Genomic DNA, 72,089 nt, shown 5'->3' with positions numbered 1-72,089 from the left:
ATTTAACATATGTTTTTCCAATTTATCTTTTGATTTACGAGAGAGGTTTTCAACCAATAATATTTAAAATTTAAATCTAAGGTAGATATAATTTTTTTAGATGAATCTTTACAATGGTTTCTATTGATTTTTTTTTTTTAAAAACAATTCTCTTTCAAACTCTAGTTGATGCTAACCATTTTGCTCTAAAGTTTAATGTTGAATTTCTACCAGTTGGTTATATTTCACAAAGGTTCTCAAACAATACATGAATTAAATTTTATTTTCAAATGCAAACCATACTTATTCTAGAGATATCATCCTATAAATTTAAACAAATAAATTTCAGTATTGTGGTAGAAACAGGGTAAATATGTTTTTTCAGTATTGTGGCAGAAACAGGGTAAATATGTTTTTTAAAATAGTTTCTAGAGAGATTCTCAAACCCTACCTCAATCTAACAACTGAAATTATGGACAATTTGGTGAATACACGCAATCCAAATTTTCCTAAGCTATCAATAATTCTTTATTTTTAATTTCTTTTATAAGTAAATAGGTGAAGCCTAAGATCATTTATTATTGATTATTATTATTTATTTAAATTATTTTATTATTATTGTTGTTGTTGTTATGTGTTAAGGTCAAATAGATTTGAATTCAAGACATCTCAAATGAGAGACTCACAATTTACCATTGTGTTGTAGGATATTGCCTAGCCCTACTTAGATTTTCTAACCTCTAATTAAAAAATAACTTATTTTAATTAAAAATATTTAAAACTTAATTTATTAATTCTCCTATACACACTTAATGCACTTTTAAATTAAAATGATATTTTCTTTTCTTTTCTCCACTTTATTTACTTTTACAAAGTAGTTTTAAGAAACATAATTTACTATTTTAATTAATAATAATTAAAACCCACAAATTATGGGCAACTCTAATTTTATCATTAATTAATTAAAAAATCAACACAAAATGATGATTAATCTTTAATATTTTAATTACTCTTTTTTCAACTTATATATTGAGACTTTTAAACTAAGTCTTTTTAAATTAAATGCATATATTTAATTAATTCCTAATTAATTAAATATTATTATATTATAATTTCATTTTAATCCAATAGTATTTAATAATCCATATACCATATGATTATTCAAGTGTCATAATTAAATCATTTACCAAGTAAATCACATCAGCAAATTCACATAAATGCAACATAGCAAAATTGGCCAAAAATCTCAAACAACATGCATCAAGATAACTTATGGATTTGAAAAGGGTAGGCAGTCAAATACATGTCCTCCTTATTAGGATAATAGTAAAATTTGGGTTGAGATTCAAACTTGAACATTTGCTCCCCCAACTCTTGCCATTGAGTTATTGTGATAGGGTATGCTTATCTTGACAATTTAGGGAAGTCAATGCTTGGTACTTGAAAACCTGCATAAAAGATGAGCATGTATACATGCACACATATATAATAATGGGGAGTGGTACATCATGTAGATTTGGACTCACAAGTGACTGTGACTCCCTCCCTCAACCACATCAAGCATGTCAAACATAAATATAATATAGATATGCACACCATACACATATAAGTGTGGGGCAAGTACCATGAATAAATCACGAGTATCAATAACATCATATCCCAACATAAGAAACTCTTCATCATGAGAATATAGTAAATATCATATGTAGACACAGTTATGAAATCATTATAAAAATAGTCAAAATCACTAGCCAAGAGCATATAAGGTATCATCATTGTAGGTAAGTAATTATCACTATATGACATAATAAATAATTATACACGTCAAAGTATCAAATTTCAAATATTACTAAGAGCTAACATGTTCACATAAAAGCTTGAGAAGACTTAACATTGAAATCTACAATGATGGAAAATTATGTGTATTACATCCTTCTCCCCTTAAAATAAGCTTACTCCTGGAAGCCAACTAATACTACTGAAATAACTAAAAGTCAAATGTACTATCCATAGAGTCACACAAAGGGTCAAATAATAAATTCAACGCAATCAAATCTACCAAAAACACACATCTAACCATTAAGAGTAATATAGTTTCGGTTAAGCATAAATAGAAAACCACATTGGTCAAACATTCATCTTTTAACAATTTTCTTAAATAGATATAGAATCATATTCAATAAATATCACAGAATATATCCAAAATTTATCACTACATTGGATAATATATTTAGAATCATATGCAATCCTAGTTAATTCAATATTCACACAAACACAATTAATGTGGCACTCATGCAACCTATGTGATCCAAACACTTTTTTCCTTTCTCCATGCAATCATAATGCAATCTCCTTGTGTCCTCCCCTACACATACTATCATAGGTACATAAAAAACATGATAGCAAAAATACTTGTCACATAACAAGGCCAACAATATCAAATAGTTAGATAGTCACCATAGGATTCAAAGAAAAAATCCAAGTGGTGAATATCAAGTTCAATAGTAAATTGAAAGAATATTGTAATGATTTTCAACAATAAATCAAGTGTGATTAGTGTCACAAAATAAATAGTGAAAAGAGAGTAAGGTGACTAATCCAGGAATAAGAAAGTTCAAAATTCAATTCTAGCTCACTCAAAACATGAATAATCATCAATAACCAAAAACAAATTTGCATAATAACATGTCTCACATATCAAGATGACTAGTGGTAGTCACACTCTAGGGAGTAACTACTTCATGACATCCATGGGTCTAGTATATTGGATGCTTTAGAGAATGCAATCAAACAAAATGAATAAATATATTATTAACAATTGTTACAATTTCCTTTCCTGTAATTCCATGTAATTATGAGCTCTAGTTCTTATAAATCATGCAATATTTATTACAATGCTTAATAAGATCCAATCAATGCACATGTAGCTAAGCATCATCCAAAAATCAATGTTAGATACCAAGTGCATAATAAATAGATTCTATCATACTAAATCAATCAATAAAACTCTAAGTAATATAGGAGATAACAAAGATAAAATGCACAATCACAAAAATAAAGATTGGAAAGCTAAGTGTTACAAATGCAAGTTTCATTATCAAAAGTTCTATTATTTTCCATTTTGTTGTCAAAGTTTTCTATTGATAATTATTGTTAATTAATATTGTTTCAAGTCTTTCTAATTGTTATGTAATGGTGCATATCATGCCTAGAGTTCCTAGTGTAGAAAATCAGGCTCTAATACCACGTGTAATGCCTCACTTAGAAAACCAAGAGAAATTAACTTAATATGTTACAAATTTTACTTATTTGTTGTATATTAAATGTTTATGAAACTTCAAGATAATAATGTGGAAGCAATGCAAAACACAAATAAATACACATAAGTGATTCAATACAAGTACAATCTTCCATTTCTCAAGGGTTCCTTTACACTAAATAAAATGTATGAAAGTTTTGATAATTAAATTTAATATTAAGTACAATTTCTATATCCATAAATAAACAAGAAATAGACAATGTCATTTTTAAAAAAAAAACATAAGTAAAATTGATAAATGAGATACATCAAATACACATCATTCACTGCACATGTCATAGCGATATATAATAATAAATATAATTATAATATAATAGAAAACATAATCCCATAGGATATCAAGATATAGGATACATGAATACATAAATAAATCAATTGAATAGAAGTCTCCAAGATAATAATAATATTGGTACAAATGCATCAAAGAAACACCCAACATTAGTGCCAATCTATGGGAGAACCCAAATGGTAAGAAGTCACTACCTCCCAACCTCGTAGTAACTTAGTTAAGCACCAAGCACACCATACAAGGGTGATAATATAAAATCCACACACAAATATTAAATCACAAAATAACATCCTAGGCAAGGAATTTTGATATCTCATTCTACCTCAAGGATACCACAAACTACTGACAAAGAAAAGATAACCAAATTCAAAATGACAATAATCAACCAATACCTAAACCACTTGCCAAAGTCAAAAACTAGATACCAAGTCCAAACCAAATATCAAAACAAAAGAGATATAATCACTATAAGAATATCAACTTCCAAAACAAATCCCAATTTTTAAAAAGGGCAATAAACAATCGAATAAATAACTAATATCAATTAGAATCAACCACAAATAATAAATAACATCCAATGATAAATAGAACTCAATAATAAGTAATGTAAACTAAATAGTAACATCTAAGAATAAGTAACAACTCACAATAAATAACACCCATCAGAGGTACATACAAAATGTATGAAGGAGACTTAGGCTACATACTAGGGAGTGTCATTGCATGATCAAGCTACTTGAGTTACCCTGGACTAGTCTCCCACTATACCCTAGTCCCTCAAGCATTGAGTTACCTTAGAATAGTTACTCTAGATCCTAGACCCTCAACATGACCCATGAAAAACTAAAATATCCTCTCATGCAAACAAGAAGAACTAGTCATATCTCTCACTAGGTATCATCCAATTCACATCCTTAGCCTATAGAAGAATTCAAGAAATGGGCAAGACAACACAATTATATTATTAATGTTTAAACCCATTTCCAAAATTTTATTAAGTTATTTCTTATTAAGTCAACTTATAATGAATTATCCCAACAACCACTTAGGGCCATGATCCTCATTGTAAGCTACTCCCATAGGATGCACTTAGACTACTTTACCAAAGCTCAAAAACCACAATTGTGCTCTATACCACAAAAGAAATGAGAATTAAATTTAGTTCCATGATAGAAATTGGAAATAACATTGATTCTAAAAATTCAAGCAATTAAAAATGCTCATAAAAAATAAATATCATTAAAAAAAAACTTCAAATTGATAAGTGATAGCCTGATTGGGAACTCTAGTACAGGAGCATCTAAATTATAAGAACACAAGGAGGTTAAGAGTCCTTATATCAGATATTAAAATGTCTTTATGTCATTTATAATATATTTGAGTCCTTTGAGTAAAGATGTACAAGCTAGAGAAGTCATTTGTAACAAGTTGTGAAATTGTGCAAGGATGTCTTAAAGTGGTCAAGAATGTCAAAATATGAAAAATGCCTTATAAAGGATAAAATTGATGTAAAATGTCCCTTTAAGTCTATTTTAGGGTGATTAAAGTGTCCATGAAAAGACTTGTCAATTCTAGAGTTAAACTTGTAAAAGTTGTAATGCAAAATACATAAAGTGCATAAAATATTGTAAAAAATGCATAATGGCTAAAAGAGTGTAAGGAGATGGTTTCAAAGGTGGTTTGGGAGTTATAACCAATGAGAATCACTATAAAAATTGATGTATGGTTGAACCAAAGAAATAATGGAAGGAAAGAGATACACTTGAAATCAATTTGGTGTAATTCCAAGTTGTTTTTTATTAAGGAAAATAGGATTTAACTGGGCCCTGAAACCCTTACAATACATAGAACAGACAAAGAAGAACACTTAAAGTATCAAAAGAAACTAAAAGAAAAAATTTAAAACAAATCCACAAAACTAAAAGATAAAACCAATAAAAAGCCAAGGAGTGAAGACAAAAAACCAAGATTAGCCAAAAAAATCTAGGGCACTCAAGAGATATCTCTTAGCATTTTTGTTGCACTTATTTCCAGCTTCATTAGTCTACTAGCTACCTCCCTCATGTTTGATAGTTCTTGGTCAGGTTCCAAGGTGTCCTTCTTCCTTATGTTGGATCTGGTGTGCTTCCTTGAGTTATCATCAGGGGTCCTTTCCTTAATGCTATGGGGGCAGGGTCATCCTACTTACTGATTCTTTGCTACTCCATATTGTTAATGAACAACTTAATATTTTGATTGGCCTCTTTGAGAATATTGTAGCTTTGTTCCACTATAATTTTCATTGAGCTCTCCATCATTTGGACCCTACTCTTGACCTCCTCCACTCTGTTATCTATGCTCTTTTGTTTCTCCATTATTCTATTCTTCAAGCTGGCGTTCTCCCTTTCTAGGCTACTCACCCTGTATTTGAGCTCTTGGATTTCTTGAAAATCCACTTGGTGGTGCAGAAGCTGTCCACCACACTATTTTTGGCATTGTTGAGGACATCCATATCTGGATTTTCCTTGTGGTGTTGCTAAAAATCACTAGGGTTGGGTCTATCAACTCTTCCATTTGTATTTTACCCTCCACATTCTCTTTGACTAGATTTTTGATCAACTCACAATTGATCCCCATTCTAGTAGATAGTGTGTCAAAGTTCTGCCACACCACATTCCTATCCTTCCCGGTGATCGAGTATCTATATTTGCTAGTGCTAAATTCCTCATGGCCCTACTCTTGCTCCTCCCTATCACTCTGATTTGGGTCCCCTTCTACCGCCTCCTTCTTGAACCCTTATTTATCCTTCTTGGCCTTAGAGAAATTCCTTTTTTGGCTCCAAGGAAGTTGTGACTTTTTCCTCTTTGTTAGTTATAATTTTGATGATGATGTTTCTATTGCCTCTCTTCCTCTCCATGCCTTCTCCTTGTCTAAGATCCTCCTCCCCTTCTGCACTTTCTTCCCCCATATCCATTCCTTCAGCCCTTTCATTATAGTCCCTATCCAAGGAGGTGTCAAGACCCTACTTGGGTTTAGGAAGAGATTTTTTCTCCTTCCTTTCCATTTTGATGAATTTTATTTCCAGAGCTTCACTAAGGGGAGTCATCTCCCTTCGAGTCCATATGCATCTAAAGGCTATCCTTAGTATCAAAAGGCAAATAATCCTCTTTCAATTCTTCGAAGTCTCCTTTGCCCTTCTTGCCCTCCTTCCTATACTTAATTTGTTTCTCCATTTCCCTAGCCTTAACGAATTCATAGATTAACAATAGAAGCCCCTCATGGAGCATAGGATTCCTAGTATGCTTCTCTTGATAATCATTAATGTTCATATTCATAAAAGAGTATAGGTAGAAGGGAATAGAAATTTTTTCCCCATACCTAAAGTGGTTAAGTAAGACAAAGTGGTGGGTGTAAAGGTGGTCAAATCTAATATCAAGGGAGCTATATTTGATGATGACCTGCAACACAAACCTCCACAATGGCTTGATGGAGCTTAGAAGATAATGTGTTCCTTTCTTCACCAACACCTTTTTATCCTCTTGATCCTTTGTGAATACCACCATTGCTTGCCCTAAGATTTTCCTATATCTATAGAATTTATTTCCCATGATGGGAATAACAGTCACAATGGATATGACATTCTCCATCATTATGAAGTCTACCCCATCAATTTTAACTATTCCCTCATTCTAGCTCTTTACCATACTCCTGGTAATAGAGGGTTTCCAACCATAGAGTCTTTCAATGAAATTCATGATTTCTCCTTTTACCAGAATGTACCACACTTTGGAATGCCTCTACCACTTTTGGGCTTTGTCCTCTAGATCCCTCCTATGTCTTTCCCCCAGCATGTTATCCTCCTTCATGCAAGCTCTATAACTAGTATCAGAGCCCCTCAAAATTAGAAAAAAATTGGTGCTCCTAATTTTCTTGGGCCTTATTTTCACCTTGTGAATTTTCTATCCAAAATTGGTCCTTGAAATAAGTTGATATAAATTGTTGATGTGCAAAGTACAAGTGTTATCATAGTTCCACATCAATATTCTACACATTCCCCATAAAACACTAACAATCATAATAAATCTACAGATCATATTTCTGACTACTTCTCATAACTTATTACCAATCATGATGAAATTTTTATGATACCCAATCTACTCAAGATCCTTTCCCTTTCGATTAAATCATTAATTTATGATGGGACATTATAGCCATCCATCCACTTAGCCACTTCATTGTACTTAACTGCCTAGTTAGCTAGCCTATTTGCCACTTGATTAGCTTCCTAGTACTCATGTGCCACATAAGTCTTTTCAAAGGTCTTGAGATGTTGGATGCAGTCATTAATAATATTCACAGTCATCCAAGTTGGCTTATTCTTCTCATTTAGAAAATCAATAATATTTTTTGAATCTCCTTCTAGCTAGATAAATTTTACTCCTATTTCTCTTGCCAATTTAATAGTCTAGTGAGTCACTATAGCCTCCACATAATGATTAGTTTGTGTTCCAAGGGGGGCTACAACCACAATAATCCCAATACCAAAAGAATTTATGATGATGCCTCACACCCCAGCCTTTCCTGGGTTGCCTTTGGCTGCCCCATCAAAATTAGCCGTATGCTATCCCTCAGGTGGAAGAGACCATTTGTATCCATCCCTCTTGTTATTATCCCTACCCTTTGTGCCAAGAGAGGGGATCAATCCTTTGATTTTGGTGTAGTTTTCCATCAAGGCATTAAGTCATTTGTGAAAATCAATGTCTTCCTTAGTTTCCTTATCCCTAAAATTTTTGTTGTTCCACTCTTTCCAAACCCCCCAGCACACATGGGGTAAGGTCTAGTTCCACAAAGCCATGGTGTTGTTCCCCAACATCCCAAGGTTCCATTGTTCAAAGAGCCCCAAAATTTTGGAAGGAAAGCACTAGGACATGTTGAAAAAAGATAGGAAAAGAGACCAAATGGTTCTGATGTAAGGACAATGGATAAAAATATGGTCAACACTCTTATAGTGATTTTTTCATAAAATGCATCTATTGGGCATCATATTTCCCCTCTTGGTGAGGATTTCCATCATAAGGATATGATTTTGGAGCATAATCTAGAAGAAAATGTTAATTTTTGGGATTAGCCCTAGGTACCAGGCTTTGGCCCACACAGGGGCCGGGCCAAGTTTTTGCAAAGTCTCATAGCTAGAGGCCACTATATAAGTGACATTCATAGTCTTCCCCCAGATAATGGAATCTTTGTTATGTGACAAAGGAATATGCTTGATCACATCCATCAACAGCTTGAGCTCCTAGGAAATCTTAGCCAGGTCAATCCAGTCATTATGAGACTTGTAGTTACTCACCCTACTTCCAAATCTTTCAATACAAGCATTAGTCCATTTTTAAAAAGGCTAAATATCCTAAAGAGGTCCAAATTTGAGCCAGTCATCATGCTAGAAATTAATAACCTCACCATTACCTAGTTTCCATTTTACTTTCTCAAAGGCTAAGCTCTTCGTCCTCAGAAGGCCATTCTAGATATTAGATCCTCTAGGGTCAGGATCCCTGCTGATGAACTATTTAAGATTGAGATTTGCAACATATTTTAATTTCATAATATATCTCCATTCACCATTGGTATTAAAGAGTCTCCAAATTTTTTTCACTTGAAGATCACAATTAAACTATTTTAGCTTTCTAATCCCCAGACCCCCTTTCTTCTTAGATTTGCAGATGTTGTCCTAAGCCACCAGAGGGTATTTCTTGTTTTCATCAGTGCCTGACGACATGAAATTACTCTGAATAGCTTCTAGATGATCAGCCACCTTAGAAGGGATAAAGAAGAGTCTAAGAGCATAAAAGGGTAAGTTTTGCAAAGTAGACTTGATCAACAACACTTTGCCAGCCTGACTCAGGGTGACATCTTTCCATCCTACTAGCTTTTAGTTGAATCTATCAATTAGATTGTCCCAGAAGATGTCAAGAGGTTTGATCCCTAAGGGAAGGTGCAAATATATGGAAAGGAGGGCCCCAATAGAACATCCCAAAATTTCAGCAATTTTCTTATGTCTATCTAAAGGGGTATTGAAGAGGAACACCAAAGTCTTGTCCTAGTTGATGAGCTTCCCAGAGGCCTTGGAGTAAGTATTGAGGATGCATTTCATAAACCTAGCTTCTCTCACCAAGGCCTCACCTCCCAAAATGGTATCATCCAAGAATTTATAGTGAGTGAAAACCAAGGGGCTAGAAGAAGGTTTCAGGCCCACCAAATCCTCTCTGTTCCTTTTAGAATGAATGAGCCCGCCCAAACCTTCAACCAGAATGGTGAAGAGGATAGGAGCTAGAATCATGAATTGAAATCATTTAGAAGAATCCAAAAATATAATTATAATCAATGGAAATATATGTGAACTATATTTATTTTCCCATTGGTTTGAGTTTTTTTTTATGGAAATGTGAGAAAGTTATGATAAGTTTGGTGAAAACTATCTTTTCAAGATATTCATTGAAGTTATAGTCAAAAATTTGTTCTTGTAGAATGCTTTATGCATTAGAAAAATTAATGGATTACATATTTGGAAACTAGACTCACAAAGGTCAATTTTTAAATTGGTTTTGTTTCATTTGGATTTTTTTATAGAAAGATATCGGATGCCCTAGAAAGGTTTTAGGTTTTACTTCTGGTTTTTGACAATAAAATTAAATGTCGATACAAAGACCATAAATTGTAATTGGGTTGTTGAATTGGGCTCAGATTTGAATATGATTTAGAAGGAATAATTTTAAATAATTACACAAAGGGTTTGGAAAGAAATTTTTAGGAACAAACATTATGAATAATGGAATTGGATAAATAAATCAGGACATGCAAATTGAGAAAGGTTGATGTTTTTGTATTGAAAAGTGTTACGTTTTTCCTCATGAGATGCCTCTAAGAATATAATTTATTTAATTTATGTTTAAGGGATCAACATATGTCCCACTTATTGATTGTTTTGTAAGGATTATCTGCATCAAACTTTGAGTTTGCCTCTATGTTGAATGTTTAATGTCAGTGATATGTAGATTTGGGTTTGTTTGAAATCCTATTTACATAAAATTGGTATTAGAGAAGCCAAAATCTATTCACAAGAGTCAATTTTAAGATAGAGTGCATATCAAAAGCATGGGGCAAAGCTTGTTTGCAGATTATTTACAAAGGCATTTCCATGGGACATGGAAATTTTTCAAAGTCAAGAGTATGCTGTATGAGCACCTAAATTACAAGAAAACAAGGAGGTTAAGTGTCCTTATATTAGATATTAAAATGTCTTTATGCTATTTATAATATATTTGAGTCCTTTGAGTAAATATTTAAAAGCTAGAGAAGCCATTTGTAACAAGTTGTCAAAATTGCGCAAGGAGGTCTTAAAGTGGTCATGAATGTCAAAATATGAAAAAATGCCTTATAAAGGCTAAAATTGATGTAAAATGTCCATTTAATCCCATTTTATGTGATTAAAGTGTCCATGCAAATATTTGTCAATTTTAGAGTTAAACTTCTAAAAATTGTAATGCAAAATGCATAAAGTGCATAAAATGTTGTAAAAAATGCATAATGGTTAAAAGAATGTAAAGGGATGGTTTAAAAGATCGTTTGGAATGTATAACCAACCAAAACCACTATAAAAGCTGATGTATGGTCAAGAATGGAAGGAAATCAACTTGGAGTAATTCCAAGTTGTTATTTTTTTGTTAGTTTTTCAATTTTTGTGGTGGTTCCAAGTCTTGTACGACCATGTACAACCTAGAAACCATATATAATCTATATATTTTAATAGTTTAGTGAACACAATTTGTTTTGGCTTTGGTTTGGATTTATTTCATGGAGAAATGAATAAGTTATTAACATTTTGGTAAAATTTGTTATTTGTATATCAAAGGATATTTGACTATAGTCAGATCGAAAGATTTGGTACACACACATTTGAATGAATCAAAAAATATAATTATAATCAATGGAATATATGTAAACTAAATTTCTTTTCATGTTGGTTTGATTTTTTTTGATAAAAATGTGTGAAAATTATGATAAGTGAAAACTATTTTTTAAAGATATTCATTGAAGTTACATTCAAAGATTTGTTCTTGTAGAATGATTTATGAATTATAAAAATTAATGGATTATTAATTTTAAAACTAGACTCACAAGTGGTTAATTTATTTATTTTTGTTTCATTTGGATATATTTTAAGAAAGATATCAGATGCACTGGGCAGGGTTTCAAGTTTTACTTCTGGGTTTTGATAGTAAATTTGGGTCTCGATACATAGATCATAACTTGTATTGGATTGTTGGATTGGGCTCAGACTTGGATCTAATTTAGAATAGATAATTTTAAATAATTCCTCCAAAGGGTTTGACAAGAAAATTTTGTGAGCAAACATTATGTATAATGGAATCAGATATAGAAATCAAGATATGTTGATGTTTTTGTGTTGAGAAGTGTTATGTTTTGCCTCATGAGATGCCTCTAAGAATGGAATTTATTTAATGGATGTTGAAGGGATAAATATACATCTTACTTATTCATTTATTTGTAAGGATTCTCTGCATCAAAATTTGAGTTGTATTCTATGTTGAGTATTTAATGTCAGTGATATGTAGATTTGGGTTCTTCGAAATCCTATTTACATCAAACTCTTTTTCTTCTTTAATGGAGGATTTTCCTACTTCAACAAAGAATCTAGATGTCTCTAAGGACGAAAAACCTATGTCTCAATTGGGTAGATTCTAGTAAGGTCTCAAATAGAGAAAATTTGATTAGAGAGGAATTAGAAGAGAGATAATATGGACTATCTAGATCACAACAAGGAGGATTTAAGGAAGTATTATCAAAAGAAAAAACTAATTCTTTTGGTAAAAGTTTCTCCATTGGCTACTAGAGAAAATGAAAACCCATTAAGGAAATTGAATGGTTTTGAATTTAATTCCTCTCCCGCTTATCCTTCTCTAGCTCCAAAACCTAATGAGATATGGCATTATAACCCTAAGATATCTCCTAGGATTTTAGATGTTCCTACCCATCCACCTTCAAAACCTCAAAACCTTATTGTTAGCAATATTTACACTAACATGTTATGATACTATAATAAATCTAGTGGTCTATTTACAAAATGGTGTGGGTTGGACCTATCATGAACCCGAGCTAAGGAGTGACTGAAATAGTCTTTTGGAAACTAGGTAAGGGTCTCAACACTTAGTAATGGTGTTATTTTTTAGATTATAAAACCCTAGAGCTTTGAAGGAAATTATTGTATGGAAATCCCTTTTTTTAAGGACATCATTTTAAATTTATCTGATGGGTTCCTTACCTTAACCCTAATTCCTTTAATAAAGTTAAAGTTTTGAAATGGAATACAATAAAAAAATTCTAGTAGAACTCTTATAGAGAGTAATTCTCAAATACATTAGGTATTCAGTAGGAAAATTTAGTCATCTAGAAGGAAAAATAACTTCTTCTTAAAATGTTAAAAGCTTGATTGAAATAGAATTATCAAGAACTATGTTTAATACTTTAAGAATAATTATGAATCAATCTATCTATTACTTGAAGTTGGAGTTATTTCTAAAAAATTTGGCATGGAAAACACCCTTTTGTGGTTCTTGTAATAAGAAAAAGGATCTTATAGAATCAAATCTATCATTTTTTCCAAAACTCAAATTTTTATGTGGTGGTTTCCTTCAATCCTAGGTAGGGATTTTTCATAATTGAGAGGGATTTATCCCAAGAGGGTTCTCCAAAAAACCTTGATCCACCCCTTGAGCCTCTATTTGATAAAGAGGAAATAGTGGACATCCCTAGCTCAAGGGAGGAGGCTCTGTTGATGCCCTCTTTTCCCTTGAAGATTAGATAAAAACCTACCTCTGATCTTGTTCTAGAAGAGACAACCCCTAAGCTAGTAGTAGGGGATACAAATGAAGCAAGTGTCATCAAGGTTTTCCCTTCTTAGTTGAAGGACTCCTCTCCTTAGGAAACACTCACTCCTTCTCTAGAGCCTCAATTCTCTTCAAGAATGGTTGTGAGATCAATCCATTTGAATGATGCTAATGCTTCCCTCCTAGGCTTGATGTCGAAGGAAAAGGGATTCTACTATGATAATATTACTTAGAGTTTATTCAATGCTTTTATTAATGAAGTTATAAATGAGGAAATGCATCACTAGAAATTTGTGTTAGTAAAAAAACTCCTTGAATTAGGAGGATAATTTTACTCAATGGATCATCTCAAGAATGACTTGTTCCCCATGGATAATCAAGATAATATAATAGGTATAGACCAAAATTAGGAAGAGTTTGTTTCTTCTAATTAAAAAAATATTATGAAAAAAATAGGTCAAAAACCTCTGAATGAGTTAAGATCTAAGGATGTAAAAGATGAAGACCAAGTGAAACTAATTGATTTATTTGATGTAGGGAAGGGGAAGTTCCTTACAAGGATAAATGAAAGTCATAAAATAGAAAGTTAGGGGCCTTAACACACCTAATAAGAAGCTCTTACTAAAGCATTGTATTAGTAATTATAAACCAAGCATTATTCTAATACAAGAAACTAAATTAAAACAAAAGGAGTTTCTAGCCTTTAACAAGAAATTAGGCTTCGGGGAAATAATTGAGATCCATGTTATAGGAGGCTTAGGAGGGCATGTTTTTATTTGGAATCCTTTAAATATTACTTTAAGACCTTCAAGAATCAGGCTAAATTGGTTGAGTGTACATGTTATGTTTGTTAAGATAAACTTGGAACACACTCTAATTAACATATATGGGGAAACCTTTAACAATGATTAAATAAAGCATTGGCAAGAAGTAGACCTCCAAGAACTTAATAATTTTTGTATTATAGGTTGAGACTTCAATGCATGTTCTCTTTAAAAAAAAGTGAGGACTATGAAATTATCTCAAGCCTCAATTAATTTTAACAGTTGGATTAAGAGATTAACCTTGATACAAGTGATAACTAAGGATAACTCTTCTACTTGGAATAGTAGGAGGAAAGGTTTTAGTGAGATTTCTAAAAATATGGATATGGTTTTGATATCTCTAGCAATGGATGGATCCTATTATCAAAATCCCTTCTCTTTTCAAGACTAGATCACTATCTTATCTTTTTAAACATGGAGCTTGAGGGAACTCCTAATAGAAACCTTTCCAAATTTGAGATGTGGTTTAAGATAACTCCTTGCTTAATAAAAAATTAAAGATTGGTGGATAAAAACTAAAGTTTCAGGTTCTAAAATGTTTAAGGTAGTTCAAAAACTAAAATCAATTAAGAGTAACCTCATCTAATTGAACTAAGAATAATTTAGCAACATATTTGACTTAAAAAGGGATGTGGAAGGCCAACTAAAAAATTTTAACTCTAAGGTGATAAAATTTGGAATGGATAAAACTCCATTTTTAAAGAAGAAAAGTCTCCGACTAATGTTGGGGGATATCTTTTACAAAGAAGAAATATTTTGGAGTTAGAAATCAAGAGAAATATGACCACAAGAAGGTGATAGAAAAAATTATTTTTCACATAATAGTACCAAAATTAAAGGATCTATTAATAAATAAAAATAGCGATGGAGTATATGTTGAGGACTCATCTAGGGTAGCAAATGAAGTTGTTAATTTTTTGGGGAATACCATTAACAACCTTGAGGTATCCTCCTTATTTTCTCAATCCTTATTTCTGACCAACATCCCTAAATTATTTCTAAGGATCTTAATAAAATCCTTGTCAGTAAATTTTCTAAAGAGAAAGTTACAACTGATCTCTTCAAAATGAACGCTGATAAGTCTCCTACCTAAGATGGTTTCTCTACATGTTTTTTCCAAAAATATTTTGATTAAGTAAAAATAGGTTTTGAAAGGACTCAAAACCTTTAACAAAGTAACAAATTGATAAGCAAAGAAAGCCCATGAGAAACTCTGGATCAACACCATACAACTAGATAAGCTACTACAAAATGCCAACAAACATCAAATAGGAAGAAGGATAGAAAAAAGAGAGCATAAAGAAAACATCAAGACAACTATAAGGTCTTCAGTAATTCAACAACCTAATCAGCTAGGATTTTCATGTTCACAACAGAGGCCCTTAACTCATCAATCTCTTTGTCATCCATACTCTCTACCTTCTTTGAATTTTCCATTGTGTGTTTGCTAGGTCCTTGATCATCTTTCATATCATTTGTATCTTGGTTTATCCATTGTTCCTTATTATTCAACAAATTATTGATGTTTTCTATGACAACTTTCAATATTGAATAAACTTGATCAACAAAATTCTTTAACCCATTCTTGGTACTACCAACTCTGTTCTTCATGCTATCTATCTTCTTTTGCATGTCCTTCAACATTTTTTCCATATCTCTATTTTTATCTTCAAGAGGTGGTACTCTCTTCATTAGCTTCTTAACTTCTTCAACATTCCAAATCACCTCTGAGAGCTTATCCAACTGCTAGCCTAAAGTCAATTCACCTCTACTAGTCTTTCTTAGATGTTCAAATTACCTTCTTATATCCTAAATTTTTTCCTTCATATTATTGATGTCCCTTTTCATCTCACCAAGGTTGCCAAAGACACCCTTATTATGCCCTTCATTATCCTTGGCACTAGTTTGGTTTAGATTTTCCTCTTCAATGTCCAAATTATCTTTACCAATGTCAGCATCTTCAATTCCTTTATCATCATCCTTCCCATGAAATAAAATATTTTTTCCTTTCAAGTCCTCCTTTTTATGGATTAGAAGATCATCATCTAAGAGGATGTTCAAACATTTCTCATCATTCTTCAAACTATTTTTGGTTTTAAATCTACTAGTTTTGTCCCTAATCTTCTTCTAAATTTCCTCTTCAAAATCTCCATTTATCCCAGTCTCTATATCATACTCCACCTCATTTCTTTTCCTTTACTTAGAAGTCAAGCCCCCAAGGGAAAGATATTTCCTCTTTTTAACCACTAGCTCAACTTCTTCTTCCTCAATATCATCTTCATAGGCTTCATCTAAATTAGTCCCCTCAGTATCACATTCCAAAGTCTTTTTGTTGAAATGAGGTCTGCCCACTTTTTTGGATTTAAGAAAATTCATAACCAGCACCATCAAGCCCCCATGACAAGCACGATCTCCTTTGGGGTCATATTGAAGAGCTAAGATGGTAGTATCTAGAGACTGCCTCAAGTAGAAAGGGAAATTTATTCTAATCCTATGCCTAAAGTGATTAATCAACATGAAGTGGTGGTAATAAATCTTAGCAAAATGACCATCTAGGGTTAAATACTCATAACAACAAACATAACAAACCTCCAAGGTCTAGAAATAGAATGTAGGCTGAAGTAAGAGTTGCCAATTTTGACTAACTTGTTTCTCTCCTTGGTCATCTTTGCAAACTTGTCCACAACTTTATCTGAGATTTTCTTGTCTATATGGAAATTGATACTTCCTACTTCCAGACCAAAGGCTTTGGAAATAATGTCCTCTATGACTTCCATTCTCTAATTACCCAACAAAATGCTTTTGTTCTTCCAAGTTTTGATGAGCTAATTGGTGATAGTCGAGTTGCTTCCCTTGAGTTTCTCCATGAAACCCATAAACCTACCCTATTCTAAGATGTCCCAAATTTTTGGCTTCTACTTCCATTCCTTGCAACTTCCTAGCTCACACCTCTTTCTTTTACCTATCATATTCCTCAATTTACATAAATTACTTTCCTTACTAGTGAGCTCAAGTAAATCATAGTTCTTAGTTTTAGAATCATGACATTCTTTTCTATTCTACAAGAATACCCACAATTTGTGTGGTAATAAGTGAGCAGTCTCATTAAATATAATCATAATCTGTAGTCTCCCACTCCAATACATCTCGTAATTACTCCTAATTTCCATTTTCATTATTATTAAAACACTTTTGTTTACTTCTAATTCTATTGTACTCTATCAAAGATAGCTCATCAATTGGGATATTATTATGATTATTCCAAGTAATCTTCATGTGAATTTTACAAGCTACATTTACTACCCAATTAGCCATTTTGTTGGTTTCTTTGTAATTATGTGTGGTGACACATTCCTCAAAAGAATTGATCAAAATTATAGCTTTACATATAATTTTATGAATGGTCCATAAGGGGTAATTAACTTTGTTGAGACAATTAATGATATTTAGGGAATCCCTTTCAAGCCAAATTTTCTCCATATTCATACTTTTAGCATATAATAGACCATAAAGGGCTGCACTATCTTTCACTATGTGATTGGTCTACTTTCCAATAGGGATATCCATAGAACCAATGCTATCCCCCTTTTCATTTTTGATAATAATACCACACCTTGCAATCCTAGGATTGCCCTTAGAGGCCCCATCAAAATTAATCTTATACCATCCCTTTGGTAGGCAATCTCATCTAGCTATGTTTCTAAGATTTATTCCACTTTGCGAATAATTGATCCCTTCCACTTTCTAATTCTTATTACTTTGGCTTCCCACTCATCATGAGGCTCCATGCCTTTGCCACCTAGTCTAATATTCTCTATCACCATACTCATGATCTTTTGAAAGATCTGATTAAAGTTTGACTCCTTACCGCTAAAAACCCTAGCATTTCTTTCCTTCCAAACATCCCAACATAAATAGGTAGAATAAAGTTCCATAAATTATTAATCAAGGTGTTCTAGAAGGGAAACTTCCAAGCTAAGAACAAATCTTGGATACTAAACGGTAGAACCCACTGCATCTCTAGAAGTCTAAATACCCTTTCCCATAAGCTTCTCATATAGGAGCAATGAATGGTCAAATGATTAACCAATTCTTTCTCTTCCTTGCATAGATAACATCTTCTAACAAGACACAACCCTTTGTTGTTTAAATTATCAATAGCAAGGATTTTATCCTCCAATAAGATCCAACAAAATACGTTTAGGTATCAAACCATTGAACTAGGCTTTAACTCAATAGGGTTCATGACACTCTTTAAAGGTATAATCATATAAAGAAGAGACAAAAAAATACTCCATTAGGATTAAACTTCCATATTAGAGAATCCTCCTCATTAATTAAAATTCAACATTCAAAGTTTTATTAAGTTCATTCAGAGATCATCCACTCTGCTAAGATCCACCCATTTGTCTCCTTCCCAATAATCTGCAACATCTTACCCAAAAAAAGACTTACATTACACCATATAGCCATTCCACTACTAGTTTTAACTCAGAGCATGATCAAGAATTCATATATCCTCCCAGAATTGAATAGTTTTACCATTGGCAACCTTTCATCTCACTCATTTATTTATAATCTTCTTATTTTTCTATACCTGCTTCTAGATAGCTGAGCCCCCTTGAACTTCATCACTGCTAAGAAAAAGATTGAAGCTTTTGTTTTACAAATTATATTTGTTATTCCATGTCATTCCATTCACTAACATCATTATACAATCTCTAAATGATCTTATCAAGTAAAAAATCATTCATATTATTTACCTTTCTTAATTCCAGACCACCTTTGTTAATGGATTTACAAACCTTATCCCAAGCAATCAGTACCATTATTTTCATCTTTTCCATCTGAGTCCATAATAAATTCCTCTAAATTCTTTCAATAGCCCTAGAAAATTTTTAGGTATCTTAAATATACTCAAAATATATAGGGGGATGCTTTGAATGATATATTTTAACTCAATTATCTTACTAGCTAGCTAACTTTGTATGGATTTTATCAATCAGAGAAATCCAGAAAGACTGAGGTGGGTCTAGACAAAGAGGTAAACCAAGATATGAACCTGAAAGGTATCCAATCTCAAACCCCATAATTCTTTGAATTTTGGTTTATCTATTCACATTAACATTGATGAAATAGATAGAGCCTTTATTCCAATTTACAATATGTGGTGTGGCCTTCCCATGATCATCAAGAGCCTTTTCAATATTCCTAGCATTTTTGACTGAAGCTTCTCCCGTTACAATCAAGTCATCCACAAATTATTGGTGAGAACATATAAGTTCCTTTGATGAAGGTCTTAACCCCACAAAATTCCCCCTTTGCACCATTTTCTCCAAAAATCTACCTAACATTTAGCCATCAGAATGAATAAAATAAGGGATAAATGGTCCCCTTGTCTTAATCTATGAGAAGCATGAAAAAAATGGGTTGGGGACCCATTTACCAAAATAGAAAAAGTGGGAGAGGAAACCACCATGTGAGCCATATCTAGAAACCTATTATTGAATCCAAAGGCTTCCAATCTACACCTTAAAAAGTCCTAATCCACCCTATCATAGGCCTTGGATCAATCCAACTTCAGTAAAAACCCTTTCTTTGATTTGATGAGGGAGTGAATATTTTCATGAACTGAGATAATAGAGTCCATAATTTTCTTACCTAGAATGAATCCATTATGCTTTCTAAAAATTAGATTAGGTAATAAAGTCACAATCCTTAGAGTGAGGACTTTTGCAATGATCTTATAAAAAGAATTACACAAGTTGATGGGTCTAAATTGATCCACACTATCTGCCTTGGGTTTTTTGGGTATCAAGGCCAAAAAAGTACCATTTAATTCTTTGAGGAGTTTTCTAGATCTACTGATTTCTTTGACCCATTTAATAATATCCTCTTGTATAATCTACCAGTAGGTTTGGAAAAAGAGAAAGGAGAGTCCATCCAAGCTAGGTGCCTTGTCACCATCAAAGGAAAAAACAAACTTTGTTATTTCCTCTTTAGAAGGGATGGCAGTGAGGTCTTTGTTTTGATCTTCATATATTCTCTTTGGGATACACCTCGTGAATTCCTTCTGGTTTTCCTTATCAATATTATATTATCTCTCTAGAAGACCAGTAAAAAATATCATAGATTCTCTTTTGATATCCTCTTCATCCTCTCTAATAGCATTAATAACTTTTAATTTGTAAATTTTTTTGACCATTCTATGCTTCAAAGTGGTCATATAGAAGTATTTAGTGTTCCTGTCCCCTTCTTTAATAAAGGTTTTCCTAAATTGCCACTTCCAATAAATATCCTCCTTGGTGATAATGTCATATAACTCAATCAACTTGAGTCCTCCTCCTTTCTAGAAACTTTCTCATAACCCTCTAACTGACTGCTATTCTAGATCTCTTTAAGTTCCTCAAGAATTTTACTTTTGCTTTGGAATATATTCCCAAAAGTTTCTCTATTCCATCTTTTAATGTTATCCTTAATATTTCTCAACTTTTTTGCTACTTCAAACATAGTAGTTCCCTCAAAATTAACCCTCCACCAAACTTTACTAAGGTTTTCTAGCTTTGTGTGTAAAATCCATATTTTTTCAAATCAAAAAGGAAAATTCTTTTTAATGGAAATAGGGTCAGCTAAGAGAAAAATGGGATGATGATCAAAACCTGCTTTAACATGAGTTGTTAAAGAACATTTATAACTTTGAAACCAATCATTACTAATAAGGGCTCTATCTAGTCTAACTTGTACGAGATCCTTACCCAGTCTTCTATTCATCTAGGTACAATCTATACCTTGTAAGGCTATGTCATCCAACATATGATTATCAATAAAATCCATCAAATCAATCTTGTTATCCAAATTAATCTGACTTCTCCCCATCTTCTTGTTTTCCTTCAAAGGTGTGTTGAAATCTCCCATAATGATCCAATTATCATCCTCAAATTCCTTTCTAAGATTAGCAATTTCCATCCAACAAGCTTTCCTTGCCCATTTGGTGTTATGTGCATAAAAATTAGTTTGCACCCTTGAAGTGTTGTCCTTGGCATTTGAAAACCTAATATTAATCATATTCCTATTCTAAGATAAATGTTCCCATTGAATATTTTTATCATTCTATTAAATTTCCATACCACCCAAGGCCCCATTAGAATCACTACCTGAAAATCTTACCACTACTAAAGAAAAAAAAGACTTTCTACTTTATCCTTTGGCATCTTGGTTTCTTGAAGAAGCCCAATATCTGCTTTATATCTCTAATCATATTCCTAAACATGTCTTTCTTATGAGGATTATTCAATCCTATGATATCACATGAGATAATCTTCATTTCTTATGGAATGATTTTGATTCCAAGATAGTCTTTTGAGTACCATCCACTATACTTCTACTGGTCTCCAAAATTCTTTTTTGTGGATTCAAAGGCCTCCCTGCTAGAGTTTGGTTATGACCAACATCCCATGTTTTGTTACTCCTTGTGTTTCGACTAAGCATTTCATTTTCTTTATTATTTTTTATAGTTTTTTCCTTTTTGTTCTCCTTTTTCTTAGTCCCCACTTTCTTCTTGTGCTCCACATCAATCCATTCTTCTCCATTGACTACTTCCTCACCTTGCAAAACTCTATCAATATCTTTAGCAACTCACCACTCCAGTGTTCTTTCTTCTATTACTAATAAGATTTCATCCTTGTGTGTTGAGTTTCTATTATCATTGATGTTCATTTGAGGGAATTCAAATAAAACTGGTCCCAAAATAATAAAACCTTGTGCCTCTTGATTATCCATTGCCTTTCTGTTAGTAGTACTCTTGCTACTAACACCTGACATTTCTCTCTCAACAATATTCACATCATTTATCTCCTTGTTTTCTACCACTTCCATCCTTCTACTCTAGCTTTCTTCATCATATTTATCCTTTATCATTATATGCTTAATGGGATTGATTAGGTCCTTATCTAGAATCTAGATTTGATCCACACTATTTCCATTCTTAGTGTCTTTACTAATCATCTCCATATAATCTGCCTGAGTGCCAATTTTACCTAGTTTTACCCCCTTATCTATTTGGTTCTATTCCAAAGACTAAACAACCTTGGTGCCTTTCAAATCCATTCTTTTTTATATTTCTTTGGGATGCTAACTTTATTAGGGAATTATTTTTCCTAGTGACCCATTTTTTTACAATGAAAATAGGCAATAGGGATGGATTCATATTCAAACTCGTGCTACTAAACACCCAGTTTAGATTGAAGTGTAATGGACTCCAACATATCAACCACTTGAATGACTCCCACACATATTTTGGCATAAGTTAATCTCCTTCTTGACACTATTAATGGATCCATTAATAAAAACTCACCAAAGGTGTTAGCTATTCCTTAGAAAACATATTCTACCAAAAACTCCAGAGGCATTCCTGGTAGTTTAACCCAAATAGGGGCTTGCACAACCAATTCATTCTAAGGACTTAGGTTAGGGCACCATTTTTGTAATATCATAGTATGTTTTCCCACTAACCACTATCCACCACACAAGATGTTTCTTCTTCACAAGAAAAGAAAAAGGAGATGCAACCTTTTGACATAGCGACAATATCCACCTATCCCTTCAAAGCCCATTTCCTTTTAACAAAGACTCTGACTAACTCAATATTTGGTCTAGCTCCCAAGAATCTCCTCACAAGGGTATGCTCCATTATAGATATTTTAATGTCTATGATTTGATCCAAGATTTCAAAAATAAATTATCCTTGCTTGAAAATAGATACATTCTTGACTAGGGGAAAAGAAGACTTACCTACTGGCTTGATACCAAATAAGCTTGACCATTTCTTGGAAAGAATCTTGATAGCTGTAGCAGACTTGGGTCTCCCCCCTAGGTCCCTAGGTAGCCCACCTATTTGACTAACTATCAATGTTATTCTTTGGGATTTTTGACATGGCTTAATTGCCTCCTATATTCTATAAGTCTAGTGGTTGTATCGAGCATTGATAGGTTGATCTTTTGGTACAACAACAATCCTAGTTTGTAACAAATGGTATCAAAAATTGGTCACAGGTTTGAATAAAATTAAGGGGGGGGGGGTTTGGATTAAATACCAATGTTACCCTTCAAGATTCATGACATGGCTTAACCACCTCTTGTGTTCTAAAAGTCTAGTGGTTGTATTGAGCATTGACAAGTCAATCTTTTGGTGCTGTGACAATCCTAATTTGTAGTTCACCACCTCTATTGGGTTCCTTTCCAAGTTATCTTGTGTCCTTAGTCATCCCAAGTTGACCTCCCTCACCTAATTGGCCTACACTAGTCCCATTTGAAATTTGAATCCCACCATTCTCAGCCACACCTCCAACTTCACCCACTAGCTCACTCATTTTGCTCCCAACCTTTTTTTAAAGTTTTTTCCTAGAATGTTGGCACTTAATGGGAGATGAAGTTTATGAGGTCTTGGAGGGTGCTATGAATTATGGTAGTCTCCTTAAGGGAGTTAACCATACCTTTATGGCTTTAATTAAAAATAAAGATTCAATTGATGATTTTAAGGACTTTAGACCTATTGCTCTCTATAATACTCTTTATAAATTAATATTAAAAACTCTTTCTAACCAAATTTAGAAGCTCCTCCCTAATATCATAAGTGAGGAACAAAGTGGATTTTTCCACGAAATATCAATTTATGATGCAATCATATTTAATCAAGAAGCAATTCACTCCCTTTAGAATAGTGGTAGTCCTAGTATGCTAATCAAACTTAACATTAGCAAGGCTTATAATTAGGAAAATTAGATATTTTTCTAGATGTTCTTGGAAGCCTTTAGGTTTTCTAAATCTTGGATTAATTTGATTTATGAATTTATTTCAATGATCAAGTTTTTGATTCTCATTAATGGTACACCTAAGGTATTCTTCTCTCCTTCTAGGGGAGTTAGACAGGAAGATCATATCTCCCCCTTCCTTCGTATTCTTATTTATGAAGCTAGTGGTATTGAAATTGGAAATATTCATTCTATTAAACAAATCAAGGGTATTCAAACCTCAAACAATAAGGACCCAACCACTCATCAACAATTTGTTGATGATATGATGCTTTATGTTCAAGCTAGTGTCAAAGAGGTCAAAGTATTTAAGAGTCTCCTATGCATTTAAATGCAAGCTCTTGGGCAATAAATTAATTTATCCAAGTCTTAAATATTCTTCTTTAACTCCCCTATCACTACCCACATGGACATCTATAAAATCTTGAACATTAAAATTGGATATTTTCCTTGTAAATACTTGGGTATTCATTTAGATCTAGGCAAGATAAACTCCGTGGCTTGTGATAGCCTTTTGGAATTTTTTTTTTTAAAATCACCTTTGGAAGGGCAAGTGGATATCCTCTATAGTTATGATCATTTTACTTAAATCCATTTTTATCTAGTATACCCATTTATCAATTTTTTTCTATTAGCCTCCTATCTCAAAAAAGGGATACTATAAATAAAAATAAAGGTGATTTTTTATGGCAATCTAGGAAAAAAAAAAAAAAGAACTCCCTAATGGAATGTGATAAAATTTGTAGGTCTAAATATGAAGGGGGATTCAGGATAAGGAACCTAAAAGATCAAGCTCTGGCTCTAGAAGCAAAATTAAGGAGAATGTTAAAAACCCCTCACCCAAAGTTGGATAGGATCCTTTATGAAAAATATCTGAAGACCATGGATTCTATAGGTATCTTATGGATAAGAAACCCTCCTAAGGTATCTAGGATGTTGAGTCTTATGCTTGATTATATATTCATCATTTAGAACTAGATTACGTGGAAATTTGGAAAGGTAAAATGGTTAGATTCTGGTTGAATTCTTGGGGGGTCATTAGGTTATTATAAAAAATGGTTAACCTTCACACCTCAAGAAGGATACTAGAGGAGAGCCTAGGGTTATGTGTTAAAGATTATGAGGATTTTAATAAGGATAGTGTTAAGGGGTGGAGTTGGAAATCCTCTAGTTATTTCAACATCCCTTATAGTGAACTATCCATTCTATATAATATCATAAGAGAAAGAAATATTGCCTTCTCACAAAAATAGGATCTCTTGGTTTAGATGGCTCTAAGAATGAGGAGTATAAACCAAAGGATTGTTATAACTACCTTATTATCTTAAAGAGCCACCCTAATATTTCTATCTTCAAGACATTATGCTGGGATTTTCTCTATATTTCTAAGGTCAAAGCCTTTTCTGAGTAGCTTTGTAAAAAAAAAGTCTTAATTATGGATAAGTCCAAAAGGATGGGTTATGAAGATCCCAGTCAATGTCCACTATGTGAAAATGTAGAGGAAGGCACAAATCACATTTTCCTTAATTATAATTATTCTCATGCATTATGGGTTTGGTTCTTTTAGAAGATGGGATTCAAGTTAGTAATGCAAGATGCTATCAATAGCCTTTTTCAATCTTAACCAAGGTTAGATTTTTATAGTTTCTTCAAAGGTTTGTGGATAGTTTCTCTATGCATTATATAATGGGAAATCTAGAAAGAAGGAAATACAAGGATCTTTAAAAATTCTAAAATGAATTTTGAACAACTAAGTCTAAAGATGAAAGTATTAATTATTAAGACCTTAAATAGTAAACTATTTAGAAAAAATGAAGTCTTATATCCCATGACATCCTGGGATGGTAAGATGAGAAATATATAGCTTGGGTTGAAGCTTCCTTTGTATGTGGAGAAGGTGGTGAAGATATCATTAGGAAAATGAAATAATGTAAGTGGACCCCTTCCTCTCCCCCCTCCCACCCCCTCCCACTCTATAGGTTGGTTTAAGCCTAATTTTGATGGGGATTAAATGGATAATATGAGGGTAGTAGGTATTGGTTGTTGTATTAGGGATCAACAGGTTGAAATTATAGCAAAATGCTCCAAATCTATTGGTTATGTCTCTAACAATGAACCTAAACTTCATTCTCACTTGGAAGGCATGTGATTATGTTTAAAATCAAAAATTGTTAAATTAGAAGTAGAGGGAGACTTTGCAATCATTATTAATGCCTTTAGGAAACAAATAATGCCAAATTAGAAATTTGGATGATTACTCTCTAAAGTAGTGGAAATCTTGAAGTCATTTAAAGAAATACAAATAAATCATATTTATAGAGAAGATACTAGTTCAGTAGATAATTTAGAAAATGTAGGGGTTGATGGTGCAAATGAAATATTTATTGTAAATGGATCCTTTACATCCACTAGTACTATTATACCTTTGGAAATACAAAGTCATCATTATTTTCAGTTAACATATTGTGTTTTTCAAAGAGTACTCTACCATTAATTGGTCGGTAGATTGTGTAGGATTGGAAAAGCTAATACTTTTCCTTCCCACACTTAAAAAATTCTTGAATTGATAAAATGACCTTGTAACTTATTGCCACACCATATGAAATTTATAAAGTTTTGGTAAGTTGGTACCCTCATCTATGGAAAGTTTCCTATTTATAGGATGATGACCAATATGAAGATTCATTAAGATATGAATATCCCTATTAAATTGAGCATCCATAACAAGCAAATAGGTTTAGATGCTTCCATTAATTTGGATAGAATTTGATAGTTTGTTCTTATCAAGAACATAGTAATTTGGAGGGTGGTGTGTCAGATCTTGGGGGGTCAATATATAAACTATTCTAATAGGTTTTGAGTGAATGTGGATATATTAGTAATGTTTATTTCCATTGTAGTGAATACATACAATGATAGGGACCTTATTTATAAAGTTTACAGGGAGTTCTTTATAGAGGAATTACTAGGTGACTTGGATAGAGTAATAGTGAATATTAGGAATGATATTATTATCCCTCCACCTAATAATTATGTTGTCCTCTATATTTAAGGGGAAATAGTTCCTTTCTAGTCTATTATCTTCTCTGAAAATTTGGAGGGATTTTGGAATGATAGAGAAATCTATGAGTGTAACATATGCTTCCTAATGTTCTCTTATGGTTTTCTAGACCCTATAGATGACAATTGGCTAGAGGAATATTTGTTGGAGGAGGAATCCATGATGAACATCCACTCTAAGTGGTCATTGATGATCTAATGGAATCTAGAAGCCTTGAAGTTGAATGATCCTTCATCCAAGTGTAGTCCTAGGATCTATGTTTTGTACTTCATTTTTTTGTGATTGGTTAATGGAATTATGTTTTTCCTTGTTAACAGTATCACATTTAATCTTATACTGACCTCTAAAACTTAATTCTTTTAGTATAATCAAAATTTAAGATGACATTATGAGGTTTCTTGGATAGTATATTTAACAACTTCACCCATTATGCAGATAAAGATTAGCCTTATTAAACCACTTAGTTTTAATTCTTTTACAGCCTTGGTTTGGTTGATAATTTTTTCTCATCTTCATGGTTTTCTAATAAATAGTTTCTAATAATAGAAGTAATGGAAGTTACGAAGGCTCAATACTAATTAGAGTGTAAAATTATGATAAGGATGTTTCATGTGTCTTATTTTAACATTATTATCTTTGTTTGACCTTGCTACTTGGGAAGGTAACTTCAATGGAAAGGCCTTCTTCTATGCATATAATCTCTAAATTCTTTTCCAAGGCTCAATTACTTTGTTTCTAATAAAAAGATATAAGAAATTTATCATCAGGATAATTATTTCCTAAGATTGGTAGGATGATCTTTAAGTCTTGGTTCTTTGTATCATAAGGCTATTCTAGAGGCAATTGTCAGGACTTATCTCTTTTGTTATCCTTAGATATAACTAACATTCTACACTATCTAAGTAGTTTGCTTTATTTTTGGATGATCTATTTGATCGAGTTGACAATGAATCTTGGGTAAGGGGATAAGGAATTATAATGATTAGGTTCTTCCATGAAAAGTTTGGTGAAGTGTCTTTTGGTAATCTAATTTTTTATTTCTAATGTAAATCCTCTCTCGACCTTGTAATTGTAAGAGGGGTTTTCTCCATAGGGATATTTATGAACATTCTAGGTAATCTATTATAAGAAATACTTATCTTTAATGTAAACAAAGTTATACCTTCTTCAAGACCTGATAATGAAAAATGTACTAGGCTTTAGTCCTACACTGCACCAAGGGTTTTCTACCCTATTCATTTCTCCCCAATGCCTTTACTTTGAACAGGGTTAACATTGTAAATATTTTTTAAAAATTAATGAAATAGGGCATTTTCCTTCCATTGATCTCTCTCTCTCTCTCTCTCTCTCTCTCTCTCACACACACACACACACACACACACACACACACACACACACACACACACACACACACACACACACACACACACACACACACACACACACACACACACACACACAAACACACACACAGAGTTGAAAATTTAAATTATATTTTTAAAAATAAAAATAAGCTTGCAATTATTATTTTCACATGTCTATTATCTTTTAAAATATGCAAGAATAATATACTTACTTTTCTATCTTGAATGTAGTTATTTTTTTAAATTTTTTGTTTAAATATGAGGTAATAAATGTTTTGTTTGATGAATCTTTACAAGGGTTTCTGTTGAAATTTTTAAAATAATTCTCTTTCAAACTTTAGTTGATAATAATTATTTTTCTCTAAAGTTTAATATTGAATTTTCTCCCAATTTCTCAGATCTAAGTGTTTGATAAATTTTCAATAGCAAGATTCTATTACTTATATTTCATAGAGGTTTTCAAATAATACATGAATCAAATTCTATTTTAAAATGCAAACCATAATTATTCCAGAGATATCATCCTATAATTAAAATATAAAAAAATTCTAGCAATGTGCAGATAGATTTTCCAAAATAATTTTCACATAGGGATTCTCAAACCCTACATCAATTTGATAGATGAAATTTTGGATAATTTGATGAATACATACAATCTAAACACAATTAATCTTTAAATAATTCTTTAAATTCAATTCCCAAATTACTCTCCTATAAATGTTTGTCCTTAATGACTAAAAAATTATAATAAAAAGCACTAACCCTACTTAGGTTTTCTAATATCAAAATTTAAATAAAACAACTTACTTTAATAAAAAATATTGAACAACTTCATTTATTATTCTCCCATGCACACTAAGTGCACTTTTAAATTAAAATACTATTTTTCTTTTTCCTTTCTTCACTTTATTTATTTTTGTAAAATACTTTTAAAAAGTATAATTTATAATTTAATTAATAATAATAATTAAAACCCACTAATTATGTGCAAATCTAATTTAATTATTTATTAATTAAATAATCATGATAAATTGATATTTAACCTTTAATATTTTAATTACATTTTGTTAAAATTTCATATTAAGACTTTTAAATTAATTCATTTAAAATGAATTGCACGCATTTTATTAATTCTCACTTAATTAAATATTATTATGTTTTAATTTCCTTTCAATCAAATAGTATTTAATAATTTATATATCATATGATTATTTAAGTGTCATAATTAAATCATTTACCAAATAAATCACATCCCTAAATCAACATAAATGCAACATAGTAAAACTAACCTAAAACCAAAACCCATGCAAAAAGATAATTCATGGGTTTGAAAAAGGATAAGTAGTCAAATACATATCCTCCTTCCTAGGACAATAGTTAGGCTTAGGCTGAGGTTCATACTAGAAAATTATCTCCTTATTTTCACCATTGAGTTATTGTGATAGGGCATGCTCATCCTGACAATTCAATGAAGTTGATGCTCGGTACCTACAAACCTACATAAAATATGAGCATGCATGTATACACACATTAAAAAACTAAGAAAAAACTAAACATGCAAATATGAGGAGTGGTACATCAAGTAGATCATGACTCACATATGACTATCCCTCCCTCAACCACATTAGACATGTCAAACAAAAATGTAAAACAAGTATGCAAACCATATAGATTCAAGTACAAGGTAAGTACCATTCATAAATCATGAGTATAAATAACATCATATCTTAACATAAGAAACTCTTATTCATGAATATATATTAAATATCATTTGAAGGAACATAGTTATGATATCATTATGAAAGTAGTCACAATCACTAACCAAGAGAATATAAAGTATCATTGTTACAGGTAAGTAAGCATTACTAGTTATGGTCAAGCTTGACTCTAGTTGGTGGTGTCCTTCTCATTGACAAATTGGGGAAAAGTTCATCATATGATTCAATGTATGTTGATGTCAAGTCTACATTGGATATGTTATATTTTAGGTTTTTGAACAAGGCCATTTACAAATATGGAGATGATTAGGAGTGGTTAATGATTAATTTTCTCAAAGAAAAGGTTAGTTCTTTGTTCTCTCTCATGGAACATAACCATGACATTATTGGTGCTCCTTTTATGGGTTGACATTGCCACTACCATCACAAATGCCATACAACTTCTTTATGGGTGCATGCTTGTGCTTCTTCTTCTTGGGTGCATGGTCATGCTACCTCTAATATTTAGGAAAGATATGCCATAAATGAATAACTATGGATAGTTTTCTTACTTTGTTTTTTTGTAGGATGATGGGTATATTGACTTTTGACTATATCTATAATTTTTTGGTGTGTTATTGCCTTCTCAGTGAAGATTATTTCTATCTCAATATAGATTTTGGATATCAATTCTTGATTCCAGTATACGTAGATATCATGTTTGGTCTTAGTTATTCTATCTACATAGTTTTTTCATATTGTCATATTTACAACCATTTAACTTTCTTCTTCTGCAATACTTAGATCTTCTTTCTTTTAGGCCAATCTTCTCTTTATGTTGCTATCTTGGACTACATAGATCCTATGCCAATTTTAATTATGCACTTATAGTTATTATTTTACACACACATGCACACATGCATGGACGCGCACACACACACATGCATGTGCACGCACGCACGCACACACACACACACACATACTTCATTCTTTTGTTAAAAAAAGAATAACTATGCATTAAGATAACCCTTATTGACAAGACAAAATAGCTAAATTTTTTGGGTGATGTAAGATTTTCCGTACACCTCAGATGCTCATGCATTAGAAGATGAACGAGTAATATATTGCATAGAAGAAAACATAGACTCTCTTTTTAAATATATATTTTTGGTTTGACACAATTATCAAAATTGGACATTGTAAATAGAAAAATATAGTGAAAAAATAATATCTCTCATAAAGCTTCAATAAACCCCCATAAAATTAAAATATAACAAAAAAATATTAAACTAGATGTATCATGAAAACACCATTTTTTTTGATGTGTATGTTTAAAAAAATTCTTACCTTATCCATACTTCTACATTTTGCATACGTGTTTACTAAAGCATTTACAATTAAAATATATGACAAAATTTTGATATTTTTTATGTGTTGAAGAATGATTAAACTTTATTCCAAAGAAAACGTAAGAAAAAAAGTCTACCACATAGTTTCAAACAAAATAAACGATGTCAAGTTTATTAGATAATATAACTAGCAGTGCCTACAAAACTTGATATCCAATTTAATTTTTATTTAAACCTCTTTTCTATTGATTATTTATTTTTATTCATTTTTTTGAATTAATATTCTTCCCAAAAAATGACCATCTAATTAGTTCTTAAGATATATTAATAGACAAATCTAGAAAAAATAGCATTATAGAATGAATAAATTTTTTGGTGTTCACATGGATTTTAAGGGTGAACAAAAAAAATGTCTCCTTAGTATGATACAATAGGGAAGATAATGAAGTGTGTCAAGTTATAAAAAGAAGAAAGGAAGAGGAAAAATTAATGAAGTATGGGATTTCTTTTTTAAATCAATAAAATGAATAAGTGAAGTAATATAGAGATGGCATGATTTACATTAATATTAAACAAGGAGGAATAAATAAATTGTTTAGTAAAATTTAATGACGTGTCTTTTTATAATAGATGTACAATTTATAATACAAAAGTGAAGAATAGGGATGTAGATTATATTTGTTCACTAGATGAAAGGTGAACACAATTAAGATTGATGTGTTAGGACATTAAAATTGGTCCCATCTCATACATATATTTGTCATACCATGTTCATTTGTATTTTTTATTTTATTATATAACTATGTGTAAGCTTATGCATATTCTCATTCATAATTGAGCACATGTTTTCACATGGACACATAGCTTAAATTAAATTCACTTAGTGGAGTTTTGGTTAATTCTAATATATCTTAGTTTGATTATATTTATGCTTTAATTGATATTTAGTTTGATTGCCAACTTTTCTCTATTATTAAGGGTATTTCTTTGTATAAAAATAATTCTTTTGCAACCGATATTTAACCTCATTGTAATATGAAATAGTACAAAAGAATTACGGTATTGAGAAATTTATCTACTTTGATTTCTTTGTGTGATAGGTTGTGTGCTTGCATATGATTTTTGGCCTATGGGTTCAAATTATCATCTTTTACATGGTATCAAAGCTCAACCTTTACTCTTACATATTCCTAGAGTAAATATATAAAATTTCAATCCATTGTTTAGAGAGATTTATCTTTAAAGAGAATTTTGGGTAAACTTTAGGCTCAAATTGACCTATGTAGTGTTTAGGATGGTGAAACACACAAATATTGACTATTTAATTTCCAAAATCTAAGTAGTCAAAAAATTGTTTTTTTTGTAACAAGGTTTTGCATTGAGATCCATGCTATTTTGGCTAATCTTTCTTGATCTACATGGATGTACATCAAATTTCATTACTAGGTTCTAAATTTTCTCCTATAAACATTTTCTTTCTTCTAGTTTTTATCACCTTCTCCTTAGAAATCAAGGGGTATATTCCTTATATGGACATCATAGGGGATTTATGCAAGACTTAAATAAGAAGATTAATAACACCAATTAACATAATACTAAACTAATAAAATTATTTAATCTTGCAAACAAAAAAGAAGAAGTACTATTATGAAAAAATGAAATATACAAATGAATGCATGCAAAATGACAAATACTCCAAGCTTCTATTACTTATCTTCACTTGTTGAGGTATAGCACTCAATTGGGATTTTGGTAACACCTCGACTCAAAGCTCTAAGAAATGTGGTAAATTTCTTGTAATTCAAGTAGTATATTGACAGAAGTTCGATGCAAAAATGAGTGATGAAATATAAATAAAGAAGGTTTCTTATTTAGAAAATTGGATTACAATGAGTGATCAAGATCAATAAGAGAAAATCATGATCAATAGACGAGAAGAGACATGACTAAAGAAGAAATTAACAAGTTTCCATTTTAAGCTAGAAAAAAATAGAGAGAAAGGGATATAAGAATTGAGAATATATTTCTCATTTTGAGAAGATAAATCTGAAAAATGATAGATTATGATTTAATCAATTTTTTTTTTGAAAGATAATGATAATCCATTTTTTTGACTTGTAGGGATTTTTTGGTCACAATTTATATTTTTTCATATTTTTGAGTTTTAATTGAATTAAAGATGCAATCATTGATAAATATGAAATTAGCAAGATATTAGATGAAATTAAAGGGAAATTAACAATAAATTAAATTTGGATTTTAATTTAATGAAGAGGAATAAATTAGATAATTCAAATAATTAATGATATTTATTTAAAATATAGAAATTATAAGTTAAATTTAATTAATCAATAAAGATTGAAAATTTTAAAGTTTAATTATTTAATTAATATTAAAGACATGATTAGGTAATTAAAACATTAGATTTAGGAGGAAAATAGATGATTAAAGAACCATCAATTAATAAAAGAATAATTAACAAATTCAATTTAAGACACAAGCATGTCTATTTGGGGTGTCTACATTTGCTCTTCTTTGATACAATGCAATTCTGAGTGTTGTGTCAACAAATATCTAATTAGATCTTGACTTATCTTGCCTCAGCAACAACAAGTGGTTTTATTCTCTCAAGAGATTATTAGTACAAGAAAGGCATGACTGATCTCTCGATAGAAGATGATAATTTTTTAGATGAAATAATGAAAGATGAGAACAATTAATAAGAAGTGAAGTCTTAGTAGATGATGATGATTATTTTATTGATATGAATTTTTAACAAGAAGTATGTTTGGTTTTAGGAAGGACTTATCCTATATAAGATTAGTGATAGAATCTGGTTTTAGGTAAGCTATATCTTGTAATAGACAAGAACATTCCATTTTAGAAAAGATGTTGGAATGTTCAAATGGGAAGAGTACTTCTAAGAGGGGGAAGGGTGAATCAGGAGTACCAGTTGTTATCCTTTCAAACACTTAATAATATATAACTAGAATTAACATGCATGCAAGTAAACAAACATAAAATGAGAGCATGCATCAACACATAACACAAGAGATTTTGGTGACCCAGAAACCCTCTAGGAATAATAAGATAAAATTCGGGTGGGGATGACACCCACAAAAATTATTGTAGCAATAAGTTCAACCACTTTTGATGGTTTGCCCTATTAAAGGCTTTACACTATGTCAATAGTGACCTATTGAAAGGATTTTCAAATACTTTACAAGAAGTGTCACCCTGTTAAAGGATTTACATAAAGGCTATTAAACCTACCTAATACATAGGATTTTCTTATCCTTCTCCAAAGGCTCTTCTACCTAGCTGTTAAGCTAACCTATACCATAGGATTTCAACTGCTAATACAATTGTGAAAGAGTATTAGAACATTTGACCTGATTGAATGCAATCTTGAATTGGTGGGTTCAGGCACTTGATCTGCTCTTTCTCTTTTGATCCTTTGTAATGCCCCACCAAGGGATCCAAAAGAATTAACCTAAAGTTTTACTATGTTTGCCAAATTTTTTTTTTTTAATCATGAAAGATAAACCATTCATATCAATCACATAGCAGTGGAAGCAATAACAAGCAATCAACTGAAGCATACATAACATGTTACATTCCTTAAGGATCCCAAGACGTTGAGTCACATTTAATCTAATTAATACTAAGTCTAACAACTACCACATCCACATGAAAGAATAATTAAAGGTCCATAGTTCATAATATACATTTGTTCTGAATGCCTCTTGGCAATTAAATTTAGAATGCTCAATCATCCACTGTACATGACACAGGGTATGAAAGGCTTAAAATAATATACATAAAATAAACATACATCATCCTCATCGACCATGATAAAAATGCAATAAGGTAAATGAAACTAATAACATATATGATACATCCATCCATCAATAAAGGTATAACAACCATCGTAAAAGATGACTAACTAAGTGCACGGTTCCTCCCAACCATCAATAGCATCATTAGACCATTGTGGGCCCTAGCCATCCCTCTGTTCGTAACATCCCAAGTCACCAAAGAGATCATTGGTATTATCATAGTAGGAATGTCACTCCTAAAACATGCTACTACATATGCATAAAGAAATCTAACATGCATGAATAAAACATAAGATAATCCTACAAAGTAGATAACATCCTCTATCACATGCTAATCATCAATATAAAGAAACATACCAGTAAATAACATCCATCATAAGATCCAAGAACTGAATGAAGATAAATACCAACAAAGAATGCTCCAACCATGGTGTCTCGAATAGATCTCAAATGGTAAGAGTAAAAAACACTACCACCTAACCACGTGGAACCTAAATGGCCCACTCCCATCACGCTAAGGAGATAGTCTCAAGTCCCAACTAGGATATCAAATCACATAACACAAGATAAAAAATCACATAACACAAGTACTCTCTAAGTCCAGGAATCCTAAAAGTATGCTAACTCAAAGGTTCTAACACACAGATCAACATCTACACCGAGAGGCACAACAATGACATGTAGGAAACCTACTATGTAAGTGGGAAAGTGTCATCACACAAATCATGCTAGAGTTACCCTGGTAGTCTCTCAATAGACCCCAACCCCCTAGTGATCCCTATGCGGCCACTAGTATCCTCTCATACTGACAAGGCATACTGCAGAATGCAAGGTTGCAACCAAGCGTTCTCTCTACTCCCATCTTAGTCTGTACTAGCACTTGAGACATGAGTGAGAATATAAAATTATCTTATTAGGTTGATTTTAATCCCCATTTAGTGTAAATTTTTTCACTTATTAAATAACTTACAATGAGTTACCTTGGTAGCCACTTAGGGCCTCGGCCTCCATTGCAAGCCACTTCCTGACACTACAAGTAGATAACCTACCCTAGGCTCATGAAATAAGAAATCACAAAATTACCTCAGCCCTATACAAGTGACTGGAAAGCATCATAAAGATAATCAAAATAATCACATCAGTTCTCCATGAGCAACTAAAAAGCATCCAATGATAATCATAATATCCACCGGTTCTCAATGAGCAACTGCAAAGTATCTCAAAGTAATATTGGTTGAAGACTCCAAAATGGTCAAGTCAAAAATGTCACAACATGACATCATCAAGATCAAAACAAACACTTCAGTCCCATCAAGGTTACTAGAAAGTAACCCAAGTATAACTGATCGATGACTCAAAATGGTTAAGTATCTCAAATACATATACCTCAGCGTCACACAAGAAGACTAGAAAGCAATAACAATCAGTAAATAAAAACATCTCATAGAGCATACCATCACATTACCATGGTTGGGTTTAGAAAAGTTCGAGATCAACATCAACATGCCATCACATCTCATAACCCTCGAGCCTCTGGTAGATGTCCTAACTGGTCAACAGTCTAGGACCACCCAAACCCCAAACATGGATAGCATAAAGAACAAGATACAAACACATATTTTAGCTTGCTTTCGCAATCACATGGTTAAGCCAAATATGAGGTTTCAGTTTTTGTTTCAAGTATATTTCAAGTGTATAAGATTCTTTGTTTAATCTCCAAATCAACCCAATTATTTCTTCGAACAATTTTTTAAAATAATGAAAAGATAATTATTTGCTTATTTAAATCATTAAACTAGTTCCCATTGACTTTTAATAAAATCATTGCATTATTTTACTAAAATCAATGTTAGTAATAATTAAATGAAAATCCCTTAATTCCAAGAGCATCTCCCATTATTCAAATCATAAGAATAATACTTATCAACTTTCAAATAATTAGTTTACATTTTCCTTAAAACACTTCAAGGAAAATCATTTATTTAAAATAATCTTCATCAATCTCATCAATAATTCAATTATTTAATTCCACTAAACAATTATTAATATTTTAATTAGATTAGTTAATAAATAGAAGAAGTGTAATTAATTATTACTCAATTTAAGTAAATCAATTTTTAAATGAGGGCAAATTAAAAGAAAAGAGATATTAATAAGTGTTTAGTGGAATTAAATAATTGAATTATTAATGATATTGATGAAGATTATTTTAAATAAATGATTGTCCTTGAAGTGTTTTAAGGAAATTGTAAACTAATTATTTGACAGTTGATAAGTATTATTCTTATGATTTGAATAATGGGAGATGCTCTTGGAATTAAGGGAGTTTCATTTAATTATTAGTAACATTGATTTTGGTAAAATAATGCAATGATTTTATTAAAAGTCAATGGGAACTAGTTTAATGATTTAAATAAGCAAATAATTATCTTTTCATTATTTTAGAAAATTGTTCGAAAAAATAATTGGGTTGATTTGGAGATTAAATGAAGAATCTTATACACTTGAAATATACTTGAAATGAAAACTAAAACCTTATATTTGGCTTAACCATGTGATTGTGAAAGCAAACTAAAATATGTGTTTGTATCTTGTTCTTTATGCTATCCATGTTTGGGGTTTGGGTGGTCTTAGAATGTTGACCAGTTAGGACATCTACTAGAGGCTCAAGGGTTATGAGATGTGATGGCATGTTGATGTTGATGTTGATCTTTTCTAAACCCAACCATGGTAATGTGATGGTATGCTCTATGAGATGTTTGTATTTACTGATTGTTATTGCTTTCTAGTCTTTTTGTGTGAAGCTGAGGTGTATGTATTTGAGATACTTAACTTAACCATTTTTGATTCATCAATCAGTTATGCTTGGGTTACTTTCTAATCACCTTGATGGGACCGAAGTGTTTGTTTTGATCTTGATGATGTTGTGTTGTGACATGTTTGACTTGACCATTTTGGAGTCTTCGATCAATATTACTTTGAGATACTTTTCAATTGCTCGTTGAGAACCAATGGATATTATGATTCTTATTGGATGCTTTTCAGTTGCTCATGGGGAACTGATGTGATTATTTTGATTATCTTTATGATGATTTCTAGTCACTTGTATAGGGCTAAGGTAATTTTGTAATTTTTTATTTCATGAGCCTAGGGTAGGTTATCTACTTGTAGTGTTAGGAAGTGGCTTGCAATGGGGGTCGAGGCCCTAAGTGGCTACCAAGGTAACTCATTGTAAGTTATTTAATAAGTGAAAACATTTACACTAAATGGGGATTAAAATGAACCTAATAAGATAATTGTATGTTCTCGCCCATGCCTCAAGTGCTAGTATAGTGAAATGTCCCTTTACTAATTTTGTATGATATTTCAAGCCTCAAATTAGATTTTTAAAAACCAAACAACCAATATTACAAAGATCCACCAATTTCTCAAATAAACCCAAATCGGGTATGTCCGAAATAGTGCCAAAAAACTTCACAACTTTATAAATTATTAATAAATCTGAAAATGGACTTTTTACAGAAATTTTAGTAGCATAACGGCCTACAAAATGACATTTCCAGATCTGTATAGCCTTTACACAACAACTCACAAATGTAGGACAAAAACTATGCTCATCGGGCTCCTGAAATTAACACAAAAATGCCCGAAAACACCACAAAAACACTAATAATCTATCTCAGAAGTTTAAATCATGTCCCAATACATATATTTAGCTCTATTTTAACATCTTAAAGTCTGAAATACAGCAGCAACCCAAACTGATATGAAATACTCAACTGAAAACACCAAACTCATACCAAAAAACACACCCGAAAACCCACAAATCTGCACTGTTCAGCACAAAGAAAAACTTTGTATGAGAATGCACATGGAATGGCTTCAAACTCCCATCCTTAGCCTTCCTAGAAACCTAAAAAATCCCATTCTTGGGTCTCCCTAGAAACCTGCAAACTCCCGTTCTTGGGTGTCCTTCTCCACAGGTTTGGCAGCTTCTGAAGAATAATAAAGAAATGAGCAAAAATCAAGTTCTAGAATGAGCCCAAAATGCCTCCAGACCCTTTAAAAGAGGGCATAACCCTAACTCACATCCAAGAGGGGTTAATAAAACATATTTTAATAATAATTTTCATTTATTAGTCCATTCGCTTCCAAAGATTATCCCCCTTTGTTGAAACTTCACCTTTTTGGGCCTGCCTGCCTTAGCAAAGATTATTATTTTCAATTATTTGAAAAGGGGACATGACAAGTCCTCCCCTCCCAAACATTGCTTGTCCTCAAGAAATGGCTGAACAATAAACTAATCAATCCACCTAGATCCCAAATGTAGTCATGAACTATACTACTACCAATTAACATAGGCTCCTGCAATATCCTCTGCAATATGACCAAGAGGAATCCATAATCAAACTGACAATTATAGCTCAACCAAACTCCAAAATCACCACTACCACAGTCAAAAACCCATGAGACACAAATTCTTAGAACATCAGAACCCAAGTAAAGTGGACAAATCAAACTACCAACACAGTAAATACCATCAACGCATCCCACTGGCCTATACGGAATGTACAATCCAACTCTGCAACAATGGTGAACGCTCTCGAATGAAACTATACCAAGTATGGAGAATCCACACACTGTACAACTCCTCCAGTCAACACAACTCTGTAAATCACCGGCCACTATCTCATAACCATAACTCCCATGCAGTGCTGATGGTGAAAAGACATTACAAGATAAAGAGTAAGAAATGGACCCCAAACCAAATTTGCCATGAATAAGTGATATAGCCCACTGTGACTGACTACCAGCTAAGCTAAGAGATGTCATAGCCAAAGGAGTAGAATCAGTAACAATAATTGCTGAAGCATCACTACCAAACTCCTGCTCTAAGTCATGTATTATCAAGCTATCAACTGCAGAACCTATCACCATGTCATGCCCATCACAACTCTCATCCTGAGGTGTCAAACTGTCCCATAACTGATGACAAGCACTAGGAACCAAAGTACATCTTTGTATCATCATCTCATCAACATGTTCATCAAAGGTAAATTGATGAGCGTACCTCATAGTGTAATGCCGATAGAATGTGCCAATCTCAGTCAGTGGCTCAGACTATAATCCAGATGAAACTAACTGCAATTGATGATTAACCATGTTGGAACTAACTACTACCTCCGAAGATATCACCAAGTGAAAAGTATTACTAGTAGGAACCATGCCAACTGCTGACTCACCAACATCACACATGATCTTTGATACATCTCTAGTCTCCGTGCCATCAGTACTAGAGGCCACCACCATGTTAAGCATGCAATAATCTGCTACAACACCCAACTCAACTGAACCTAACTCTAGTGGGAATGAACCTGATATGCCAATGTTAATATCAAGGATGGATGCATCCCCATCTCCACTATCTCTGACAATCTCGGCCATGGACATCCTCGGATCACCAAACACCACAGCTTGTGACTGTATAGAATCAGGTAAAGACTGTAGTCGCTCTAACTCCATGGTCACCTTAGCCAAACAAAACTGTGACTCCTTGAAAGCCAACTATGTACTCTTAAGAATCTCAGAAGTCACCTCAAGCTGCTTAGTAAGCTCACTCACCTCATCTTCCTTGGCCAACAATGCATCATATGCTGTACTGCCTTACTCTATAAGATAATCTCTGTCGACTACCAATTGCATATAATTCTGTCTCAAAATCCGAATAGCCTCCCATAAAGAGTGGATCTCTGTCAAGGAAAGATAACTGCCTTCCTGCTCATCACTAGTAGGAGAACCCCATCCATAAACTGCTAACAAATGACGAGCAACATCAAAATGCTGGCAAGTGATAGCAATGTCTTAGTCACTAACTCTCAACTGATTAGACACATGATGGCATTGGCTTGACTATCTCCTACAAACCTCCTCTGATGCACTGTCTAAAGGAGTATCCTCAAAGTCACTAGTCTCTAGAGTATTACAATCCATATCTTGTGAATCAAATCTAAAGCTCATATCAACATACAGAGTATCAAAAACATTAGCACTGCTGTCCAACTCCTCTGTACCCAAGGAAACTAAGTCTTCAAAACTACCCACTACATCCTCCTGGATGTCATCAATGCCAATATGATCCTGGGACTCATCTGTACACACTGCCAAATATGAAATATCATCAACACATTCCAGCAAGTATGGTCAACTAGATATATGAACAAAGCCCAACACCAGTGTATAAAAACTAATACCAACATTGGATAAGCTCTTGGCACAAGAAAAGACAACACCGTGCAATCTGCTAATCAAATCCATGATAGCACCCAAACAATCACTGCTACCAAAAAGTGTTAAAGATTTCCAGTCAACTGAATCCCAAATGCCAATATAAAAATCTCGAGTCCATATCCATAAACTATAATCAGTTGATAACTCAAGCAAAATCCTCACCTAAGTAATATGACCAATACCAACTAATTCCACATACCTGTCTGGCACTATCCCTATATCCTAGATGTGAATGCAAGATGAACTCACAACATTATCAATGTCCACATATGATCTACCATTCAAAAAAAGCTGAGTATTAGGAGTGCAAGATGAAACTAAACTCAATTCCATGCCATGCTTATCTCCATGTCTCTCCCAGTCTTGTAATGCCAATGGAGTATTCACCAAAGAAGCTCGAGTGTCCTCAAGCTCGTGAGAAAGCCTGTCAACTTCCTCCTCCTTCCTCCTCAAGGCATCTAAATAGTCTCCAACAAGGCTAAGAAGATGGTCATGATCTGATAGAAGATGTAAATAACTCAACTTCATCATTCCCATTCCTTCCCTAATCGTTTGTAAGTCAACACAAGGAGACTTTTCCTGAACTCCCTTATGTCTACCCTGTAACTGAATCATCTAAATGTGATCCTCTATCATATCCCGCATACTGTCATGATGAGATAATGAAGTCACAATACTATCTTTGTTCACCTTCAGCTAGCTAGACAAATCATGTGGAGTACTACCTGCCTCAACCTCATGTGATGAAGCATCTAATTGTGCCTGGTACTCTTTCTCAGCAAAGTCATGAATGCTCAATGTCTGCTCATCTCTACTAGGTATCTCACCATCATGCACAACAACATCCTCATAATCATCATCTAAACCCACTACCTCCTATGGCAGAGTAGAATCTGAGACCTTTGCCTGGCTATAAGCTAGTTTCTCAAAATCCTCATGCAAGTTCTTGGTAATTGTGTCATCTGCCCTGTGAGAAAATCTGCCAAATAGAAATCTAGTCAACTTATCCACCTTAGCTGGGTCAGACAACATGCCATTCATTATACGGTGGTGCTCAACCAACTATTTAGACATGTCATGGCTTATTTTCTTAAGTTTATCTCGAATGGCTAAATAATCATCCTTTCTACTGTTCTGACTCTGGATATCAATTGTCCAAGATCGTGTCCTTTGAGACTCTGTACTATACCTGTCCATTCTGGATAAAGTAGAGTGTAACCCCAATAGGTTATAACTTCTTCAAACACCAAGAACTAACATGCAGTTGATTAGAAGTAGCATGCAACCATAGATTTCGACATGCAGCTGATTAGAAGCAACATGCAACCACCAAATTCACCAAGAACTAACATGAAAATGATTAGAAGTAGCATGCAACCATAGATTTTGACATGCATCTGATTAGAAGCAACATGCAACCATAAATTATGACATGCAAGATCTGGGTAGTTGTCAAAACTGACATGCAAGATCTGGGTAGTTGTCAAAACTGACATGCAAACTTCTACAAACCCTCAGGCTGGCAAGATCATGGCTCCGATACCACCAAAATGTCCCTTTACTGATTTTGTATGATATTTCAAGCCTCAAATCAGATTTTTAAGATCAAACAACCAATATTACGAAGATCCACCAATTTCTCAAATAAACCCAAATCGGGTATGTCCGAAATAGTGCCAAAAAACTTCACAACTTCACAAATTATTAATAAATCTGAAAATGGAAATTTTTGAAAAAATTTCAGCAGAATAATGGCCTATAAAATTACATTTCCAGATCTGTATAGCCTTTACACAACAGCTCACAAATGTAGGACAAAAACTATGCTCATCGGGCTCTCGAAATTAACACAAAAATGCCCGAAAAGACCACAAAAACACTAATAATCTATCTCAGAAGTTTAATCATGTCCCAATACATATATTCAGCTCTATTTTAACATCTTAAAGTCTGAAATATAGTAGCAAACCAAACTGATATGAAATACTCAACTGAAAACACCAAACTCATACCAAAAAATACACTCGAAAACCCACAAATCTGCATTGTTCAGCACAAAAGAAAACTCTGTATGAGCATGCACATGGAATGGCTTCAAACTCCCATCCTTAGCCTTCCTAGAAACCTGCAAACTCCCATTCTTGGGTCTCCCTGGAAACCTGCAAACTCCCGTTCTTGGGTCTCCTTCTCCACAGGTTTGGCAGCTTCTGAAGAATAACAAAGAAATGAGCAAAAATCAAGTTCTGGAATGAGCCCAAAATGCCTCCAAACCCCTTAAAAGAGGGCATAACCCTAGCTCACGTCCAAGAGGGGTTAATAAAACATATTTTAATAATAATTTTAATTTATTAGTCCATTTGCTTCCAAAGATTATCCCCCTTTGCTAAAACTTCACCTTTTTGGGCCTGCTTGCCTTAGCAAAGATTATTATTTTTAATTATTTGAAAAGGGGACATGATATATAGACTAGGATGGGATTAGAGAGAATGCTTGGTTGTGACTTTTCATTTCTTAGTATGCCTCGTCAATATGAGAGGATACTAGTGGCCGCATAGGGATCACTAAGGTGTCGAGGTCTATTGAGAGACTACCAGGGTAACTCTAGCATGATTCATGCGATGACACTTTCCTGCTTACATAGTAGGTTTCCTACATGTCATTGTTGTGCCTCTCGGTGTAGATGTTGATCTGTGTGTTGGAACCTTTGAGTTAGCATACTTTTAAGATTCCTAGACTTAGAGAGTACTTGTGTTATGTGATTTGTTATCTTGTGTTATGTGATTTGATATCCTATTTGGGACTTGAGACTATCTCCTTAGCATGGTGGGAGTGGGCCATTTAAGTTCCACGTGGTTGGGTGGTAGTGCTTTTTCACTCTTACCATTTGAGATCTATTCGAGACACCATGGCTGGAGCATTCTTTATTGGTATTTATCTTCATTCAGTTCTTGGAACTTATGATGGATGTTATTTACTGGCATGTTTCTTTATATTGATGACTAGCATGTGATAGATGATGTTATCTACTTTGTAGGATTATCTTATGTTTTATTCATGCATGTTAGATTTCTTTATGCATATGTAGTAGCATGTTTTAGGAGTGACATTCCTACTATGATAATACTGATGATCTCTTTGGTGACTTGAGATGTTATGCACAGAGGGATGGCTAGGGTCCATGATGGTCTAATGATGCTATTGATGGTTGGGAGGAATGACACACTTAGTTGGTTATCTTTTACGATGGTTGTTATACCTTTATTGATGGATGGATGTATCGTGTATGTTATTAGTTTTATTTACCTTATTGCACTTGTATCATGGTTGATGAGGATGATGTATCTTTATTATATGTATATTCTTTTAAGCCTTTCACACCCTGTGTCATGTACAGTGGATGATTGAGCATTCCAAATTTAATTACCAAGAGGCATTAAAAACAAATGTATATTATGGACTATGGACTTTTAATTATTCTTTCATGTGGATGTGGTAGTTGTTAGACTTAGTATTAATTAGATTAAATGTGACTCAATGTCTTGGGATCCTTAAGGAATGTAACCTATTGTGTATGCTTTAGTTGATTGTATGTTATTACTTCCATTAATATGTGATTGATATGAATGGTTTATCTTTCATGATTAAAAAAAAAAATTGTTTTGCAAACATAGTAAAACTTTAGGTTAATTCTTTTGGATCCCTTGGTGGGGCATTACATCTGGTATCAGAGACTAAGTTTCTACATTGGGAGCTCTGGGTATATTGGAATGCCACTAGTGTTAACTAGTTGAACAAAATGAAAATTTTGAACTATCATGTATATCTCTTTCAAACTAAAACTTGAAACTAGGTGAGTTGAAATAGGACTTAAACTATTACTTGCATATTTCTCATGCTTCAACACTTAGGTTTCAAACCTAAAATTATACTAGAACCTAAATGTGGGCAAAACTGAAAACTAAAACTTATTCTTCTTTCAAAACATGTATCTTTCATCTATGCTTTAAGGTAGTATGCTTTATGAGTATTATAACATCTTGCACATTATCCAATGGTTTGGGGATGTTGATCATTTTTCTTAAAATGTTCAGGGGATCTATTTCAGTAATTGTTAAAAAATTGAATGTTGGATCAATGTGGTTTTCAGTTTACTATTAAACTAGAATCATATTGCTCTAAGTGTGTTGTAGTGTCCTCAGTGGAATCATATCCTCCTACAGAGGGGAAGGGTTCAATTGGACCCACACAGTGAGTTCTTTAGTATTATCATTCATGTAGGCTTCTAAGAATAAGCCTAATTCTAGGGGGGCTGGATGTAGTGCCTACCCCTAGTTCACATTTTTGCTATCATTGTCGAACTCTTTTAGGGCTAGTTTTATGTTAATGATTATTAGTAACATTATTTTGAGATTATCAGATATTGTTTCAGATTTAGTTTATTATTTTGTGATTATTTTGATGATTATTAGCATAACAATAAAACTAAGGCATAACAATAAGATTCTATTTTAATTCGAACCCAAAACTAAAACAATTTCCAAATCTTGATTCTACTAAGGGAAGGTTGCAATAATATTTTTAATTCCCATAACTAGATGAAACAATATGCATGCTTGAATTCCAAATTACAAAATTGAAGATTCATTCATAGAGAATTGTTCATGCACACATAATAGACACGATGAAGATAGGAAGAGAAAGAGCGTAATAAAATATGCGAAATAATCACGAGTGCCTACCTAGACACTGATGCTAATTTGTTACACATCATAAAATTGTAGAGAAGCTCCTCCTCTTAGAACCTTCTCCTTTCCAAAAATTCCTTCTTTCTCCAACATTCGCTATTCCTCCAAGAACTGAACCCCCTTGAGTGACTAGGAGTGCTTGTAGAAGCATATGAGGATGTAGAAGCATATGAGAATATCCATACACACTAGGAGAGCCTGTATATAAAGGCCTCTAAGATGCATCTAGAATGTGTCTAGAAAGAACTAGGAGATAAGCATGACAACTAAGCACATAATTTCTACGACAAGAAGATAAACATGATGAGGTGTCTAGAATGTTATAGACACCATGTGCTCAAATAATGTGCTAACTCCTAAGTGTAGACAACACGTGCATAATTAGAGTACAAACTCCTGCGTGAATAAATATTAAAATAATACACATTAATTTATTTAATATTCACTTGGCTCTTTTAAAATTAATTTATTAATTTTAAATCTCATGCACTCACTTTATTAAATCCACTTGTTTTATCTTAATATATTTTAATCACATGCATGCATCATGCGATCTAGAATCTTTTAATAATTTTAATATCCTTTCCACTTTTAAATTTATTTTCAAAACTTAATTGCTAAAATATTTATTAACTTAAATAATAATATTATTTAGCATTTATTTAAAAATGAACACTAAATATATTATTATTAAATAAAATAAATATTATCACGTTCCAAAGTTAAACTTATAACTTTTACCTTCAAATTTAATTTAATTTAATTAATTTCCCAATTAATTAAATAAAATAAATATTAAAATATCATATTAATTTTCCATTAAATTAAATCATTAATTAAATCTTTTAATTAGACTCAATTAATAGAAAATACACCAAAGACTTCCAAATTAAAATATGAAAACCCATCATAGAAAAACACATACCAAATCAAACAAAAGGGTTAATATCACAAATTATGTCATCCAATGCATTCAGAGGGTACTCAATTCAGATACTTGTCCTAATTTTCAATTAGGAAAAATGGCTTAAACTGTTGGGATTTGGACTTGAGAATTTATTTCCCCTCTCTTACCATTGAGATAATGTGATAGGGTATGCTCATCCTGGCAATTCAAGGAAGTTGATACCCAGTGCCTACAACCTACATGAAATCCATGCATGTACAAGCACAATATATACTATCTAAACAAGCAATGGTAGGAAGTGGTTCATCGTGTAGATCCTGACTAGCAGGTGACTACGACTCCCTTCCTTAACCACATCAGAAACACCATACAGAAAGAAAACAAACACGCACACCATACACTTGCAAGTATGGGGTAAGTATCCATAAGAAAACACATATGATAATAAATCATCTAACTAATCATCATCAATAACTGCAAACATTGTAATAATCATCATACATACATGAATTATAAAGTACCAAGTAATATTATGTTGATCCTTTGTTTGGAGTGTTTAGGGAATTTATTTCAGCATTTTTTAGAAGAATGAATGTTGGATCAATGTGGTTTTCAGTTTACTATTAAACTAGAAACATATTGCTCTAAGTGTGTTGTAGTGTCCTTAGTGGAATCATGTCCTCCTACAAGGGCAAAGGGTTCAATGGGACCTGTATAGTGAGTTCTTCGGTATTATCATTGGTGCAGGCTTCTAGGAGTAAGCCTAATTCTAGGGGAGGTGGATGTAGTGCCTGCCCTAGTTCACATTTTGCTATCATTTTCGAACTCTTTTAAGGCTAGTTTTATGTTGATGATATTAGTAACATTATTTTGAGATTATCAGATATTGTTTCAAATTCAGTTTATTATATGATGAGATTACTTGGTACTTTATAGTTCATGTACGTATGATGATTATTACAGTGTTTGCAATTATTGATGATGATTAGTTAGATGGTTTACTATCATATGTGTTTTTTTATGGATACTTACCCCATACTTGTATGTGTATGTAAGACTTTTCTGATGTGGTTAAGGAAGGGAGTCGTAGTCACCTGCTAGTCGAGATCTACACGATGCACCACTTCCTACCATTGCCTGTTTAGCTTAGTATATTGTGCTTGTATATGCATGGATTTTATGCAGGTTGTAGGTACCGGGTATCAACTTCTTTGAATTGGCAGGATGAGTGTACCCTATCACACTATCTCAATGGTAAGAGAGGGGAGATAAATTCTCAAGTCCAAATCCTAAACCTTTAAGCCATTTATCCTAATTGAAAATTAGGACAAGTATCTGAGTCGAGTACCCTCCGAATATGTTGGATGACATAATTTGTGATATTAACCCTTTTGGTTTGATTTTGTATGCGTTTTGCTATAATAGATTTTCATATTTTACTTTATGAGTCTTTGGTGTATTTTCTATTAATTAAGTCTAATTAAAAGATTTAATTAATGATTTAATTAAATGAAAAATTAATATGATATTTTAATATTTATTTTTATTTAATTAATTGGAAAATTAATTAAATAAATAAAAAAGAATTAAATTTGAAGATTTAAATTATAAGTTTAAATTTGGAATGTGATAATATTTATTTAATTTAATAATAATAAATTTAGAGTTCATCTTTAAGTAAATGCTAAATATTATTATTATTTAAGTTAATAAATATTTTATCAATTAAGTTTCGAAAATAAATTTAAAAGTGGAAAAGATATTAAAATTATTAAAAGATTCTAGATCGCATGATGCATGCATGTGATTAAAATATATTAAGATAAAACAAGTGGATTTAATAAAGTGAGTGCATGAGATTTGAAATTAATAAATTAATTTCAAAATAGTCAAGAGAATATTAAATAAATTAATGTGCATTATTTTAATATTTATTCACATAGGAGTATACGAACTCTTGTGAGTTGCCATTTTGACAACACAGGAGTTTGCACTCTAATTATGCACGTGTTGTCTACACTTAGGAGTTAGCACATTATTTGAGCACATGGTGTCTACAACATTCTAGACACCTCATCATGTTTATCTTCTTATCATGGAAGATATGTGCTTAGTTGTCATGCTTATCTCTTAGTTCTTTCTAGACACATTCTAGATGCATCTTAGAGGCCTTTATATACAGGCTCTCCTAGTGTGTATGGACATCCTTATATGCTTCTACAAGCACTCCTAGTCACTTGACGTGGGTCAGTTCTTGAAGGAATTGTGAATGTTGGAGAAGGAAAGAATTTTTAAAAAGGAGAAGGTTCTGAGAGGAGGAGCTTCTCTACAATTTTATGAGGCGTAGCGAATTAGCATCAGTGTCCAAGTAGGCACTTGTGATTATTTCACATATTTTATTACGCTTTTTCTCTTCCTATCTTCATCGTGTCTATTATGTGTGTCTAAATAATTCTCTATGAATGAATCTTCAATTTTGTAATTTGAAATTCGGGCATGCATATCGTTTCATCCAGTTATGGGAATTAAAAATACTATTGCAATCTTCCCTAATAGAATCAAGATTTGGAAATTGTTTTGGGTTTGGGTTCGAATTAAAATAGAATCTTATTATTATGCATTAGTTTTATATGATTTATTAACTGATCTAATTAAATTAAATTTAATTAAGATTAGTTAATAGTATAAGAATTTTAATTAATTATTAGTCAATTTCAGTGAATGAATTTTTAAATGAGGGAAAATTAAACGAAAAGAGATATTAATAAGTGTTTACTAGAATTAAATAATTGAATTATTAATGAGATTGATTTTACTTAAAATCAATGCAGATTATTTTAAATAAATGATTGTCCTTGAAGTGTTTTAAGAAAATTGTAAACTAATTATTTGAAAGTTGATAAGTATTATTCTTATGATTTGAATAATGGGAATCGTTTCTTGGAATCTAAATGGGGGTTTTGTTTAGCATTGATTTTAGTAAAATAATGCAATGATTTTATTAAAAGTCAATGGGAATTAGTTTAATGATTTAAATAAGTAAATAATTATCTTTTGACTATTTTAGAAAATTGTTTAAATTAATGGAGGGATAATTCTATGCATTATTTGAAAAGATAAATGGGTTGACTTGGAGATTAAATGAAGAATCTTATACATTCAAAGTATACTTGAAACAAAAACTAAAACCTCATATTTGGCTTAACAATGTGATTGTGAAAGAAAACTAAAACATGTGTTTTTATCTTGTTTCTTTATGATATATGTGTTTTGGGGTTTTTGGGTTTGTCCTAGCTTTGACCAGTCTTAGGTTGTTACCAAAGGCTCAGGGGTTATGAGATGTGTTGTCATGCTGATGTTGATCTTGATATTTTTCTAAACCCAACCATGATAATGTGATGGCATGCTCTATGAGAGGTTTGTATCTACTGATTGTCATTTCTTTCCAATCTTCTTATGTGAAATTGAGGTGTATGTAATTGTGATGCTTGACTTAACCATTTTTGAGTCATCGATCAGTTATACTTGGATTACTTTTCAGTCGCCTTGATGAGACTAAAGTGTTTGTTCTGATCTTGATGATGTCATGTTGTGACATGTTTGACTTGACCATTTTGGAGTTTTTGATTAGTATTACTTTGAGATACTTTTTGGTTGCTCATTAAGAACTGATAGACATTGTGATTTATTCCAGTTGCTCATTGAGAACCGTTGGATATTGTGATTTATCATTGTTGCCTTGAGTTACTTATAGAGAACTGTTGTGATTATTATGATTATCTTTTGATTCTATCCAGTTGCTCATGGAGAACTGATGTGAATATTTTGGATTATATTTTGGTGCTTTCCGGTTGCTTGTATAGGACTGAGGTGATTTTATGTGAATTATGGATTTTTGCTTTTATTGAGGCTAGGGTAGGTTATCTACTTGTAGTGTTGGGAAGTGGCTTGCAATGGGGGTCAGGGTCCTAAGTGGTTGTCAAGGTAACTTATTGTAAGTTATTTAATAAGTGAAGATATTTACACTAAATGGAGATTAAAATGAACCTAATAAGATAATTGTATGTTCTCACCCATGGCTCAAGTGCAAGTATAGACTAGGATGGGAGTAGAGAGAATGCTTGGATGTGACCTTGCATTTCGTAGTATGCCTCGTCAGTACAAGAGGATACTAGTGGCCACATAAGGATCACTATGGGGCTGGGGTCTATTGAGAGACTTCCAGGGTAACTCTAGCATGATTCATGTGATGACACTTTCCCACTTACATAGTAGGTTTCCTACATGTCATTGTTGTGCCTCTGGGTATAGGTGTCGACCCTTTATGTTGGAACCTTTGAGTTAGTATAATTTTAGGATTTATGGACTCAGAGAGTTCTTGTGTTATGTGATTTTTTATGTTGTGTTATGTGATTTGATATCCTATTTAGGACTTGAGACTATCTCCTTAGTGTGGTGGTAGTGGGCCATTTAGGTTCCATGCGGTCAGGTGGTAGTGCTTTTTCACTCATACCATTTGAGATCCATCTGAGACACCATGGCTAGAGCATTCTTTGTTGGTATTTATCTTCATTTAGTTCTCCCATCATATGATGGATGTTATTTACTAGTATGTTTCTTTTAGCATGTGATAGATGATGTTATCTAATTTGTAGGATCATCTTATGCTTAACTTTAGCATGTTAGATTTCTTTCTACATAAGTTGTAGTATGTCTTAGGAGTGACATCCCTACTATGATAATATCAATGATCTCTTCGATGACTTGGGATGTTATATGTAGAGGGATGGCTAGGGCCCATGATGGTCTAATCATGCTATTGGCGGTTGGGAGCAACTGCACACTTAGTTAATTGTGTTTTATGATGGATGGTTATCTTTTACAATGGTTGTTATATCTTTATTGATGGATGGATGGATCATGTATGTTAATGGTTCCATTTACTTTATTGCACTTGTATCATGGATTCGATGAGGATGATGTATCTTTATTTTTACATATGTATATTCTTTTAATCCTTTCATACCCTGTGTCATGTATAGTGGATGATTGAGCATTCCAAATTTAATTGTCAAGAGTCATTCAGAACAAATGTATATTATGGACTATGGACCTTTAATTATTCTTTCATGTGGATGTGGTAGTTGTTAGACTTAGTATTAATTAGATTAAATGTGACTTGACGTCTTGGGATCCTTAAGGAATGTAACCTATTATGTATGCTTTAGTTGATTGCATGTTATTGCTTCCACTACTATGTGATTGATATGAATGGTTTATCTTTCATGATTAAAAAAAAAATTGTTTTGCAAACATAGTAAAACTTTAGGTTAATTCTTTTGGATCCCTTGGCGGGGCATTACCTCTGGTATCGAAGCTCGAGTTTCTAGATTGGGAGCTCCAGGTATATTGGAATGCTACTAGTGTTAACTAGTTGAAAAAAATAAAAACTTTGAACTATCATGTTTATCTCTTTCAAACTGAAACTTGAAACTAGGTGAGTTGAAATAGGACTTAAATTGTTACTTGCATATTTCTCATGCTTCAACACTTAGGTTTCAAAATTGAAATTATACTGAAACCTAAATGTGGGCAAAATTGAAAATTGAAACTTATTCTGCTTTCAAAACATGTATCTTTCATCTATGCTTTAAGGTAGTATGCTTTATGAGTATTATAGAATCTTTCACATTATCCAATGGTTTAGGGATGTTGATCATTTTGCTTAGAATGTTTAGGGGATCTATTTTAGTAATTGTTAAAAGAATGAATGTTGGATCAATGTGCTTTTCAGTTTACTATTAAACTAGAATCATATTACTCTAAGTGTCTTGTAGTGTCCTTAGTGGAATCATATCCTCCTATAGGGGAAAAGGGTTCAATGGGACCTGCACAGTGAGTTCTTCAGTATTATCATTCATGTAGGCTTCTAGAAGTAAGCCTAATTCTAGGGGGGTTGGAAGTAGTGCTTGCCCCTAGTTCACATTTTTGCTATCATTGTCGAACTCTTTTAGGGCTAGTTTTATGTTGATGATTATTAGTAACATTATTTTTAGATTATCAGATATTGTTTCAGATTCAGTTTATTATTTTGTGATTATTTTGATGATTATTAGTATTACAATAAAACTAAGGCATAACAATAATATTCTATTTTAATTCTTAGGAGGGATCATCAGTATTATCATCCCAAGTAACATCCCAAGTCACTAAAGAGATCATCGGTATTATCATAGTAGGGATGTCACTCCTAAGGCATACTACAACTTATGCCTTAGTTTTATTGTTATGCTAATAATCATCAAAATAATCACAAAATAATAAACTGAATCTAAAACAGTAGCTAATAATCTCAAAATAATTTTACTAATAATCATCAACATAAAACTAGCCCTAAAAGAGTTTGACAATGATAGCAAAAATGTGAACTAGTGGCAGGCATTACATCCTTGCTTGATCTGATCTCTAAATATGTCCCTTGTTCTGCTCTGATCAACTAGATATAAATGCTATCCCTTTCACTAAGTCTTTTCTCTTCACACTAAAATTTCACTATAATCTTCCCTTTTGCAACTTATCTTCCATACATACAATGGTGCATTCATTCTCCTTATAAAGAATGCAAAGACTTAGGTTTAGGTATGGATCTACAGTCCAAATTGAATCTCAAATTCTCGCTTATACTTTGCATTTTTCTTATTGGTTACATGCCTTCACCATTTTTCTGATTGGTTGCATGCAAATTGCATAGGGATTGTAAATGATTCATCCTTAACATTTTTCCCCTTCAAAATTTGTCTAAGTTGGCTCCATAAATGGTTTACATCTTAGTTTGTACAAATACAAACTTTTATGCTAATCCTACATTGCTTGGCACATGAAGTATTATTGATGCTCAACACATACTATTTTTGGATTGCTCAACATCTACTATGTTTCTTGGTTTTCTCGGCACCTGTTGTAACCTGTATCACTTGGCATATGTTGTTCTGAGTTGCTTAGCATCTAAATGATTCTGTTACTTGGCACATGAATAATTCCTGGATCACTTAGCACATACTATAATATAATCTACTTGGCACTAACTGTGACTCAGTAGCTATTAAAATTTTGGCTTGACATCTATTGTGTACTCAACATACATAGTGAGAATGGTTAAGTGTGTTGAAACTCATTTTTTCATGCCCAAAATATAAGGGCAAAAACACACACAAATTTTTTTACTTAAAAAAAAAAAAGTACTATGATTAAAATATAGATAGTATAATTGATAACAAAGTTGTCTCTATTGTATGTGTATATCTAAAATCTTTTTCAACCAAAATCTAGGGCAAAACACATTTGTCAATACTATTTATTTGACCAACAATCTCCCCCTTTGACATGAGTGTCAAAAACACTTAACTAAGCATTGATGATCTTATGACTCCCCCTGAATTGATTGTGCCTTTGAATTTTAAATTCTGTGCCAATATGCTTGATCCTTTCTGTCCTTTGATCTGTTTCTACATTCTGACCCTGTATGCTGTATCTGATCTATGTGATGTGCCTATATTCTTGGTGATTACCAAAATTTTACATCTCTTCTTCACTCCTTTATTCCTTGTCTCCCCTTTTTGACTATTTACAATCATTCCACTTTATTCTCAAAATGAAAGAATGATCAAAATTTGTCAAAATTTGGTAATTACCTTGGTAATTACATGTCTCCTCCTTTTCTTATTACTCCCCCTATAATATATCTCCCCCTTTGTTAATTATCCCCCCTTTTGACACTAATGTCAAAGGGTTCTATGGAGTAATACCATATTTAGCTAGAAAATTGCTAGTTACCTCCATTATTGTTTTTAGAGCTGCATCCCAATTCTCCGATGCAATGTCCAATGACTTGTGCTGGATGGTAGTCTCTGTAGCAAAGTGTACAAGTCCATCAAGAGTAGAAATATTGGGATCTTTCTTTAATACTATCTCAACATAAACTTTTTCCTTGGGGAGGAATTCTAAATGAGGGGTTATAGAGGACTAGATCTGCATCATTTTAGCCTTTATATTTGCCTCATCTATTGTTAGCACAACTAACTCCTTTTGTGTGTGAAGTGTATGTGCAAAATGCTTCTCACTTTGAGCTAGATCTCTAGGTAATTGTGTACTAGTAATTTTCAAGTTCCTTTCCAAGATCATTATTCATTGATTAGTTTCTTGTGTGAAATTTGAAAAATCACACAACTTCCTATATAATGAAAAAATATTTTCAAGAACAATTTTGGCCTTATCAATTGTCTTGGCCAACTCTACCTATTCAAGTGCAATTCCATGTGATATATTCTCATTAACCTTACTTTGAAACTTTCTTTCTGACCATTCCATTAGTTTAACATTGGTGTCTTAGTCATCTTTTGTCACTTGATCAACTATGTCTGATAGTTGCTCAATTATTGGTTTTCTTTCATTTGGTGACTACAAGCTGAAGGTATCCATGAAGATGTCCTTGATATCATGAAGTGATTGAATTTTTTAAAAATATTTTCTCAAAATTTCCTGCCTCATCCTTCTATCTAATGCATTTTGCATTTCAGTCATTTGTGCCACTGTGATAGTTTTGGAATCATAGGAGGGTATCTCAATTTCTTCATCTAGTTCAGGGTCTCCATAGTGAAGTATCCTGGCCACTCTTGTTGAACTCGAGCTTGACGTGGAAATTTGCAATGGAATAGCTTTAGTGCTTGGCTCCTAAATAGTCTTAGTAGGAGTGTCAATCTTTGGTAATTCTACCAATGTCTGAATGGCAGCCTACTCCTTTTCTTTTGCTGCATCATCCTTCTCATCTGATTTCCTCTCCTTTGTACTCAGTGTCTGAACATTATCCATAATTACACTTGTTGGAGGTGGTGGTGGAGACATCAAAACTTTAGCTTTTTTGTATGTAAAAGGTTGTACCTTTGGCTTCACCTTTTGTCTTTGTGGTGCTACTATTACTCTTTGTATTCCATCTACACTCACCAAAATAGGATTTATGCATAATTGTGCCTATAGAGTAGATTGGTGAAGGATCTTTGAGAGATCCTTTGCAGTGAGTGGGTTGATGTTTTGAGCTATTTTGTCAATAACATCCTTTATGATGACTATCTCTGCAGGTGTAGTAGTTGAGTAAGGAGGGCTGGGAGGTGGCAATTGTGTGTCTTTCACACTTTGTTCTTGTTGCTCATCTATCCCCTTTTCTTCATCTTTACTTATTTCCTCCTCCTTTTCTTCTTCATCCTTCTTTTATTCCTCCACTTTCTTCTCTTCTACTTTCTTCTCCTCTACCTTCTTTCTTCTTGCTCCTTTTATTTCCTTTATTTTGGCACTTGCTTCTACCTTATATTCTTCATCAAATACGTCATCAATTTTCTTGTATATAGTTTTCCACACTTTTGTGGTTTTGCTTACAACCTCTTCAATTTTATTTTGTAGAATACTAAATGCTATGTATTTGGGAGTAAATCTACTATTGTGCCTTTTGACTACATTTGTTATTTGACTTGACTCCCTTATTTCTTTCTCAGTTTGCAGACAAAAATGCCACTTTTCTTCTACAATCTTGTATAATTCCTTTAGCAATGAACTATCCAATTTCAGAGGTGTATATTTATATTCTGCCTTCATATTATAGACAGATATCTCTATTTTATTTTTCTCATCTTTTGTGAGCTTATTAAAATTTACATTCTTCAAATCATTTAAGTCTCCATTCCTAATCCTAGCACATAATTTATCAACAGAAGACTTTGGTGGATGACTTACCACTTTAAATTGACTTATATCTTCATATTATGCCCTTTCATCATCTATGTCTAGTTAAGTTACATATCTTCTTCTTTTCTTGGGCTCATCTGTTGGTTGTGCAGTAGCTTTCTTCTTTTCTTTTACTACCTCTTTGGCCTTTTGAGTTGATGCTCTTTTTGTGGCCCTTGTTTCTACTGGCTTAGCTATAGTTGGCTTGGTTGGAGCTGATTTTGTTACCTTCTTGGGCTTTGACTGAGCTACAGGCTATGTTTTTGCCTTTCTCTTCTTCTGCTTGGCAAGTATAGGTGCTTCCTTAGTTTCTTCTTTCTCGACACCTTCCTCTTTTTCTTCTTCTTTCCCTTGTCTCAGCTCTTCTATTTCTTGCCCTTGCTCTTCTTCTTCTTCATTGCCTCCTTCCACTTCTTCCACTTCTTCTACTTCTCCTTCAATATTTGCTCCAAATGTCTTCTTTATTTTTCTCACCATTTTATCCTTCTTAATAATCGAAGTAGTTTTAAGTTCTGTCTCAATTTTGGGCTTAACAACATCATAAGTTCCAAAGTGAGGAGCTACTTTATCAATTTCTTCTGCTAACAATGATGTGATTGCTACTGAGGCTTCATCAATATCCAATTCATATCCTAATTTCCTTAGCCATCTTACCCTTGGTATTACAGTTTGAATGTATGTGAGGTCAATATCAACCAAGAAGCATATGTCATTGACATGTTTTTCAACTAGTGAGACTGGTATCCTCATCCTTTGCTTCATAAACTTCTTAAAGTCTTAAAAATAGCTAGTCATCTGGACTTCAAAATTGTCTCCCATTTGATCAATGAACTCATTAATTTGAGTGACTATTTTCTTGTTAGAATCCCATTTCACCTTCCCAATTGAAGGGAATTCTTCCATCACATAAAAGAATATGCACATGAGTACTGACCCAAATTTACACTATGCACCTTTTGATCTCCTTATGGCTCCTAAGTTCTCATTGATTTGTTGCAACATGGGTTTAGCCAAATCATAAGTGTGGTCTTTCTTTACCAACTTGTATGCCACATCAACAGCTATGTAGGGAATGCTATTTAGTCTGCTGGATTGATAAAATTTATGTGAAATTATCCTCATAGAAAAGTCAAGTAGGGGGTCATTCATAGTATCAATAGTCATTCCCTTATTGTTCCATTTTGCACCTTTGTTATTCTCAATTACCTACTTTCTATCACTTCTTAATGTTTTTGGCTGATCTAGGGTTGGAAGACTAGTAACCCTATGCACAATCCTCTTAGTAATCTTGACTGGTCCTAACTCTAGCCATAGACATCCATCATTAATTTGGCTCAGAGCAATGCGAATCCATTATGTTTTAAACACTATGGGAAAAACTAGGATTTTAGTTAAACCCTTCTTCTCAACGATTGAAAACTCATCCTTCAATATCTTATTCTCACATAACCTATCATAGGCATTGAAGATTTCCAAATCACCTATGGCACCAATTTTACAATTGTAGCATTTCCTTACATCTTGAACCATGATGACTTTGTGTGGAATGACAGATAGTGCACCAGCTGGGTCATTTTTATAGGCTACTTCAAGGATTGGTCTGAATTTAGGCTATTTAACTTCATTGCTAACTAGTTGAATCTCACGATCTCCCTTAGCCTTAGGGTTTCTTGAGCTAGAAGCCATATTACCAAACCAGGGCTTTAAAATGTATTAAAAATTGAAACTCTACATAGCTCGCCACTTAATAAATATTTTCAGATCAATGAGTGCATGTTGAATCTCTATTGTATTTGATGCAAATGATTGTAAGGTAGCTACTTGATCACTTCTTAGCTCTTCTATTTTTTGCTCTTTGTTTGAATGTCATGAAAATGAATGATTTTCACTAATATTAAGCTTGAAACCTAGCATTTATTGTATTTGTGCTTTATAGCTATACACTCAGCTTACAAAGGATTTTCCAACTTGGCATCAACTATATTTTACTCACTTGATAGCTACTATTATCTCTTTACTCAGCATCCACTAGACTATTTAACTCAGCCTATACTGGAGTTTTACTCGATGACCAAAGATAGCTTGGTATCACCTTCCAACTTTTATCCTGGCATCTTAACTTATGTAGTTTTCTTCTTTGCATTGTTCCAATGTTCTTTTGGGCTGATATGATACATCTTTATATGTATCAGCCCCATGTGCCTTTCTAGTGCTTAATTTGATGAGGTGTGATCACTTGACTTCTTGGGTGAAGTGATCTTTCCATTCGATGTGTTGCATTCACCTTTCTTCTGCCATGTCTTCTTCATATCTTCCCTAATGTGTTCCACATTAACTTTTTCTTTGCCCTTATTAACTTCAGTCTTGGGTGCCTTGGCCTTCATTGGACAATTCCTACTAGTATGACTAGTCTTCAAGCAACTAAAAAAAGTAGTTTTATTTAACCATCTATCGTAATTTCCCTTGAAATGTGTCCTTATACAATTTTTAGGAGTGTGTCCATACTCTTGGCAATAGTGACAGCTATACCTAGTGTTGTAATCACAATTGTAGTGATATACATGATTAATTTCTTTTGAAGGTTGATTAGGTGTCCACATAGGCTTTGATCTACACTCAAAAGCTCTATGTCCATATTTTTTGCAGTTGTAGTAGTGGCCCTCAAATCTTGGTGTCCTCATGGTCTTGATTTTGCAGTCTTGTGCGAAATGTCCTTGTTGTTTGCACTTGTGACAAAAACTTGCACTTGTGGGCTTATCATGCTGATGACTATTCTTGCTCCTACATACATTAGAGGTTACCATAGAAATGAAAAGTAGGTTTGGTGTTCTTACCTTTGTTTATTCTTTCCTCTACAGCCTTGGATGATTCTCCTTGTTCAGTGTTGATGTAGCCAAGTCATGTAGTGTCATTACTTGCCCTTGGTGATTTTAGCAATTGCTCAAAATACTCGATGGTCTCATTGGGTTTGGTGTAGCTTTCTACTATTTCCTTTTCTCTCTTCAATTCATTCTACATCTTCAAGGTGGAGATCTCAATGTCCTTCATATTTAGCTCATGATGAGCATTCATCATTTGGCTCAAGGTGTCTAACTACATGTTTGAAATCTTTTCAAATTCAATTGTCTTCTCTTCTAGTCTATTGGTGAGATTTCTCTTGTTATCTTCTATCATGGCCTTGTCTTCAATAGCTCTTTTCTTTTGTTTAGTTACTTCACAAAGCATTGTGGCTTGTGATTCTTGTTCAAGCTTGAGTAATCTAATTTCTTTAGCTTGTGCCCTATTTTTATCCATCAATTCTACTATTTTTGCATCAAATTCCTTGGAATCTCCATTGAAAAATACATGTGTGGTATCAATCTCCTTGTAATGTATGTCATTTTTAGCTATGGCTACCTCCTTTCTTCTTTTCAAATATTTTCTAAGTTCCTCCCTAGCTTCCTCTACTTTCTGTAGAGCTAGTTGCAGATCAATCACCTGATTGTCAATGATCTTCCCAAGTTTGAAACTTCCATCTTCTGGCCTTTTTCTTCAAGCTGTTAGGCTTCTTCTTATGAGAACTTGTGCTCTGATACCAATTGTTGGAATGTTCAAATGGGAAGAGTACTTTTGAGAGGGAGGGGGGTGAATCAGAAGTACCAATTGTTATCCTTTCAAACCCTTAATAACATATAACTAGAATTAACATGTATGCAAGTAAACAAACATAAAATGAGAGCATGCATCAACACATAACACAAGAGATTTTGGTGACCCAAAAGCCCTCTAGAAATAAGAAGGTAAATTTGGGGTGGGGATGACACCCACAAAAATTACTGTAGCAATAAGTTCAACCACTTCTGATGGTTTGCCCTATTAAAGGTTTTACATTGTGTCAATAGTGACTTGTTGAAAGGATTTTCAAACACTTTACAAGAAGTGTCACCATGTTAAAAGATTTACATAAAGGCTATTAAACTTACCTAATACATAGGATTTTCTTGTCCTTCTCTAAAGGCTCTTCTACCTAGCTATTAAGCTAACCTATCACCATAGGATTTCAACCTCTAATACAATTGTGAGAGAGTATTAGAACATTTGACCTGATTGAATGCAATCTTGAATTGCTAGGTTTAGGCACTTGATCTGCTCTTTCTCTTTTGATCCTTGCTTGATCTGATCTCTAAATATGTCCCTTTTTCTGCTATGATCAACTGGATATAAATGCTATCCCTTTCACTAAGTCTTTTCTCTTCACACTAAAATTTCACTATAATCTTTCCTTTTGCAGCTTATCTTCCATACATACAATGGTGAATTTTTTCTCCTTATAAAGAATGTGAAGACTTAGGGTTAGGTATGGATCTATGATCCAAATTGAATCTCAAATTCTCGCTTATACTTTGCATTTTTCTTATTGGTTGCATGCCTTCACCATTTTTCTAATTGGTTGCATGCAAATTTCATAGGGAATGTAAATGATTCATCCTTATCCTTTTTCCCCTTCAAAATTTTTCTAAGTCAGCTCCAAAAATGGTTTACATCTTAGTTTGTGCAAATACAAACTTTTATGCTAATCCTGCATTGCTTGGCACATGAAGTATTACTAATGCTCGGCACATATTGTTTCTGGATTGCTTGGCATCTACTACATTTCCTAGTTTTCTCGGTACCTATTGTAACCTATATCACTCGACATATGTTGTTCTAAGTTGCTCAACATCTGAATGATTTTGTTACTCGGCACATGAATAATTCTTGGATCACTTGGCACATACTATACTATAATCTACTTAGCACTAACTGTGACTTGGCACCTATTAAAATTTTGGCTCAACATCTATTGTGTACTTGGCATACATAGTGAAAATGGTTAAGTGTCTTGACACTCATTTGTTAGTACTATTTATTTGACCAACAAAAGATACATCTTGTATAAGACATATGATCATTAATCGATTGACTGGTCAATAAAATAATTTGATAAATTGACAAATTGATGGATTATCTAATAATTTGATTGATAGAATAAATATTAGTGAGAATCATAATTATCTATAAGAATGAATTAGGAGATAATATTTAGAGGAATCAAACTTATGCTATCAACTTGGATGATGTATTGAGTCATTGCAAAATATTTTTTGCATATTTTCATCATCATGCTTAATTGAATAGTAAGAGATACAAGTGCATACAAGTGCACCTAGATATTGACCATCTAGATATCACCAATATCTCTAATTAAAAAGAAGAAAAAGAGGAAATGTTTTAATATCATTCTAGGGTTGTCTCAATTCATGGCTATGATTTGATACCATATGTGTGGAAGTTCTTATCATATTTATCCTACATCATCCTTGCCCCATAATTTTATTCAAACACTCCACAAGAAAAAAATTTAAAAATAAGATTATGAACCATTAGAGCCTCTCTCACCACTCAGTGGTATCCTTGTTGTGAAAGATAAATTAATATTGGAATAACATGATTGACTTTGTCAGCAACCTTATTGATCATTAATTGGATTGATTTGATTGAAAGATGATGGGTCTTATAAGTCCATTATTGATTTATGAAGCTTATTTTTTGATTTGATCCAATTCTTGATTTCTTAATGATAGTTTATATTGTTGATAAAGATAGGTCTCATAAGTCCATTGTTGATATATGGAACTCATTATTTGATTTGATTTGATGTTTGATCACCACTTTCTACTAATTATCATGACAAAGATGTTTTTTTTTTTTTTTTTTTTTTTTTGACATATCTTAGGATTTATATATTTAGAGTCAAACTATTTGTGACTATAATGAAAATGATAGTTCATATTATAGACACCCCAAACATTGTTTCCTTAGATAACTTGTTTTTAAAAAAATTCAACTTTTTAAGGATTTTTCCAAGATGTTTTATATGTTTTTGATTGATTAGAGGAATAATATTTTTCGATTTGATGTACATGTGAATTCCATAAAAATCAAAATGCCCATCAAAGACAACTCAAACATTGTTGCTTTAGATGAGCTTTTATTATTTTCAATTTTTGGGGAATTTTCTAGTATCGTATATGACATTTTAAATCATTTTTTTTACATTTTGAAATTTAAAGGGTCTTTTTAAAGATATCTTCTAAATAATTTTGAAGATTTTTTTAGGACTTGTATTTGAATTTTTTGGAATTTTTTTTTATGATTGTCTAATTTTTTTGAAGATTTATTTTTTACGATGAGTATTTGAATTTTTTTGAACTTTTTTCAGTCATTTTTAAAATGCTTTTGAAATGTTCAAGAAATTTTAAAAAATTTAAGAGATTATTCATGTCATTTTCTAAATTTTTTTCATTTAAAATTTTAGATCTTTAAGAGAGACTAACTCTAGTATGGTGAACCAATACAAGTAATGGATAATCATTAAGGCTTGAGTACAAACTAATCCTTTAGGTTCATTGATGGTGGAGTAGGACTTTAACACTTGGATTTTTTTTTCTATGTTTTCACCATGGTACCTACTCAATAGCACCTATTTACCATATTTTCATCAAAGGGTAATTTTTTTTCTTTTTAAAACTATTTCTTCAAAAAAAATTGTTTTTTCCAAGGCACATATTTTTCAAGTTCTGACCAAGGTAACTTTTAATTTATTTTGATTTATTTTGTATTTTGTTAGGATCTTGTACAATTAACCTTGGGATATTAAGTATATAACTTTTTCAGGTGCATGCTTTTGATGTAGCTTGGGAGTTGGTCTTCCTCTTGGGTAGCAAGTTGAAAAGCTCCACTTCCTAATGATCCAATAATGATATAAGGTCCTAACTAGTTGGATTCAAATTTTTTAGGCTTCTCTCAATCTATAAGATTTCTTTTATTTTCTTTTAGAACTAGGTCACCTACATCAAACTTCCTTGAACTAACTCTCTTGTTGGAACTTCTACAAGGTCAATTTTCATAGGCTTGCAAATGATGTAGGGTATTTTAACACTTCTCATCCAACAAATGAATCTTTGATATTTTGGCTATGCTATAATATTCATCTAGAATAAAGTTCTTTAGTGATATATCAAGTTAGGAGAGCTCAACTTCAAGAGATAGAACTACTTCAATTCCATATATAAGAGAAAATGGGTTTTTTCTTATGACAGTCCTTATAGTGCATGAGTAATTTGTAAATGCCAATCTCATCCAATTCCATTAGCAATTTATTTTAAGATATTAAAGATCATTTTATTTGTTGCCTTAGCTTGGCCATTTCCTTGAGCATAGAAGAATGATGAGAAGTTTTGAGTGATTTTAAACTTCTTGCAAAGATGATCCATATCTTTATTTTGGGATAGTGATTCATGTTCAGTTAGTATTTTTTTAATTGAATTCCATACTGACATATATTATAATTGAGAATAAACATGGACATCTACTTTCTAGTGATATGTGTCAATGGAATGAACTCTACCCACTTTGTAAAATATTCTATTGTTGTGATTATATAGTTGGAACCTATTGGCTCTTGATTTAACAATGTTTAAATAACCATGCAAGCTAAAAACTAATACGTATAAGGGTAGATAATTCCTATGATGGATGCATTTGAATAGAATAGAGGTCATCTAACAAGGCTATACTCCTTCTACACTTTAGGCCCTATAAAACCTAGGTGGGTACACCTTAGATTCATCAATGTCACCTATGCAAGAACATAGATATGAATCAAACAAAGTAGATAATACTCTATTTATTCTACACTTATGCAATAACATAGGTATGAAATAGTACAAAACCTATGAATTCACAAGCCAAGTGAGGATCTTCCTTTCAACTCTACAAATAGGAAATGGAAATGGTCATTTTGATTAAAGAATTTCAGCATAACCCATGAACCAAACAACGAGAAAATGTAGACCCTATAGCTATAATCAGTCCCTTTTCCATTGGGTATTACACAAGCCAAAATATAAACCATGATCCTTGTGATCTATCTATTTACTTTGTATATGAGACATCATCTTTCATTATGAATCCTCTACTCATCAAAATCCTTCTATGAGATCTATTATTTTATCATAGTATACTAAGCATTTACTTGATTCTTTGAATCCACAACAAAATGTACAATGGCATGCAACTCAAAATAAGTTTTAATTGAGATTTGGATTCTTTGTATATAAATCACATAAAATTACACAACTTACAAATAGGAGACAAGATTCAAGATGAAAATATTCTAATAATTGCTTTGTATTCATTTCTTTGAAACCAAATACATCAAGATACATACAATAACTCTAAGAAGCACACAAAAAACTAGGACTATAACAATTTCTCCATTATTTTCTCGAGAAAAATACATCTTCTCAAGAAGGAGAAAATTTTGAAGAATGGTGGAATCACAACTTGAGAACTTTCTCAACAGGTTGGAACCAACCCCATACAATGAGAAAAAGAAAAAATATGTAGAAGAATGGAGATGGGTTAGATTTGATCTATAGCTACCACTTGTCATCTTCATTCTTCATCTCCATTGAAGCCAAATAATTTCTCCTCTCTCCTCAACTAAAAACCTAGATCAAATCCCATCATTATTGCAAAAAACTTGAGATATATCTCTCTAAATGATGATGAGAAAATCCTCTTGAAAGAAAATCATATCTGCCTCTAAAATGATTGCCAAAAATAACTCTAAATGGATGCAATAGAAAAATAAAGATGATGGGATAATCTTCTCCAAATTTTGGCCCATACTAAGATGATGGTTATGAAAATAGAAGTCTCTAACTACCATTGATAAGCCACAAACAACCATGAGAATGCAATTGACAAAAAATGCCATTGCTGGATAAATCTTTGAATAACTATTTATCATTGAGACATGCACTTTTTGGATTGCAAAAATGGAAATTTTTTCTAGATATCTTTTTGTTACTATATGATACTCCTATGTTTGATGAAGATTCAAACCACAAAACTCTCCCTAAAAGATATAACTAGAGAAAAGTGGATGTACACACTTCATAAAACTTTATAATAAAAAAATTCATTTAAAATGAGCAGGCCTTATCTTATTTTAAAGTTATTTCAATATCCCTTAGTTGTGTGTTCACCTTATGAGGAACATCATTTAATATTTCTTTTGAACTTTTAGACCTTTCACTACAAACTTGGTCGTCTAGTCAAGCTAGTCAACTCCATGGGTACAACTTCTCCACTATCATGACTTCTCTATGGTTGTAATGTCTCCACCTAGGTAACATGTGATCTCCTCCTTTGTTGTGACTTCTGCACCTACACAACATCTTCATTTTTTTGACTTCTCCACTGTTGTGACATCTCCACCTGAATAACCTATTATCTCTCCCTCTATCATGACTTCTCCATTGGTGCAATATCTCCACTTTCATGAAATCTCTACCATTGTGACATCTCCACTTGGGTAACTTGTGCTCTCCCCCTTTCTTGTCACATCTCCACCATTGTGACATCTTGACTTGGGTAACATATGATATCTCCCTCTATCATGACATCTCCACTATCATGAAATCTCCACCTAGATAACTCGTGATCTCCCCCTTTGGTGTAACATATCTATAATCACAAAATCTCAATGGTCACGACATATCCATCATTGCAACTTCTCCACCTAGGTAAATTGTGATCTCCCCCTATTGCAACATCTCTATAGCCACAACATCTCCATGGTCATAACATCTACATCATCATGACATCTATAGTTGGTTAACCTACAATCTTCCCCTCCTATTGTGACATCTCCACCATCATGAAATCTCTACCATCATGACATCTTTACTTGGGTAACCTATGATCTCCCCCTCTGGTACAACATCTCCATAACCATGATACCTCCATGATCACAACATCTCCATCATCACAACTTAACCACCAGAATGAGTTCCTAGTATACCACATCATCATTAGTTAATGCCACATGGCACATTGGGATTGGTTCACATCATGAAAAGTAAACTCTAGTCATCCAGCAAGTGTTAGGTTGTGGTTGATCAAAATTTAATTACATATTCCACCAGGTCAATTGAGCTCCATGTGCATATGTCTTCACCATCAAAAGCCCTTAAGATTTTAAATTTGATATGTGTTCAATTGCATATATGAACACTAATAAAACACTCAACTTTATGAATGTGGGATAAATCCCTTGAACAATACTTTTAAATGCTAAAAATAGTTAAGTAACCTCTGGAAACATCTTCAAAAAGTGACCAAATCACATTCTTTAAACTTGATGCTTTGCATGGTGATAGTCTTTCACATGGAGAATCTATAGAAATAAATGGATACTCATTTGGATATTGGAGAGAAAATTTGTTCACTTTCCAATTTTCCCATTTAGCTATTTCTGCACATTTAAAAAATATTGGTTTTGGAAACTTTTTTAAAATACTTAATGTATGAGCTTCAAAAGTTGACCAAATAAAGAGATGAGGGGATGAAAATTGGAAAAATGGCAGATACAATAGTATAAATAATGGAGTATCATTGGTTTTATTTTTAGGTCCATAGTGTGTGAGATAAAAATTTATGAAGAGGGTGTTTAAAATACTACAAAATATGCTAGCACTATATCAGAATAAATTACATTTTAGATAGTCATGGAAAACCTATCAAATGGACTCGTGAGGGACTAAAATGGATAAAAATAACATCTCTCATGTCTATAAAACACTACTAAAGGAATTTTATCAATATACTCAACTAGGCACAAGCTATTAACCTTCAAAGTGGGTATTCAAATTTTTGACATAGTGCAAACAAAAAACCAACATGAAACTCCAAACTTTGAGCAATTGAAAAACCTGTCGAAACTCATCATGGAGAATTGAAATTTTAAATGTAGACTATATGATATCTAATGTAAACACATCTAGGAAGATAATTCATGAAAATCAATAGGGTGTGAGATATACTTATGCAAAGTAGGTATGTTCATACTATTTTATATTTATGAATATTTGTAGATTTCTCAAGTGCTTAAAACATCTGATCGAATGACTTGAAACTCTGAACCAAAAAATTGAGATGTATGTTAGAATAAATGAAATTAAATGAAGAATTGAGACACAAGATACACCTCAAAAAACCATCTTGACACATATGCATAAAAAACATTTATAGAGGCACTTTTAACAAAATGAACAAATAAAGTACTCTAAACTCTTGCAATAGTGGCTCTTTCTGGACATGCATGCCCCTTGTAGCCATGGAAATAATTCAACATATCTAGAAGAAGCATACTAAACCAAGAATTTTTTTCAACAATACTTTATTGAAATCAAGAAACATTACTCTAACTATACAAGTGATGGCCCCAAGCCATCAAAACTTTATTGAAAATTCTTACCTCTATCATAGATTTGATTTTCATTTCCATCTTCAAGAGCCAAGATGAAAGTATCATTCATATTAGTTTCACCCATCATATTGGCTTCTTTAATCAATTCATTAGGCCAAAAAAAATCACCATGCACACTTTCATAGTGTATGGAAAAACTAAAAATAACTTCAAAATATTTCTCACTATGAAAGTATAGATCCACGTGCTCATGAATATAAAAAAATAAACAAAAACTCATCTTCAACAAATGATTTGTGCATGCTATCAAGCGGAAACACAAAGTATTCATTCTCAGCTTGACCAAGAGAATCACACATATCAAGAACTTGCAACTCACCTTGTGCATCTGACTATGAAGAAAGAAATAAATTTGATTCAACTCTATTTACCACATCATTATCATCTGATCAAATCTAGAACATGTTGAAACTTGTTCACGCTCTACTAATGAATTAGTTACCAAGTAACAAGATTTGAAATAAAATTTCTCACAAAATAGGCTGATTTGTATTATTGTCATCATTAAATAGGCCATTGGAAAAATTTGTGAATGCTCTTAACTTTTTATGAATATCATCAAAATAAGAAAAAAAATCTGACTAAAAATCATCTAGACTTTCATCACTACTTTCTTCATTTATTGAGTCATCAAACTTTATTACATATGGATAAGTTATACTATCACACACTTCACTTAAATCAGATGAGGATCCAATGGATTCCTTATCACTTTCAAGATTCTCAACTATAGAAGAAACTTTATAATGAGAAAAATTAGAATAAGAATAAGCACAAACATTTGTAGTGTCATTTGAAACTATTAGATTCGATTCTATATCAATAGAGACATCAATGAATTCATCCTTATCGCATTTATTATCATTGTGCAATACTTCATATTCATTTAGAATCTCTTCACAAAATACATACTAAAATGAAGATGTAAGAGAGCTAGGATACACATCATACCTCACAACCATGGTATTATTTTCATCTTTATTGAAAACCACGTGTGCTAGTAGCAAGAATTTTAAATCACCATTAGATGTGAACCTTTTAAATTCATGCTCTAACAAAACTGAAATCTCCTTACTTATTTATAGGACTTCATCAAAAGTTTTTCTCTTTTGGCTGCAAGCATAACTTGGCTAGAGTGGAACATCTATAACAACAGATTCATTAGTGTCACAATTTGAAAACTAAGTGATATTATTACAACACATTTCCTCTTCCTTATTTGAGTTCACATTTGAAATCTCATCAAAGTCATACTCATCAAAACAAATATCATATCTACTATTTATTTACTCTCCTTCTTCCACACACATAGTGTCATAAGACTCACTATCAGTTATATATTCTTCTTTATGTCGATTACATTCATCTATTTCCTTAAGCTATGATATCTCCCCTTCATAATCATGAGACACATTATCATGTGTAAATTCCTCATATTTAGAAATATTTTTGTCACTTTTAATATCATTAACACAAGAATCTATACGACTAATATCTTCAAGCACGAGAGCATCATTCCTTTGTATTGATTCATGAATATGGTGAATCTTTTCTAGTCTCATTTCAACTAACCAATTGACTAAATTTGGCCTATATGTGCATAAAAGTAAAATAGCCCATGATGTTTCTTGAGGTGTTAAAGAAATAAGAAAATCCATAATTTCTTATTTAAATATCTTATAAATTGCATATCATCTTGATAAATGACATTTCCTACTCTTATTCTTATGAAGGCAATGACCCAGTTATGAATTTCTCTTTTCATCATGATAATTTTGTCACAAAAACTTTAATAATCTAGTAAAATACTTTCAAATATAGGATCTAAATCCATTTTATTCTTTCACCTCTTATTCCTAGTGCTGAAATCACTAGTTAGAGATAACCTTTTCTGCCACTTAATTCTCATGGAAAGAAAACACATGAAAATAATAATATCTTAGTGTTGATGCTGAAACTTAATCTACTAATTGGATATTATTGTATAAATGAAACTCCTTCACATAATACATGAGAACTATGTTGAGTTTCCACCTCCTTGAAGAGGACAATGAGATTGCTGCTATGATTTACTTTTTAACATTTTAACTTCAACAAAATCAAAAAATCCATACAACACTAAAATTCGTTAATCAAGAATTTATGACTTCTTTCATCATGCCAAGAAACCACTCTCAAAGGATTCAAATTTGCTCAAGAAAATGCTAAAATTCCTTGAAATATTTGACATAAAACACATGCAACTAGTGTAGAGATCTTAGACTCACCACTCACACTTGTGAGGTGAAATTAAGAACATAATTTGTTACTTGACAAATCTGGACCAAACTTTTAATTTGTGGAAAATTTACAAATTATCAAACCACCTTTGAAGATTTACACACTTGGAAAAGAACTTCTCCATATCAAAGATCCAATCCAACATAGCATTGGTATCCAATTTCTCATCATAAGGAACAACTTTGACAGAAAGCTTTGAATTTTCTATAGACAATACTCTAAACAATCTTGCCTCATCTTGATCTTCTTCAAGTTTTGGATTAGGGTTTGGTACCTCTACTTTATCACCAAGATGTGCTCCTCTCCTCTAGGTTATCTCTACAACATCTAATATAGATGTAGTTTGCATCAATGTATCCAATATGACATTGTCCACATTTCCTCTATGTTGAACCATCTTTACAATCAGGTTCCTACAAGATCGTAACCCTCTACAAGTTGTAGATCAAATCCTTAGATCTTCTACCCCACAACCAAATCAACTCAAGGTTCTCCATGATCCAATATTCCACAATTTCAAACCTCAAGCTTAGATACCACTTGACGTAGGGAGAACTTGTATAACTAGGGCCAAAGGCACACCCATCTACCAAAGTCACCTGCAAGAGTAAACACATGGGAAACACAAAACAAAGAACATCAACCCAAAGGAGATAGAAGAGAAAAATATTTTATTAATTCATCAAATCATCAACATACATCCCTAGCTATAAGGTCTTCTAGGATATGACCAACATTACAATTTAAACTTCAACCTTCAATGATGATCTTCACATTCTCACTTTGCTTCTACTCTTTCTTATCTACCATATCATTCCTAAGACTCTACCCAAGACCCTTTTAAATACTTGCATGACCACAATTCAACCTATTAAAAATTATCAACTAAATAAACCATTACTTTAAATATAAAACAAGCCATAAGTCAACTCTCAATAAATATTAAATACAAAATTAAATATGCAAGGTTAGCCCAAATTAGAACCAGACATAGATAGCTCAGCCAAAGAAGGGCCAGAACAAATAGTGACACTTGGCAATGCTTGACACATACATGAACTTGACACTAAAAATAACTCACCATCAACCACAAACTTGAAATCAACTACAAACTCAGAAGCAACTACAAACTTAGAAAAGACTAAGAGCTTGGTAGCAACAAGGAGCTTGACAATAATTAAGAAAAGAAAACATGTAGGATAGCCATGCAACCTAGGATGCTCCTGCATCAGACAACTAGGGTTGAAAGAAATAACTATCTTGAATCATGCAAGTATCACAACCTGAGATGAATCCAACTAAGATTGAGAAATCTATATAGC

This window comes from Cupressus sempervirens, chromosome 10, assembly GCF_028749045.1.
Source record: "Cupressus sempervirens isolate cs-2001-9-10 chromosome 10, ASM2874904v1, whole genome shotgun sequence".
Lineage (NCBI taxonomy): Eukaryota > Viridiplantae > Streptophyta > Pinopsida > Cupressales > Cupressaceae > Cupressus > Cupressus sempervirens.
This window is presented reverse-complemented; position numbering follows the sequence as displayed.